The sequence below is a fragment of the Theropithecus gelada genome, chromosome 20 (genome assembly GCF_003255815.1).
Source record: "Theropithecus gelada isolate Dixy chromosome 20, Tgel_1.0, whole genome shotgun sequence".
NCBI lineage: Eukaryota > Metazoa > Chordata > Mammalia > Primates > Cercopithecidae > Theropithecus > Theropithecus gelada.
In genome coordinates, this window is record NC_037688.1 from 25,214,003 (window position 1) to 25,282,827 (window position 68,825).

The 68,825-nt window shown below is 53.3% G+C and overlaps 3 protein-coding genes across 5 annotated transcripts; 1 reads left to right on the forward strand and 2 right to left on the reverse strand.

Moving 5' to 3' along the window:
- Positions 1–2,539: 2,539 nt before the first annotated feature.
- HSD11B2 (hydroxysteroid 11-beta dehydrogenase 2) lies at positions 2,540–9,026 on the forward strand. The gene is made up of 5 exons (XM_025369614.1): positions 2,540–2,933; positions 7,098–7,310; positions 7,426–7,611; positions 7,717–7,854; positions 8,057–9,026. The coding sequence occupies exons 1-5, from the start codon at positions 2,669–2,671 to the stop codon at positions 8,470–8,472; spliced, it is 1,218 nt and encodes a 405-aa protein (XP_025225399.1). The 5' UTR covers positions 2,540–2,668; the 3' UTR covers positions 8,473–9,026.
- Positions 9,027–9,494: 468 nt separating this feature from the next.
- On the reverse strand, positions 9,495–54,082 carry ATP6V0D1 (ATPase H+ transporting V0 subunit d1). Of its 3 annotated transcripts, none has more exons than XM_025369616.1 (9): positions 53,806–54,026; positions 25,311–25,482; positions 23,997–24,119; positions 15,990–16,168; positions 14,551–14,630; positions 10,738–10,815; positions 10,435–10,611; positions 10,257–10,334; positions 9,495–10,153 (listed from the first exon to the last, which is right to left on the reverse strand). In XM_025369616.1, exons 1-9 carry the CDS (start codon positions 53,933–53,935, stop codon positions 9,992–9,994), a joined length of 1,179 nt encoding a protein of 392 aa, XP_025225401.1. In that variant the 5' UTR covers positions 53,936–54,026; the 3' UTR covers positions 9,495–9,991. The 3 variants fall into 3 exon arrangements, with proteins under 3 accessions (XP_025225401.1, XP_025225403.1, XP_025225402.1); XM_025369618.1 differs by lacking the exons at positions 23,997–24,119; positions 53,806–54,026 and adding exons at positions 29,345–29,432; positions 30,887–31,015; XM_025369617.1 differs by lacking the exon at positions 23,997–24,119 and having other exon boundaries at positions 53,806–54,082.
- A 1,662-nt stretch (positions 54,083–55,744) lies between these two features.
- AGRP (agouti related neuropeptide) lies at positions 55,745–57,212 on the reverse strand. The gene is made up of 4 exons (XM_025370923.1): positions 56,670–57,212; positions 56,422–56,554; positions 56,176–56,261; positions 55,745–55,992 (listed from the first exon to the last, which is right to left on the reverse strand). The coding sequence occupies exons 2-4, from the start codon at positions 56,549–56,551 to the stop codon at positions 55,810–55,812; spliced, it is 399 nt and encodes a 132-aa protein (XP_025226708.1). The 5' UTR covers positions 56,552–56,554; positions 56,670–57,212; the 3' UTR covers positions 55,745–55,809.
- Between the last annotated feature and the right edge of the window lie 11,613 nt (positions 57,213–68,825).

The following is a 68,825-nucleotide window of genomic DNA, read 5'->3' on the forward strand; positions in this document are numbered from 1 at the left end:
TCCTCTGCCCTGCCAGACCCTGCTTTATCTGTTGAGGCTCCTGCCCACTGCCCCTCTCCGCTTCTCTTCCCTGGAAGGCCCTGACAGCCTAGATTCCTGGTTCTAGCAGAGGCTGGTTTTCTGCTCCTAGGCAGGCACGACTTGGCACCAGGCCTCAGACAGGGCTGGGCCAGCTTCTCCCAGCCATGACTGCCCTAACCACCCTGTACTTCTAGAACGTCTCCACCTAATGAGGGATAAGGGGTCAGTGGCTGAGGAGGCCACAGGAGCTGGAGCATAGGTTCTGGGAATGAGGAGGTCTGGGCTAGGAAGTAGGATGAATGGGCGGGGGGAGTTTACATAAAAATGTGGCAGATGGTCCAGTCCCACCAAGACCCAAATCCCATAAGACTAATGGCTCTGCCTGAGGTGGCATGAGGTTCCAGAAGCTGAGCTGGAAATACCCCCTTCCTCATCCTAACCACGTTATACTCTTCAGCTAAACGCAAATCCCAACATCGCCTCCCAGCAAGTCTCTCTCCCCATCGTGGCCTTTGCGGTTCCTTCCCAGGACAGTGTAGGACCCTGCTTCTGTCTCTGTCCTTATCTTGCCTTCCTGCCCCATCCCCCTACTCTTCAACTCCTGCTTTAGCAAGTGCTAGTTCTATCTGTGTCACCTTGACCTTGAAGGCTCCCCAGGACCCTCATCTCAGCTTCTACTCCCTTCCCCAATTCAAGGGGAAGGCTCCAATGGACTGAGGCTGGAGAAACCACAGCCAGACTCTTGGTGGGGTGGCTAAAGCTGGGGGGTCTGGCCAATCCAAGCTCTACAGCTCAAATCAGGAAGTCAGGCCAGGAGCGCTGTGTCTGTCTCTGAGCCTGGGCCATACATTCACCGCAACAGGAGTCAGTGACTTTGGAAAAGGTATGTTTCTCTGAGTTTCTAGAGGCAGGATGACCCAGACTGAAGGACAGAGAGTTACCAGAAACACACACAACACACACAAACGTACTCACTTGCACACACAGGGTCACGGTATAGGGAGTGACACAACCAAATGGCCTGGACAAGCCACAGAGTCCCATGGACACAAGTGCTTACAAACACAGGCACACAAGGTCGTGTACCCAAGGTCAGGCACACACACCCTCTTCATTCAAGTCCTGCCTCCCAGGGCCGGGGCTTGCCCGTCATCCGTCCTTAGGAGGATGGATAGGTGGAGGCACAGGAGTGACTTGGGGCAAATTGGTCCTCCACCCAGAGCCTCTCCCTTTAGGTGGGTCTGGCTCCCAGCACCCCCCTGAGATTTCCCTGGCCCACCAGGGGGCTGTGTCTGGTGGCAGAGAGGGCACTGGAGGAGGCATTGCCCTGAAACCCTGGCAGAGCCCGGACACCTACGAGAGAATGAGCAACAGGGCTAGGAGGTGTGACAGGGAGTCCACAACCTCCCAGGACCTTGGGAGGGCAGGGATGAGGCACTGAGCATGGCCTGGAGGCCCACGGGAAGCAGGGACCCGTCTGCCGAGGGCTGCACCTACTCCTTTCAGCATCAAGCCTGCAGCCAGGTACTGGCACCAATTCCCAGTGCCTGGCAGAGCCCTGGCATGGATGCTAGGCACAGGGTGCCAGACACGGGGGTGGACAGGGTGGGGGGCCACTGGGCCACACACAAGCATGGAGACCTTCACACACGCAGGCAGAAAAATCCACCCACACTCATACCACTTATTTTACCCCCTGGGGGTTCAGGGGAGCAAGGCAGGGAACACCCTGTCCTAGAGGCTGCCTTCTTCACTGACACCCCTCTGGCCTGGCTGTTGGGGTTGGCGGGGGTGGGCCATAGGTAATGGGAGACCTAGGTGCTTCCTCTGACACCCCACCCGCCACTGACCCACACACACATATATTTGTGAGGTAGGAAGTGGGGTCGTGCGTCCCCAGGGCTAAGCCCTGGAAGGAAAGGGAAAGATGGGCAGAGACTCCAAGAACCTGGAGCGGTCGTCCTGCTTCCCCACCAGCCCCTGTCCCAGGCGGGTTTTGTGGCCGCGAGCTGCTCAGGGGTGAGCGCGCCTTAGGGTGTGTGCGCCAGGGACCTGGCGCCGCGGACCACGTGGGAGTGCGGCGCGTGTACAGGCGCTGGCGGCAGCGGCAGCGGAGACCAGGTGAGCACCGGCTGGTTCCCCACGGTGTTCCTGCAGGCTTGGCGGCCGCGGCGGTGCGATCAGCAAAGGGCACCGGGATGCCGGTTGTGCGTGTCCTCAGGTGTCCCGAACAAGCGTGAGTGGCATGTGCTCACCTGAGCGCGGCGGCTTGCCAGCCCCGGGCGCGTGGGTGCTGCAGCCAGGCGGCTCCTCTAGCGCAGCAACTTTGGGACTTTGTTCCGGCTTTTTCCAAATCGAATCTGGTCGAGGGGGCGGGGCGGGGCCGGGGGGGGGGGGGGCACCTGCCCTGCAGGGGGTGCCGGGAGAGAAGTGGAGGAAAGCCCCGCCCCCTCCCCGCCCGCTCCCCGCCCTCTCCCCCGCCCCCGGGGCTCTTTATAAGCTCGGCCCGAGGGCGAGCAGAGGAAGCCTGTGTCCCTCCCGCGCCTGAGGCCGGTGTTCCCCCGCACTCCGCGCCCGGGCCCAGACTCTTTCTCCCCGATCCCCGGCCCGGCCCCCGCCCCGCCCCGCCCCAGCCCGCTGGGCCGCCATGGAGCGCTGGCCTTGGCCGTCGGGCGGCGCCTGGCTGCTCGTGGCTGCCCGCGCGCTGCTGCAGCTGCTGCGCTCAGACCTGCGTCTGGGCCGCCCGCTGCTGGCGGCGCTGGCGCTGCTGGCCGCGCTCGACTGGCTGTGCCAGCGCCTGCTGCCCCCGCCGGCCGCACTCGCCGTGCTGGCCGCCGCTGGCTGGATCGCGTTGTCCCGCCTGGCGCGCCCGCAGCGCCTGCCGGTGGCCACTCGCGCGGTGCTCATCACCGGTGAGTGCGCGGGTCGCGGAGCGCGGGGACTCCAGGCTCGAGGGCGGGACTAGACACTCACAGGACTGACTCCTCATGGGCACGGCCAAGGCGGGCTCCCCAGCGCAAGAGTGGGAGAGTTCTCCTCCCCGGGGTGCAGGGAGCGAGCCAAGTAGGGAGCGCCGGGCACCTCCCCAAGTCCGGGTTCACTACCTGCTGCTGCAGGGAGTGTTGGAGGGAAAGTGAGACAGGGAGTGGGCAGGTTCAAGAAGGAAACTGACTGCTGGCTGAGAAGAGGGAGCCTCCTGGAGTTTGAGAGTTTATGCCATTCCCTTCCCCAAGAGAGCAGTTTCAGGGGACTTCGGAGGCTTTGAGAAGGGAGGATCGTTACCCCTTGAACGCTGCCTGACATCCCCACCTGAGACACCCCATCTCCCATTCCTGGGGCCAGAGGGAAGAGCTTAGATGGGGAACTTCCCCACCCGACCCAACCCCCACTGGCTGGGATCCTTGGAGTTCAGAAAAGCTTGAGGTCACCATGAGGGGCAGCTGGACATTCAGCTGTCTTTCTGTGTAGCCATCCACTGCCAAACTGCTGAGGCAGTAGTTCGGAGCCTGCACCCAGCACCCCACCCCCAAGCCCTCCTGGTCCTCTGTGCCCAGGAAGGAGCTCTTGGAGAGCTGGGCTCAGGTGCCTCTGACCGTGTAGCTGAGCTCCTTTGTCTGAAGCAGGGAATAAATCTGTCACCAGAGGGAGGGAAGGGGAAGGGGGGGCTGCAGGCCCTGCCGGAAGTGGGGAGGGGGAGAAAGGCCAGGGGGCACTGACTCCATTGCATGGGGGGAGGGGCAGCCTGGTGTCTCCCCCAACACCCATGGGTTTGGACAGGTGCTCTAGGCTTTGTCCTTGCATTGCGCCTCGGCTGGGGCAGCCAGCAACCTGGCTTCTCAGAGACCTGGGTCTACTAGACGCCCTGTGTGATCAGATGGAGCTGGGAGAATTTTCCGGAGGAGGAAATCCTTGAGTGGGGCCCTGGAGGATGAGTGGAGATAAGTGGAGTATGAAAGGGATCTCAGATCAGAGAAAGGATGTGGGACAAAGGCTTAAGGCAGGAGTACACATGGCCTCTGCAGGGGACAGCCAGTCTGGCTGTGGGGGTGGGGAGAAGGGGATGTGAGGTGGTTTCCCTGGGACCGGCCTTGAATCAGGTAAGAAGTCAGACTGCTGAGGCAGAGTAGGGGGGAAGGAGGCACAAGGGCCACACACTCCAGCAAAGATGGTAGAGATGGGGAAGCGTTCGGGCTGGACAGGAGAGACCCAGGTTCCAGGAGCAGTGTGAAGCCTCAGCGGACCCCAATTTCAGGGGTTTGAGGAAGGAAAGTCAACAGACACCCCTGGTATGAAGTAGGGGCTAGGTTGTGGGCTCTGCCTCTGGGGACAGGGCAGATCCCTTCCTGCTTTCTTTATTTGTGAGCCACCTCAACAGGACCCAGGCCATCTGCAGGTACTAGTGGCCTAGCTGGGTGGTCTTTCCTGAGGTCTCACCTCAGGCCTTTGTGCTGCTGCTGTTTCTTCTGGCTTTGAGCCTGAGAGAGAGGTAAGAGGAGGGATGCTTTCTCTAACTTGGGCTCACCAGATCTCTGGCGGCGAAGCTGGGGTTGGGGGAGAGAGGACTACCCAACCTGCCCTGTACAAGCATCAGGAAGCCTCCAAGTTTCCCAGGGCCCTCACACTTGGGGGTTGTCTCTCAACACCCAGCTGGAAGACAAGTAGGTAACCAGGTTCGGCCCCACCTGCCAAGAACACTGTGTCTTGGGCCCGGTGGAGCTGCCACTCCCCCTCCCCCTCCTAAGAATGCCCAGAGAACCACTTGCCGAGGCTACTCCTGGAGCTCAGCTGTGGAAGCAGGGTTTGGGCTGAGGGTCAGGTGCCTGTGTGCGCGCATGTGCACCAATGGGTGGTAGGGATTGAGCCCATTGTGAAAACATCCAGCCAGGTTGGATGTACAGGTATCTGAGGGTGTGCACATGAGCAAGAGGGTGTGCAAGATGTGGGTGACTTGGGACCACAGACCTGAGGCCTGTGGTCAGCTCAAGTCAGAATTGGGAGGTCTGTTTCCCTTGGGAGGACCTGTCTGCTCTGAGGGGGACCCGGGCAAGTGCACGTATGCATGTGTGTGTCTACACACACACACACACACACACACGCACACACACATGCTTGCCTCCCTCTCCAAGGCAGACTTGCCTGGGGGAGTACCTCTCCTCAGCAGGAGCTCGAAGCACCCTGCCCAGTGCTGTTTTCAGTAGAGGGAGTGGAGCTGAGATGGGGAGACCGTACTGAGCAGTCCAGGAGTAGGGAAGCAGAGCTGCTTTGCAGCTTCTATTCCAGAAAATGGGGGTTGGGGGGCAGGGTTGAGGGCCAGGGGTGGGGGCAGGAGCAGAACAGAAAGCCTCCCCACTCACTGGCCTTTCCCCTTCCCTCACTGGCTGCCCATGGAGCCAGGATCAGCATGGGAACAATCAAGGAGGCAGGGGCTTATCAGTACTATGGACCCCTACACTGGCTCTGCCTGGTGGTTCTTCTCTCTGCATACCAAAGACAGAAATTAAGCCTCCAAGAGTGGTAACTAACCTTGGTCACACTTGGTGGGTGTGGGAAGGGATTCAAATGTGGGTCTGTTCGCTTCTTCATCTAGCATGGTCCCTGTCCTGGAGGCAAGTAGTCTGGGGCTCAGAAAACACCCGTGTTGCCACTGAGTGGAATTCCAAGGGTCTGGGTGAAGTGGGGATGGGCCTCCAGCTTGCCTCCAGCTTGCCTCCAGCCTGAAAAAATAGTCGAGCGTGTTGAGGCTGGGAAGGGAGGTGGGGCTCATGTTATACAGGGCCTGAGCCAGGGAGCTTGGGCTTCATTCTGAGGACTGTGGCAGCCTTGGAAAGGTTTGCAGCACAGAGGGATATTGTCATTTTTGGAAAGATCCCTTCAGCTGCTTAGGTAGAGAAGGGCTTCAAGAGGGCAGGAAGGGACAGGAGTAGAGAAGAGGCTGCTTCAGAGTCCAGATTAAGGGAGGAGAGGCCTAGGCAGTCAGAAAGGAAGAGAAGCCGGATGTGGTGGCTCACATCTTCAATCCCAGCACTTTGAGAGGCCAAGGTGGGAGGATCACTTGAGCCCAGGAGTTCAAAACCAGCTTGGGCAACATAGTGAGACTCCTGTCTCTGCAAAAAAAAATTAAAAACCAGCCAGGCAGGCTGGGCGCAGTGGCTCACACCTGTAATCCCAGCACTTTGGGAGGCCGAGGCAGGCAGATCATGAGGTCAAGAGTTAGAGACCAGCCTGACCAACATGGTGAAACCCCAGCTCTCCTAGAAGTACAAAAATTAGCCAGGCCCATGGTGACGCACACCTGTAATCCCAGCTACTCAGGAGGCTGAGGCAGGAGAATCGCTTTAACTCAGGAGGCGGAGGTTTCAGTGAGCTGAGATCATGCCACTGCACTCCAACCTGGGCAACAAAGCGAGAGTCTGTTGTAAAAAAAAAAAAAAAAAAGAAAAGAAAAAACCAGCCAGGCGTGGTGACACAGGCCTGTAGTCCCAGCTACTCAGGAGACTGAGGAGGAAGGAATGCTTGGGCCTAGGAGGGGAGGTTGCAGTGAGCCAAGATCATGCCACTGCACTCCAGCCTGGGCAACAGAGCGAGACCCTGTCTCAAAAAAAAAAAAAAAGAAAAAGAAAAAGAAAAGAAAAAGAAAAAGAAAAAAAAAAAAAAAAAAAAGAAAAGAAAAGGAAAGGGAGGCTCCGTACTAATACTATGCCTGTGCCTGTGAGCTGTGACCTGAAATCAAGAAAGCAGAACTACACTGGGGCCTGGGACTGTCCCAGACCTGACCTATGTGGATTTGGGAAGCAACTTAGCATTACTAGGCCTTAGTTTCCTCTTCTGTAAGCCACATTGGTAGGGCAGCCATGGGAAGTCAGACAGATGACAGCTGTCACAGAGTTAGGGCCCAGGGCTCAGCTAGAGGGGCAAAGCCTGCCAGGGATGGGCCTAGGGAAGGAGTTAGGGTCGTTGATTGCTGGTGGCTTGGGTTTGCAGGGGCCTGGATCCCATCCAGACCCTGGTGATTGTGGGGTTGTCTCAGGCTAGGCTGGGCCACAGTGGAAGTTCACTGACTGCCCTGCCCTGGCCAGGCTGTGACTCTGGTTTTGGCAAGGAGACGGCCAAGAAACTGGACTCCATGGGCTTCACGGTGCTGGCCACCGTATTGGAGTTGAACAGCCCCGGTGCCATCGAGCTGCGTACCTGCTGCTCCCCTCGCCTAAGGCTGCTGCAGCTGGACCTGACCAAACCAGGAGACATTAGCCGCGTGCTAGAGTTCACCAAGGCCCACACCACCAGCACTGGTCAGTGGCAAGTGTCCACCAGGCAAGGGCATGGCAGGGCAGTGGGAAGGACACGGGGACTGGAAGTTTGCTGCTGGGCTGACCTGAGGCTTCCTCCTCTGCTCTGTGACCTCAGGCCTGTGGGGCCTGGTCAACAACGCAGGCCACAATGAAGTAGTTGCTGATGCGGAGCTGTCTCCAGTGGCCACTTTCCGTAGCTGCATGGAGGTGAATTTCTTTGGCGCACTCGAGCTGACCAAGGGCCTCCTGCCCCTGCTGCGCAGCTCAAGGGGCCGCATCGTGACTGTGGGCAGCCCAGCGGGTGAGTGCCTGCCCCACTGGAGCAAAAAGGAGCCCCCTGGGGTGAGGGAGGGCTTAGGGAGCCTCTTGCCAAAGCTGAGCTGCCCCACTCCCAATCCATCCACAGGGGACATGCCATATCCATGCTTGGGGGCCTATGGAACCTCCAAGGCGGCTGTGGCACTACTTATGGACACATTCAGCTGTGAACTCCTTCCCTGGGGGGTCAAGGTCAGCATCATCCAGCCTGGCTGCTTCAAGACAGGTGGGAATCAGGGCTAGGGGTGGGGTGGGGGTGGGGAGTGGGGCTGGGAATGGTCTTATGGGGGCAGGTCAACTTTGATGAACAGTCGTGGTTTTGGTTGGGGGGTGTGGTTTTGGCTGGAGACCTGGCGCAGGTTAAATAGTCCTAATCGACTTTGGCTCCCCTAGCTGACCCCGCTCTCACCTTGCCACTCCTTCCCCAGAGTCAGTGAGAAACGTGGGTCAGTGGGAAAAGCGCAAGCAATTGCTGCTGGCCAACCTGCCTCAAGAGCTGCTGCAGGCCTATGGCAAGGACTACATTGAACACTTGCATGGGCAGTTCCTGCGCTCGCTACGCCTGGCCATGTCCGACCTCAGCCCAGTTGTAGATGCCATCACAGATGCGCTGCTGGCAGCTCGGCCCCGCCGCCGCTATTACCCCGGCCAGGGCCTGGGGCTCATGTACTTCATCCACTACTACCTGCCTGAGGGCCTGCGGCGCCGCTTCCTGCAGGCCTTCTTCATCAGTCATTGTCTGCCTCGAGCACTGCAGCCTGGCCAGCCTGGCGCTACCCCACCACAGGATGCAGCCCAGGACCCAAACCTGAGCCTCGGCCCTTCCCCAGCAGTGGCTCGGTGAGCCCTGTGCACCTATGGCCCAGCCACTGCAGCACAGAAGGCTCTGTGAGCCCTTGGTTCCTCCCCAAAAACCCCCAGCATTACCATCCCCCAAGTCTGTCCTGGACCCTAGCCTAAAGGATCCTGCCCCCACTTCATGCCCACTGCCGATGCCCAATCCAGGCCCGGTGAGGCCAAGGTTTCCCAGTGTGCCTCTGCGCCTCTCCACTGCTTCATGAGCCCAAACAGACCCTCCTGGCACAACACTCTATCCTGCAGCTTGGAGAACTCTGCTGGATGGGGAGTCTCGTGAAAGACCTCACTGCAGTCTTTCACAGGACTCTGCAGATGGTGCCTCTGCAAACTAAGGAGTGACTGGGTGGGTTGGGGTCCCCCTCAGGATTGTTTCTCAGCACCAGTGCCTCAGTGCTGCAATTGAGGGTTAAATCCCAAGTGTCTCTTGACTGGCTCAAGAATTAGGGCCCCAACTACACGCCCCCAAGCCACAGGGAAGGTTGTACTGTACTTCCCAATTGCCACATGTTAAATAAAGACAAATTTTTATTTCTTCTAAAATGCGGCAGGTGCTGTTTGGAGGGGGTGACTGGCTGGCTGGCTGAGTGACATGATGTGGCCGTGTGACAGGGTGGCAACTCCTGGGGCTCAGCATGGAGGCTGGGGACTCCCCTGGTAGACTCTGTGATTCACACCTCCCCCTCCTCCACTGACCTGGGGCAAATCATTTAAGACCATGGGTTTCCTCATAGTGAAATAGGGGTAATGACCCTGATCCCAATTGCTTGAAGCAACTGGAAAGGCCAGGGGGGCCTCCAGGGCCAACACCTAGCTTCCCAGGCCTGTATGCATCTGAGCCTCCAGCAGAAGAAGGAGCTATCTTCCTGGAACTCCCCAACCCTGAAGAATCTGGGCTGCTGACTGAGGGAGGGAAGTGGAGGCTTAGGCAGGGTTGCTTAGCAAGGTGGGGTCACAAGGGAAGTTAGGGGTCATGGAGAGGTACTAGGGTCTAAAGGAGACAGCAGACAGTTGGGCTTAGAGAGGGCAGTTTTATTGTCTCAGAGGGGCAGGGCTGAGGGAGGGAGCTGACAAGCAACATCCCCCCAGGCCCCAAGGACACACACACTCTATCCTTCCCATGGGCCATGGCTCTGGGAGTGACTCACAGAAGGGAGAGGAGGCTCGAACTGCCCCCAGCCCCCAGGGTTCTCAGGTTAGGGAGTTAGGGAGGAACATGAAAGTGACCACATGCTTCTTAGACACATCTGCGGCTGTAAACACAGGGCTGAGGGGGCCTCCTTGCTCTGGAGGGGGTCTTGGTCCATCCTTGGTGGGGGGTGCCCAGCCCCTTTTCAGGCCTAAGAACAGTCTCTAAGAGGGTCAGGAGAACTGGGCAGCCGCTAGGACAGTGTACTACACCCCGGGCAGGCAGGTGAGCCACAGGCTTGTCACAGACCACACACACACACGCACACACACACACACACACACACAAAGAGTGCAATTGAGAGCCTCGGGCCAGGACACTAGAAGATAGGGATGTAGTTGTCGATTTTGGCGCGGTGGCGCTGGGCGATACATTCAGCGATCCACACAATGTTGCGACACTCCTGCTCCTTGAGCTTCACAAAGGCATAGAAGACACCAAAGTGGAACTGGTTCAGGAAGGCCAACTTGTTCAGCTTTACCTGTGGACACAGGAAGATGTGGTATCCAGGTGGCCATGGCCACAGAGTCAGGTCTAAACCACCAGGTTGGCCTCCCTCTGACAAGCAGACCCCACAGACTCACCTCATGCTCAAAGAATCGGTCCTCCAGCGTCTTGTCTCCAGGGTTGCTACCTGCACCCTCGAAGAGCAGCTTGTACTCCTGGCCAGGGGGGTGGGGGAAAGCATGAGCATGAGGGTTCTGGGTGGGTGTGCTTGGTGATGACACGCCCACCCGCTGTCCTGCCAGCTGGGGCACTCACCGGGTAGTAATCGGCCACGTTCTTGACCTGCTCATAGTCATCAGCCCGAGCCAGCTGCGCCAGGCCCTCAGGGTAGAGCCGCCCACAGTGTGGAAAGAGCTTGGCACGGTCCTCTTTGGACAGCTCTGTGCCGAAAGAATTGATGGTGATGATGAAGGCGCGGCGGTCTGCTTCAAACTGTGGAGCCAGTGCACAGGTAAGGAGAGAGGGAGGAAGAAGAAGGCAGTAGCCAGTCAGTTGGCAGAGCCTCCCCAGGCCAGGGCTAGCGGGCACCAGCAGGCAGGAGGGCGGGCAGGCACTCACCTCTAGGATGGGGCACATGGCATCGGCCGTAGTCCCGCCCAGTAGGGTGCAGAACTTGTAGAAGGACTCCAGGTATGCCTGTGCAGAGCATGCAGCTTGCTCAGCACAGGCAAGGAGGCTCTGGAGGGCCAAGCCCTCATAGCTCCCTCCTCCCCTCCCTAGCCCCTTTCAAGGTGGGTACAAGCACACCCATGGATGGGCCAGGGCAGCCCTTACAGCAAAGCCAAACACTTCTGTGAATCAGCCAAGTGGCAGCTGCCCATAGCCTCCCATGCAGGAGGGCCAGGGCAGGGCCCACTGGACTGTCTGCTTCAGCCTACAGTCCCCTTCACCCCCTCATCTCACAGAAGGCTGGGCTCGCAGGGGTCCTCTGACTTCCCCCTGCTGCTCTGCCTTCCTTTTCCCCAAATCTTTCCAAACCTCCCCTTCCTCAGCTTCTGAAAACCAGGTGTGGCTGGATGTGGTGGCTCACGCCTGTAATCCCAGCACTTTGGGAGGCCAAGGTGGGTGGATCACAAGATCAAGAGTTCAAGACCAGCCTGGTCAAGATGGTGAAACCCTGTCTCTACTAAAAATATTTTAAAAATTAGCCAGGCATGGTGGCGGGCGCCTGTAATCCCAGCTACTCGGGAGACTGAGGCAGAGAATTGCTTGAACCCGAGAGGCAGAGGTTGCAGTGAGCTGAGATCATGCCACTGCACTCCAGCCTGGGCGACAGAAAGAGACTCCGTCTCAGAAAAGAAAAAAAAAAACAAAACAGAACAGGTGTCCGTGGGCTGGTGAGGAAAGGCCACACCTGAGAGTCCACAGGGATGGCAGGGACTGAGTGACCCGGCCCTCTCTGCCACCCTCCCTTACAGAACACCTCCTCCTCCCATCCTCCAGGCAGTCCCTCAGCATCACACAGCAAGAACAAAATTGTCAGGCCAGTTCCTGCTGAGGGATGGTTATTGCCTACACAGACGTCAGCTGGGCACAGTACAATGGCAGGCACATGGGCTGCCGGCGGGAACAAGCACTCCCTGCCCAGGCAAATTGGATCTGCTGGGCATGAGGAAAGAAGAGGTCAGCCCAGGCCCCAGGTCCCTCCCAACGCTCACTCACAAGAGCAGCCATGCTTCCTCTCAACACCTCTCCATGCCAAGGAAGGTGGATGATCTTACGGGCCCCATGGGGAGCTCCCTTGTAATGGCCAGCCTCCACTTAGACCTCCCTAGTCCCATCTGCTGGCATGGGCTCAGAGACTCTGGCTCCACAGGCTAGAGATTATTCTTCCAGGTTGCAGGCAAGGGCTGGATGGCGTGGAAAGCTTTTCATACTGAGGTCTAAACTCCAAGGTGTGGAGACCTTTCCACCAACTATCAGCCAGCTTGGGCTCACAGGCTTTGCTGGGTGGTGCTCCAAGAGAGATGAGATGAGACCCAGGAGTCTGTGAGCCCAGGTCTGCCCTGGCGGGCAACGCTGGGCAAGCTTGACTCAGGGGAAGGCCTGAGAGTGACCTCTGGGATCACGGGAAACAAAAATCTAGGACAGGTCAGGGAGTAAGAAGCCTGGAAGAGAGGGTTGACCCCAGCACAGAGGATCTCAGGGATCAGAGGGCCTGGGTGGCAGAGATAGCTGCCAACCCCTCCCATGGTTTGGTGGTACCTTTCACAGTCCCTCTAGGGGCCTGTCCCCACAGTCACCTCCTTCCCTGTGGCCAGCCAAGCTGGATATGTCAAAAATCCCACAGCCTGCCCCAGTGGGGCCTGCACTTCCTATTTGTGGGGGAACAACTAACCAGGTCTTGGGCTCCATGCCCTGCTACCTACCCAATTGCTTAGCCAATCTGTACCAATCCCAGGAGAGGCTGATCCCAGGGTCAGGGAGGCTGGTGGGACTCTTCTCTGGAGGCTAGGGCAGCTACAGAAACTGGCAAGATCCCAGCAACCCCAGTACCAAGGTCACCTTCCCACCCCCACCCTGTCCCCTGGAGTCTGCCAGTCCACGGCTGCTGCACCAGCTGCCTACTGTTCCCACCCGCCGGGTGGCTGAGGGTCCACCTAATCTCCCATCTGTGGTCATCGGGCTGGGACATTGCCTGACAGGCTGGCAGTCCTGGCACAAGGCCCACAGCATTGGGTCCATGTTTACGAGCTGGTGCCTGGGTAGCCCTCGCCAGCAACTCCAGCTAGAACCAGTCAGGCCCGGTGAGGGCATGGGTGAGGCTGGCGGACAGCCGCACCCCTCACCCTGTCTCAGGGCAGGGAACCCGGCAACAGGCCAGCTAGGCGCGTGCGTACACACACACACACACACAGACACGTATGTTCTCTCTCCTCTCAGCTAACTGGCTGGCCTGTGCCCTATTAGTGGAGTGGGTGAGAGCACTCACTTTTGCAAACAAGCTGAGCCAGGTGTGATCCCTGGCACTGCCAGTGACTTATTATGTGGCTTTAGGCAACCCACCCTACTTCTCTGAGCCTTCAGTTTCCCCATTTTCACATGGGGATAATGACACCTTCCCAGTTCCTAGTGCAGTCCAAAGGATTAAAGAAGCTGACGACCTTCCCACCTCTGGTCTCAGGCCTTCTAATCTGCTCTCCACGTTGTGGCTAGAAGGGGCTTTCTGAGAAGACTCTGCTCTGTTGGAAACCTCCACTGGCTGACCCTGCCCACGGGACTATGTTCAAACTTCTGGCCTTACATTCAAAGCCCTGGGTAACTTGATCCCATGCCTGCCTCTTCTTCTAGACTTCTCCCCTGTCCATCTGGAATGTGTCCTTCCACAGCAAACTGCCTGCCACTTGGCGCATGCTCCATGCTTTCCTTCTGCACGTGTTGGTCCCTTGCCGACACCACTGCAACCTCCAGGCAGGCCCTTCCCCTATCACCAGACCTACAATGTGCTCTGGCCCAGGCCCCTGCAGGGAGATTGGCGGGCCTGGGCTCAGGCTGCAGCCGAATGTCAGCCAGCTTGCTCCAACCAGGTCAGGAGAGGACTTTCACCCAATAGACAGGTGAGGTCAGCAGGTCCCTTGGCCGGGGTCATCCTCAGCCCCGCTTTGGGGCCTGCCCACCACAGATCCATGTTCCTGACTATAGCCCGTCTGGGGTCCTGGCGCTATGTATAGCTCACTGCCTCACTGCAGCCAGAGCACAGTCTATCCCAAACACCCCTAACCTAACTGGTCTCGGGCTTTTATTTTTTTTAATTTTTAAACCTTCCTCTCCTCTCCGGTCCCCTAGCTCTTTAATCTCTTTGGGCCAGGGTAGTGCTGACCCAGAAATCCTGAGCCCACCTTCTATCCCTAGGGGTTGCCCAGTCTATGCTACAGCCTGGTGGGAGGCAAGAGGTGGGCAGGGGATGAGGACAGTGGGAAACGGCACTGACTCCAAGCTTGGGAACCTATGAGGGACATGAGGACCTGGCTATGCCTCGCCAGGTCCCTCCCGCCACCATAACTGAGCACAAGTGCCTGTCCTTGCTGGCAATAGCTTAGGTAGGGTGGTTCCAGGGTTTACGGCCTGGGTGGTAGCCCATAACCCTCCTGGATGCTAGGGGAGCTGCTGTCCAGGAGCCAGCTGTAACAGGCCAGTGGTGGAGCACCAGTCACTCCTGCTGATTTCATCTGAGCCCGCCACAGGCACTATGGGATAGAGAACCTGTTCCACACAGCCTTGTGCCCAGCATGGGAGCCAGATAAGCCCCTGGGATAGGAGCCTGGCATAGCTGCATCCTGTCCCAGCACCTCACATAAATCACCGCCCTCCCACTTCCCACAGCCCCACCCACCGACAGGCCAATCGCCCATGGCTTGTGCGGGGCATTACCTTGTAGAGGGTGTTGCGGATGATCTCAATGTTCATCTCGTCAAGGTCCTGCTCTGAAATGCAGTCCTGGAAAAAAGCCGCTGGGGAGGAAATGTGGTTTGAGGGGTGGGCAGGTGGTCTAGGCCAGAATCTTGATGTTCAACTGCCCTACATGGCACAGAGTACCTGTGCCACAAGGCCCACAGGACTGGGTACTGAGGGGTCCCCAGCCTGGGCTGTTGCCTTGGAAGTGGCAGAAGCAATGCTCTGGGCCATGTATACTGACCTGAGTTTCTCCTGCCTCCTTGCTCCTAAAATTGATTTATAAAGGAGGCAGCTAGCCATAACATGATCTAATCACCGCTGGGGCAGACCCAAGCTCAGACCATGCCAAAGACAGGCTTGCATAAGAGGCCATGACATCCTCCCTTCTGGAGAAGCAGCTGTGGATTCGGGGCCTAACGCCTACTTCTTTACACCCCCCAGGAAGGCCTGGCGCCCACATTTGGAAAACCAGCCTCCTCCTTAGGACAAGTCCAACAGCAGGGTAGGCACAGACCAGTGACCCAGGAGGCCACTGTGGGGTTGGAAAGAGAGGCCAGAGCAGGATACAGCACCCTCATCCCTCAAGAGGGCCTACAGACTCACTAGTCTATCTCTTCTTTAAAGACGGAGAAACTGAAGAAGCCACAAACAGCCCAGAACCAGCTCAGAGCTGCTGGGAGAGCCTATGGCAGACAAGGTCAGCAGGTAGGGCTCAGGCCTCTCAGCTCAGAACCTAGTGCAGCTTAGAGGCCTGTGGTTCAACCCTGGTGGCTTCTTGGAGGTGGTACCCCAGGCCCAGGACTCTGGCTACGAGGACACTTAGTGCCTTCTCCTCAGCCTCCTAAGCAGGCAGGAACTAGCACTGCCTAAGCAGGGCTCTGCAGGAAGCTCTTAATTCCCCTTCCCTGGCTTCTGACACGGACCTTGCATCCTGCTGGACACTGTCTGACCTGACCCAGGGGACCTGCTCAGTGGAGGGAAGTGACAATGTTTGCTTCGCTCCTCTGCCTCACAGCCAGCCAGTCACTCTGGCTCTGCTCAGGTTCCAGCTCGCAGAAGCTCCATAGTCTATAGGAGCTCCCAGGACTCCAAGGGACCTGGGCCTCTCTCTCACTTCTCCATGAGCTCAGCCCTCCTCTGCACTCTGGGAAATCAGACTGCTTCACAAAGTGAGACAGTCCCAGTCAGACCCTGGGGGAGCCTGCCTGGCCCAGCAAAACCAACAGGACAGGAGCAGAAGGGGGTGAAGTGAGGAGAGAATGGGAGGAGGAAGTTGAAGGGCAACAAAGGTAAGCAGTAGTGTGCAGGTCTCACTTTCTGGCTCAGGGTCATCCCCCAGCGGGTCCACAAATCCCACCCTGATGTGCTGATGCTGACACCACTGCCCACCTCCCATGACCAACACAGTGGCTCACCGAGAGGCGTGTCCACCAGAATGGCATTGTAGAGCTCAGCAGGTGTCTGAGCAATGTTCACGGCCTCCATCTGCTCGAAGCTGCCTAGTGGGTGGCACTTGGGTACAAGCTCAGCAATGGAGCGCTGGTGCAGCGTGCCCGTGATGAGCAGGATCACGTTGTCGATCATGTAACTGTAACTATAGAAGGCAGGCAATAGCAAGGAGCCCATCAGGGTGGGGGCTGGGAAGTCCTGGCATAGCACCATGCCCTTGCCCCCCTGCACAGGTCATCATCCCTTAACAATGTGTGCTGACTCATGGGTGATGCAGATAAGCACTATGAGCTCTCCCTCCCCATGTTCCTCTCAAGCTCCTGACCAACCCCACAGCCAGAGGCCTAGGACAGACACAGCCCCCGCCTTTGGCGGGGTAGGGGATTCATGCCCTGTGAGGGATTGGGACACAAGTTAACTACCCCACAGCATGAACAGTGTTCTAACAGGACACGGGAACTGGGCACAGAAGGTGAGACATGCAGCTCAGCCCAGGGGTGAAGAGTGTGAGAGCCTGGGAAATTAAAGGGCTGGGAGAAGAAAGCGTGTTCTGGGAAGAGGGAACGGCATGTGCAAAGGCCTGGAGGCACTCACTGAGTGACGGATGCATTGGAGGAACTGGCATGGTCAGGACTGGCAGAGGGAGAGAAAAGCGCAGCAGCCGGCAGCACAGGGCTACAGCAGGCGGGGGGCAGAGGCTGGGTCTGGAGGGCCCTGGCTTTGTTTTGAGCACTAGGGATCTATGAGCAGGGTAAACAGGGGAATTGCCATCCAGTTAGGGTCACTCTGTCCCCCAGTGGGGACAGAAGAGGAAGAGGCAGAGATGGCGAGGGGAGGAAAGGCTGAGGAGTGGAGTGGAGAGAAGCTTCTCCAGGGAAGGCCAGCAAGGAGCCAGTGGGGGTTCTCTGGAGTAAAGGCCCAGGTCAGGCAGACCTGCACAGCCCATGCCAGAATAGAGAGCTGTCCTCTTCCTTTAGGGCCTGAGGCCAGGGCTGGGCATTCACCCAGGATGGCCTGGATAAGACCCAGAGACCTGAACAGGAGGCTGGGTCAGGTCGATCCCAGGTCGAGGCTCTCACCACTCTGCCCTGCAGAAGGCCAGCTCTGTGGGGTGTATGGGCAGCAGAGGGGGCTGTGGAGCTGGAGAGGGGTGGGACTGCCCAGTTCAGACTTGGCAAGGGACAAGGCTCTGCCTACAACCAGCTACAAAGGGGCTGGGGCAGAGAGTTCTGTGTAGTCACCTGTGTGGGGATGCAGTGAAGGGCAGAGAGCCCCAGGCCACAGTTAGGCTGCAGTAGCCACAACTATCCTCCAGTCTGTCACCAGAGATGAACTCAGGGTACAAGGGAGCTAAATGAGGCCTAGGGGAAATTCCTCCAAGGTTAGGGTGAGGCACCTATGGGAGGATAAAAGTTGGGGTGGAGGCTGCTATTCTGAGCTGGGCACTGAGCACAGGTCTTGTTCTAGCTTCTGAGTGAGCCAGACCTAGGCCCCTGCCCTGTGACAGGACCTTGTGCAACCAGTGCTCAGGCTGTCCAGGGAGGACCTTGGTAGGAGGTGAGTTCCCCCATACTGAAGAAAGAAAGGAGGGGAAGTGGCAGCCCAGGGCCCAGGCCTCAGCTCAAAGCACTGGCCACTGGGGGAGCTCCCACAGGGCCCTCCAGAAAGGCGGCAGGAGGAGAAGGCCCCAGCTCCTGTCCTGGCCTGACCCCTACTCCCCCTGCTTGCTCTACACTCCCCCTGCTTGCTCTACACTCCCCCAGCTCCCACCCAGCCTGGCGCCCTGCGAAGACCTTTGCTCTCCTGGGCCTGGGGCCAGGCAACTGCCCTCTCTCCGCCCCCAATCTGGCTGGGTCAGCTACAGGATGTGCACTGAGAAGAGACAGTCCCCTAACTCCCAACCATAACTGAGAGCCTCAAGCAAGGCCCACTTGCAGCTGCAAGCCAAGAGGCCCAAATGGGCAGCCTCCTGCCCCCAACCCCACAGTGCTGACAGAGTAAGAGACCTCAGAGCTCACCAGAGCTTTGGGTCATGGTCTGCAGCCCCAGTCTGCATCTTTTCTACCCTGGACAGCACATACGCCTCCTGCCTATGAGGCCTCCAACATCTCACATACCCCAGAACCCATGCTGCATATGCGCCACCCCACAATACTCTAACTGCACCCCATCCAGCCCCAGTGTAGCCTTGGTGCTCCCTGAGACAGCCACCAATCCCCTGCCCCCAAGCTGAAGGATGCTTTTTTATGATCTCACTCCCTTTTGGACAGGAAGAAGGAGAAAAACACACCCAAGGCCCATCTTATCCAAGTGATCCCACAACCACTAGCATTACCAGCCCCACTGTCAGAGCAGATAAGGCCCAGAGAAGGCCAGCACCAGGCCCTATCACACCACAAAGCAGAGGAGCTCCCTGTCCCCATGGCCAGTGTCCACACATCTCCACCCATGGCCAGGGCCCCCTGCCTGGCTCTACACACCCCACCTAGTCTCATTTTCTCAGAGGGATCCCCACCAGCCAGTTTCCTCTTTTTCAACCTCCCACTCCTTGTGTCCCCCGCTCAGGGCATCTGTTTATGTGGGGGAAATGCTGAGCCTAGTAAAGGCCACTCACAATCACACCACCCCAGCCCCTTCAAGGCCCCCTTCAAACCCAAGCCAGGCCAATCATGGGTGATCCTGTGCCAGGCCCAGCACTTTCCTTCCCGGGCTGGCTATAAGCTTGTTGCTGCTGCAGCCCTGTTTTTCTCTCTTGCCCAGTGAGGGGCAGAATCCTCTTTTTCAGGAGATGAGAGGCAGGACAGGCCTGGCAGAGATGAGGCTGGCCCAGCAGTCTGCCTTTCTCCCAAGGCTGAGGCCTTCGGCAGACAGGGAAATCCTCTTCCTCCTTGCCTGGCCTAAGCAGCTGCCTCCCTGCTCCCAGAAAGCCACTCCACCATTCCTCCCCTCATTTGGCCTCAATAGGAGGGAATAAGGTTCCAGCTGGTCAGTGTCTCCCTCCAGGGGAAGACAGCTGGGGAGTGGAGGGCCGGCTGCCCGCCAGGCCAAAGAGGCCCTTGTGGGGTGGGGGTGGGGCCATCTGTATTCCTCTGCCCAGAGGCCCTCCCTTGCCCTGTGCCTTCAAAACTCAGTTTGGGTCCACAGACCTCTTAGTTTGGAGTTGAGGAAGCCACTTCCTCCAAGAAGCCTTCAGAGTCCCTAGCCAACCAACCCTGCCCCTCTGCTGTGCCCTTTGGTGCCACCTGCTGGAACAATATGGCTTCTCAACCCTGGGGGGCTGGTCTGGTGCTGGTGAGGCAGCCATGATGCCTGGGTACCCCTGCCAGCCTGTCCACTGCAGTCCCCAGCAGGGGCTCGGGTGAGCTGCTAGTGACAGTATCTGTACTCAGTCACATCTGGGTCCTAAAGAGCCCTGTGCAGGGTGGAAAGTGAACACAAATATCACTGTTTCTGAGCCCTGTCCATGCCCTCAGCATACCACCTCTCAAGACTTAGTTTCTCTTCCATATCAAGATAAGTGAGGGCCAGCCATGGTGGCTCACACCAGTAATCCCAGCACTTTGAGAGGCAGAGGTGGGAGGATCTCTTAGCTCAGGAGTTTGAGGACAGCCTGGGCAACATAGCAAGACCTCATTTTTATTAAAAAATCAAAAAAATTAGCCACTTGTGGTGGCATGCACTTGTAATCCCAGATACTTGGAAGGCTGAGGCAGGAGGATCACTTGAGCCCAGGAGATCAAGGCTGCAGTGAGCTATGATCATGCCACTGCACTCCAGCCTGGGCAACAAGCAAGATCCTACCTCAAAAAATAAAATAAATAGAAGATGAGGGCGGATGCGGTGGCTCACGTCTGTTATCCCAGCACTTTGGGAGGCCGAGGCAGGTGGATCACTTGAGGTCAGGAGTTTGAGACCACCCTGGCCAACAAGGCGAAACCCCGTCTCTACTAAAAATACAAAAATTAGCCAGGTGTGGTGGCACGCGCCTGTAATCCCAGCTGCTCTGGAGGCTGAGGCAGGAGACTCACTTGAACCTGGGAAGCGGAACTTGCAGTGAGCCGAGAATGTGCCACTACACTCCAGCCTGTGTGACAGAGTGAAACTCCATCTCAAAAAAAAAAAAGAGAATATGAGTGAGGTGTGGCTCCAACAGAGATAATGAGCTCTAACCTGCTCATAAAAGTCCTGCCTCTCCCCGAGGCACAGTTGGGTCCTTCCACCTGGTCTGAGCCTTCTGGGCCTCACGGAGCTCCTGCATGCTTGACCCCAGGCCCAGGAAAAGAGTGGCAGTGCTGGCACTTCTTCAACGCAGGTGCCAGGTCTAGCCCAGGACCCTGAAACCACAGCAGGCCTACAGCCCCCAACTGCAGAGTCCTGCCACGGACCCAGAAACAGTGACTGTAGATAGCAAAGACAGGAACTGGCCAGGGGAGTGGGGGCCAGAGGAACCTGATGCCCCTCTGTGACCAAGCAGGGCCCCAAGGTTGGGGTGACAGGTCCTGGAGAAAATCACAGATGTGCTGACAGGCTCATTAGGCATTTGAGGCCACTGTCCTGGGACAAAGCCTCTTTCCAGTTTCCCACTCCAGGCTGGTGGCACTGAGGCCCCTGACACAAGAGAAATATGGGCTCTCAGATCCCCCAGGTGGTTCAGGTTACCCATGCCCAGGCTCTGTCAATGGGCACCTGGGCTAGGCCCCCTCCAGGGAGGCTCACTCATTCAAAGACAAAGGCCTTTAAAGCCCACCTGGGACTCCCCAGAGGCCACACTCACTCCTCCCACAAGTCTCTCAGCTTCTCTTCCAGGACCGACTCTCTCAAGGGAAAACATCATGGAATGGCCCAGATCAAAGTCCCCTCCAAGGTCAAAAAATCCTGACAGACACTATCCCAAGTCTCACAGCAAGGTAATGACTGGGCTTGGGCACAGTGACATAACAACATGTTAGTGGCATGAAACTGAGCTAGATCCTCTCAAGAGCACATGACGACAGTCTACTTTAGGGGCCCTATCTCAATCAGGCTGTCGGCCCCATGCCAGACAGCTGCCTCTTTTCCAGCCACCTACTCTCTCCAGTGGCCTATCCCCACCTGATCCTGGAGTCCTCCCAACGCTGTGAAGCCACCTGTGAACCCCAGTTCCATTTGCTAAAGCTGCTCACAGTCCTCTCCAGGCACTGTCTATACTATCACTGGTACCACCCCACTGCATCCAGGCATCTCCCTCCCAGCCCCAGGCCTGACCCAGACCAGGTACTGGTTATATGTGCAGCTGAAGGCTGGCCAGGACCTACAAAAGCAGTGGACACTGTCTCACACGGAAGGACAGAGGCAGCCTCAGCCAGCTCCCGCTTTCATCACCTCCTGGCAGAAGCCTGCTCCAGGCCGGGCGCGGTGGCTCAAGCCTGTAATCCCAGCACTTTGGGAGGCCGAGACGGGCGGATCGCGAGGTCAAGAGATCGAGACCATCCTGGCTAACATGGTGAAACCCCGTCTCTACTAAAAAATACAAAAAAAACTAGCCGGGCGAGGTGGCGGGCGCCTGTAGTCCCAGCTACTCGGGAGGCTGAGGCAGGAGAATGGCGTGAACCCGGGAGGCGGAGCTTGCAGTGAGCTGAGATCCGGCCACTGCACTCCAGCCCAGGTGACAGAGCGAGACTCCGTCTCAAAAAAAAAAAAAAAAAAAAAAAGAAGCCTGCTCCAGCCAGCCTGGGGCAGCTCCAGAAGCAACTACGAGGCCCTGAGGGATGGAGCTAAGGTGAACTCTGTGATGGTCCCGACCTCTGTCCCCAGCTGGGCCAACTTTGTGGGCAGTCAGGGCACTGTTATCTCAGGTCTTCACACCCAGGACGGGGCCTCTCACTGATGCTTCTACTACCTGGAGGACTGTACTCTCCTCTCTGGCTACATTCCTCTGGGTTTTCTAGAGTAGCTTCCTCCTTCCCAGAGTGGGCACCACACCTGGAGGCTGTTGTGTGGGGCACAGAGCCAGGTGCACCATGCTCGCTACTCAGGACATGTATAGTTCCCTCAACCTAAAAACCCCCTATTCCAATGCTTCCTTTAAATGCTTTTCCCCTCAGCCACACTAGCCACCTCCTCAGGGAAGCCAATCGTGAGCCCCAGCCTGGGGGAGCTCAGGCCTCTATGGAAGACTTCACCCCTTCCTGCAGCACTCCACACACACACTGGGGATGACCTGCTGGGACAGAGTGGAGAAAGGAGAGTGGCCAGAGAGGTAGGATTTAAGTCAGAGAGGCATCATGGGAGCAAAGAAATAGCTAGGTGACTGGGGGCTGGACACTGCAGAGTGGTCACACCTGGAGTGAAGGTGTGGGTCAGGGGTGGCTTTAGCCAGGGCCTTGTGGTGGAGTGATGGGACTGTTGAAAGCTCAAGGGATGAGGGAAAATGAGAGAACAGACAGTGAATGTAAAAGTTTAGGTCCCCTGAGATGGTTTTTAACTATTTGAGCTTGCTTAGATACTGAAGAGAAGAATTTGGAAAGGAAGGTGCCTGCACGGACAGGAATGCAGATGAGTGGCCACTCAGCATCCAGGGAGTAAGGTGAGGGCACTCAGAACATTGGTGGAAGGATCCAAGAGAAAAGGAAAGGCGCTTCTGCCATTGGAATGGGCTTCAGGGGGTGGGGGACAGAAGCAGCACTGGGAGGTATACGGGTTTCTACTGTCTTTGTGAAGAAGGTGGGCCATCTGCCCAAGAGGAGGCTGGGGGCAGGAGAGCAATAGTATAAGATGGGAAGGTGCAGTGCTGGTGGGGTCTGCAGGGTGCTGAGTAGGTAAAGCCAGAGTCTGCCAGGCAGAAACAAGCTGAGGCTGGCTAACAGGGTAAGTATGCATGCCTGGCAGCAAGGATGACCCCCCTCCCCCAAGGCTGGCTTCCCCAGCTTTCCTCCCCGCAGTGGAGGTAGGGGGAGGGCGGCTCCAGACTGGAGGCTGCTGGGATTCCTCCAGGGCTGGGGGGCTGCCAGCCGGGTGGGACCATGAGTTGGGCGGCCAAGAGAGCTGCGGATGTTGGCAGAAAAGTGCTCGAATGATGGACCAGGGAACCTCAGCTGGGGAGGGCGGGAAATGAAGACAGAAGGGGTAGCAGGGGAGGAAGCAAGGCCTAGTGTCCCGCTGAGTCCGGAACCCGTGTCCCACAAGGGACTGAGAGTGGGCTGGAGGGCCAGAAGGCTGTGGGTAGAGAGGGTGCCTGATTCAGCAATTTCAGGGGTGGAGCAGTTCCAGGTGGTGACATGGGCCTGGGCAGCCATCAGTGGGGGTGGCTGAAGTGCAGAGCAGAGGAGGAAAGGTGCAGGTCATTGGAGATGACTAGGTCATGGACCAAGCAGACACAGGACCTGATGGGCTGACACGTGACTGCTGAGCTCCTGAGTGAGGGCAGGAGTGAGTGGCTGGTAGGACTGTAAGCCACAATCACCCATGAATGGAAGGGATGGGAAGCGGCAGATTCGGAGAGCCTGCCACAGGACAGAACTTGGCTGCTTTAAGCACCCTTGGTGCTTGCAGCCAACCTCTAGCAAAGAGCTGGCAGTTGTGCAGCCTCAGTCACGCTCAGACCCCTCTCCAGTTTCATGGCCTGGCAGGCTAAGACCAAGACAGGCCAAAGGCTAGTTGCACAGGCAGGTGGGCCGGTGGGCAGTGGGATGGGTGATATCTACCCTCTGACCATGGACATGGGGTCAGGCCTCCTCCGGCCAGCCTAGCTGGCAAGGCCAGAACATTCACCAGGAAGCTAAAGCAGCCTTGTGCAAACAAGTCTCAGGCTGGGCTCTGGCAATAAATGTACTGCTTCCTGGTATGTCCTCAGCTCTGGCTTTGCAGCAAGGAACACAGAGACCCAGGCCAGGGAATGATCAACAGATGGGGAGCTGCAATGTGACCCCTAATGTGGCACCACAAGAGATACCCCATTACCAGCCTCCTTCCCCAGTAGGTCCATGTTGGCATACTTTGATGGTGGCCAGGGCAGCAAGGAGGCTCTCAGGGAAGGAGGTCTGTGGCCAGGAGAGGGCCTGCTTCCTAGCTTGGGCATGTTCCCTGGCCCTTCAGGTGTCCCAGCCTGTGACTCCTGCCTCAGAATGGAGCCCTTTGGCTGCAGCACTTCCTTGAGCAAGTGGATCCTGGGCAAGTGGCTCCTAACTGCAGGGGATAAGAATCAGGCCAGGCAGCAGGCATCTAACTCTGTCTCTGCAGGGACAAGTGGGGCACGTGTGCCAGGTCCCAAGGAGGACAGTGGAGGCACCATAATCAGGGAATGGTAAAAGCTAGACAATACTCAGAGAGCTCAGGGAAATGCTTCACATACTGCACACTCACATTCTGCCAATGCAGGGTACTCTCCTAGACGCTAGCTGCCGAGCATGCCTCTGCTCACCACCCCTGTGGGGCAGCCACCTAGACTGGGGCTATTTCTTTGTCCACCAGGACCTGGCTCATGGCTCTTGGGACATCCCTGCAAAGGGACCCTCTCTACTTTCCTATGCCCACAGACATACATGGCCAGCAGAGACTGCCCAGTCCAGGTGCCCTCCCCAAGCCTGCAGATCCCAAGGTCCTTTCCTCCACTCAGTTTCTCCAGGAGCTTGATGAAGGCAGAGCTGTGCCCAAGCGTCAGACAATGAAGATGCTGGGGCAGCCAAGGGTCATATGAATGGGGGCCTGCCTACCTGAGTTCCTGAGGGCTTGTGTCAGAACTGAGAAAGGCAGCTAGACGTTCAGCCCGCTCCCCAACTGTACTCCAACCCAATCTCCCTGAGACCCAGGGCCATGGTCAGAGCAGACAGAGAATGGGCCTAAGACCTTGGCCTTTCAGAGCTCTGTCCATCGCCTGACACCTGACCCCTGGCATGGGGAGTGGGGCCTGGTGAGTGTTTTGTTTGGGTGCTGTAGGGTAAGAAAAAGGGCTCCCACCTTCCCAGGTTTCCCTACCCTAGTCTATGTGATTGGGGGAAGAGGCTTCATCCAGCACTACTGCGTGGGACACTCTTGCCTGCCCACCATATCTTCAGCCAGTAGTGAACATGCTGGTGACCCCACTTTATAGGTGGTGGCCTGGAGGTCCAGCGTTGTTGAATGATCACGCACACAATCAGGGAGGACTCTGAAAGCAGGGCCCCGTGACAGCTGGCCTGACAGAGCTGTCCTTAGCTCTGACAGCTGACGTAGGCACGAAGGCAGCTGGCCTAAGCCACACTGGGGCCAGCTCCTGCAGGTGTAACTATCCTGCCCAGGTAAGAGGAGAAGGCGCCACAAGGCACACTCACGTAATGAAGTCTAGGAAGCTGGCGAGTGGCTCATAGGCGTGGTTCCTCATGTGGCGGAACTCCACCACCATCTTCTCCTTGAGCCGGTCATCGATGACTGACACCGTCAGAGGTGATGCCTCGTTGGCCAGGAAGTTACCATAATCAGTGCTCTGCAGATGCAGTTTCAAGTCTGAAACCCAAGGGTAGGGGGTGAGGGCTAGCCTTGCTGGGCCTCCCCAAGGGTCCCAAGTCCCCATTCCCACCCCGATCAGCCCCAGTTCTCCCCTGCAGTTGTGTCCCACTACTACCCTGACCTCCATCTCCCTGTTGGCTCAGGGCCTACCACAGGGCAATCAGCTAAGGCCCTGGAGATGCACCAGATCTTTGGGACACAATCCAGGACATGGGGCCCCAAAGTTCGAGCATAAGAGGAATAGTTCCTCCCCAACATGATCAGAAAGCCTGGGAAACTCCAATCCACAACCCAGTCTTTGAGGCCTTTCTGTATGCTAAGCTGTAGGCTGGCCCTAACCTAGAGCAGCTAAGTCCTGAGTCCTGCACTCCAGGGCCTCAGGGTCAGAGGGGCAAGCCAACATACCCCGAGGCAGACACAAGGCACATGAAATACAGAAGATGCCTAAAGCTGTGGAGTGGAGTGGAGAGGCCACCAAAGATCAGACTGAGAAGATGAGAAGGCCACAAAAGGCTGGGCCACAGCAAAGGGCAGGGGCAAGAAAGTATAAAGGAAACAGCCAGGAGGAGGGTGTGAGTGACAAGTGGCCTTCAGGGCAAATGAGTGGCATGCAGGGGAGGTGAGGCTGACAGGAAAGACTAAGCATCCCTTCAGAGTGGCCGGAGGCAGGTAGACCAATCCTGAGGGCTCTCCTGAGCATTCAGAGGTGGCCTGAGGGAAAAGGAAGGAGAGGCAGAGCAGAAGGGCCCGGGGGAAGCAGGCCAGGGAAGAGGCAGTGGGATCCTGATGAGAACCTAACAACACTCTCCCACAGTGTTTTGTTTTGTTTTTGTTTTTGTTTAGAGATGGCATCTTCCTATGTTCCCAGGCTGAACTTGAACTCCTAGGCTCAAGCGGTCCTCTGGCCTCAGCCTCCCAAGTAGCTGGGACTATAGGCATGTGCTAGCTAGAGTGATCTTTTTAAAACACAAGGCAGACCATGCCATTCATTGGCCTTAAACTCTCCCCTACTCCTACTTCACTCAGAAAGGGAGTCCCTTCCAGAGCCTTCATGTGGTGGTCCCACCATCCCCGCTCTACCTCTCTGACTTAGGTCCTGCGGTTCCCCCATGCTCACTATCCACAGCCATGTCCCCACCTCAGGGCCCTTCCCTGTCCCCTGGCCTGAAAATGGAGCTGTCTCCCTCCCTTCCTTCAGATCTTTCCTCACACACCCCCTCTTCAGAGGCTTCTCCACCAGCCCATCACTGTCCCTTCACTTGTGTTATTCTTCTCAGCAGTACTTATCCCACCCGATACAGGACACAGAAGCTCCCTTGGGACAGTACCAAGGGCAGTGGCTGAGAAGAGACCCAGGCACATGTTGGCGGAGGCTGGCTTGGAAGACTACATGCCTCTCCGTCCCCTGGGGAGGCTGCCCAGGGGATCAAAGGCAGAGCTGCACTTGGGACCACCTCCACACGCTGTCCTGGCCACGGCCTCCCCAGGTGTCTTTGAGGCTCAGGAGACCATGCTATCCTGGGTTGTTTAGAGAGGGAGAGAAGTGAGGCATATAACCCTCTACAGGCTTAGGGGACCCCGGTGATGCCCCTCCTGCTGTACTCCATCAGGAGAAGACAGCCCCAACCTGGAGTCAGGCATGCTAAAAGAGAGATGGAAGACAGCATGTTGAAGGTAGGGGTATGCACAGGTCTCTGGAATGGACGCCTTCCACCTGTATCTCCAGGGGCCTGGTGGCAGGCTGCACTCATGATCTCTGTGGCTCCTGGGTACTCATGGAGTGAACTTCAACCTCCAGAGGCCTGCAGGAGACACCACCTGCTACCTTCACCGTCACTCTGCAATTGACTACTACTTTCCTCCCATGGCCACCCAAAAGGGCATAAGAGAGCCAGGCAGGGCAGGCAGAAGCCACTAGCCCCTGTTCTGCTCTGTGGACCCCAATGCCTTTTTGCCTGGGAGATGTGCACTCTCCTACATCCTTACTCCAGGCTGTCTGCAATGAGCCCTTGCCCTGGGATCTCTTCTCCCACATCCTTACCACATCTAACCAAGTCCCAGCTACTCCTAGAGTAAGGCATGGGTGAGAAAAGGTGCTTTGCTCAGTAAACTTGGGTGGTTGTAGTATTTCATTCCCCATTTGGTTGTTAACTGTTCTTAACTGTAATTGATGGTCACTGCTGAAATAATATATTGCCTGTATTTCTACCTCTAGAAGTGGGTTTCACGTGCTAGATTTTAATATCCTTGAGCTTGGGCAAGTGTGCAAGCCTCTTTTTTTGGTTTTGTTTTTTGTTTTTGTTTTTTTTGAGACAGAATCTCGCTCTGTTGCCCAGGCTGGAGTGCAGTGACAAAATCTCGGCTCACTACAACCTCTGCCTCTTGGGTTTGAACGATTCTCCTGCCTCAGCCTCCTGAGTAGCTGGGACTACAGGCGCATGCCACCATGTCTGGCTAATTTTTTTTATTATTTTTAGTAGAGACAGGGTTTCACTATGTTGGCCAGGCTGGTCTCGAACTCCTGACCTCGTGATCCGCCCACCTCAGCCTCCCAAAGTGCTAGGATTACAGGCATGAGCCATGTGTGCAAGTCTTTTTAAAAGAAACATGGTTTATTTGTACAAAACTGAAAGATTGTTAATGCCCCTGATGTGGTTTTTGTGGATGTGAAATGGTGAGAATATTAACTGGTTCCTTTTACTGTGGTATTAAAATGAAGCCTTCTTAATTTATCAAAGTCATGTTCATGCTCTGATTTTATATACTTGGGGTTCTGGCCCAGGCCCAGCAAGTGCTGAAATCTCCACTAGGGGAAGCTGCAAAGTGGATGGCAGCTGGGAGCCAGGACTGGAATACAGTTCTCTGGGTCAGACCCAGGCACTGGTGAGGCAGCTGCCAGACCAAACCTGTCTGCTTATTCACACAGCCACTGCAGCCAGCCAGGAGCCCTTCTCAGGCCAGGAGACTTCTTCCTTTTCAGCTATAGCCTGGGCCTAGAGGCCAGGCCAGATGTACAGGGTGAGCTCCAGGGAAAAACTCAGTCCTTTGGGTGGTGGCACTCCTGCCAGTGACTCTACTATTCCCCGAGACTGGGAGTCTGGACCCCAGTCTGGCCTCCTGATCCCTCCCCTCCAAAGCACCAGGGGCTGGGCCTCACCCGGGCATCTGTGTACACACTGCTCTTCCAGGCCCTGGCACAGGCTGCTGGGAGGCTTCCCCAAGTGAGCTGTCACCTCCCACTCAGGATCCTCATGAGCTCTCAAGCAGCGTGAAACTTCCTCTGCTCCAGCCTCCCACTTTGCTCCACATGGCTTCTCTCCCTAGCTCAGCAACTTCCCCACTGCCAAGCACCTTTCCCCTCCCCAGGCCTCCATGACTCTCTATCCAACACCTGGCACTGGTCAGGGGTAGTCCCCTCATCCCAACATGAAGCGGGCAACCCAGATCCACTCTAACTGGAAACACATGGGCTGTACAGTGTACTCAGCCCCATGTCAGGAGCAACCTGTGTGCCGGACCTCTCAGCCATGCCCATTTCAGCCTCAGGAACAGAAATCAGACAGAACATGAAACCTGTCCAGAGTCCCAAAACTGGGGCGTAGAGGGGCTGGGAGGTGCAGCAGGCCTGAGGGATTCTGTCTGTCCCCAGATCTGGTCTCCTCCTCTCCTCCCCACTCTGCACCTCCTTTACTGCTCTCTTCCCCAGTCCTTGACCCAGGACAGGCTTTTCAGATATGGACTCAGCTGTCCAGACGGATTTCAGTCCCAGATGACCTGGCAGGTGGTGGCAGAGGGGTGGGAGAAGACAGGGCATGCCTTCTTCCCCTCCTCGGAGGCAGCCTGGACACTCACTGCTCACCTGACAGGCACGGACCGTCAGCACTGTCACTGGACTGTCATCACTCAGGGACAAGTCCCTCTGGCATCCCTTGTGGCACCATCCATTCCTAGAGAAGCCAGGAATGTGTGCACATGAATGAGGGGGCAAAGCCAAGCAGCAGGCTCTCTTCTGCAGGCCCCCCACTCCTGGACTCAGCACGGGCCTCCAAGCAAACACCCCTGTGCCTTGGCTGCTGCATTCTGCTGACGCTGCATCTGGGGAAGCCACGGCTCCAAGCACTGCTGGAACGCAGGCGGCCGGGTGGTTTCTGCTGGCGTTTGTCAGATCAGAGCAAACCCGGGAGACTCTACTGAGAATCCTGCCCAAGGCCTGAGGAGTCTTCCCTACCAGGAAACTTATTTTTTAAAAGCCCCCAGGGATGATGTCAAAGGGCCGTTCCAGACCACTTTCCCTGGCCAAACCCCACATCTCCCTGTGACCCAGGGAAGGGGGACAGCCTGTCAGCCAAGAAGGCGACTTAGAGGAGGAGGCCTACTGAACCCTCAGCTCACCCATGAGGAGACCACACAGGGCTTCTAAACCAGCTCCGACCCTGTTGGAGAAACCTGGCTCCCAGACCCAGTGGCTGGCAGCCCCAAGCCCTAAGACGGTACCGGTCAGGGCTAGGAGAAGGCTGGTTGGGATGCTCCCTCCTCCCCAGCTTCCTGCTCTCTCTGAGGGATGCGGAGGAGGGGATGTGACTGGGAGGGGACGTGACTGGGAGCAGGATCTAAGCACAGAAGGAGAGGCCTGGAACTTGTTGAGAGCTTCGTGGGAGACCTGGCCACCCAGCCCTGGCCCAGCCCCTGAGGGCAGCCAAGGACGGCAGGGGCTCTGGGAAGCCAGGGGTTAGTTCTGCTCTGGGCCCTGGGCTCAGCAGTCTAGCAGCCTGATGGCCTCGGTGATGGCCACTGAGAGGCCCAGACGTGCCCGGCCGAGGCATGAGCAAGCAGTGTTCTGGCTAGCACAGACTCGGGGGACTGCTCTGGTCTACCCACAAGCCCAGCTGTCTACCCCAAATCCTCCCATCCATGGCCCAACACCAGGAATGTCTGGCCAGCTTGTGATCTCCCACAGTAAAAGACTTCCTTGGAGGCCGATTTCTCATGTTCAAGAAGATGCTGCTGCTCTCAGGAAGTTCTCTCTGCTGTCTGACCTAAACCCCAACTCAGAAGCAGCAGACCAACTCAGTCTCCCGGTGTCTCCAGCCTTCCCTCAGGCCTAGGCTTGCTCCTCAGTCTGCACCCCGGGACGTTCCCACACCTCCTCTGCGTCCCACATTCTTGTCCCCATGTTCAGATGACTCTCCCTCCAACTCCTTCTCCTGGCACTACTCAGGCCTTCTGCCCTATATCTTGGCTCCCTACTCCCAAGTCCACTCTCCACACCATCAATAGAATGAAGTCCTCCAAATCAAATGGCTTGCTGTCACCTTCACCTAGCAGTCCATGTAGCCCTGGAGCTGGAGCTCTGCCCTCCACCACAGCCTGGGAGGCCCCGTGCCCTCAGCCCTAGCATTACCTCAGCCCTTGACTGGTCTAACAGTGCTACTTGCTGGCCAGAGTGACCTTCCTGTGATCTCTGCTCCAGCAAGTGCTCCAGGGAAGTCCACAGGCTGCTGGAGACAGAAGTCCTTAAAGTGCAGGAAATAGTGCTGCTTTCTCAGGCCCATGGAGAGGCTGGGTTGGGAAGACACACCCCCAGCCTGGAAAGTGAGAATCCCTGCCCTCCCGCCTCCACAGGCCGGCCCTGTCCACCCTGAGGTTGCCTGTGTCAAGGACCATTGCCCTGGTTCCAGCAGGGGCAGCTGCGGTCTTTGAAGAGGCCTGAGAAGGTTGCAGCCTAAGACCCACCTGGCATGGCTGCCCCTCTCAGGGGTCGCCAGGCTGCACCAGACTCAGGCTGGCCACAGAGTGGGCCCCAGCTGGCACCCCTGACTATTACCCTAGCCCTTGATTAGTAAGAGGGCATAGGACACTCAGCCTGCCCAGTGCTTTCTGCTCTCTGTGTGACAAAGTATGGGCTTGGCAGCCAGCATCAGACAGGCCTTGAGAGGTGGCAGCTGGGCAGCCCTGCCCCCGCCCACTTCCTGAAACTTTTCCCAGATCCTGCCAACCCAGAAGGGGATCTTTCAGCCTCTCCAGGGCTCCCAGGGTCAGATGGCACACAGCCTTTTCAGCCCCCAGGCCTCTGCAGTTCCTCCCCAAGGGCCACAGGGAGGCAGAAAGGAGGGTCCTGGCCCATGCCAGGGGGTTGGTCCCATATGCCCCTGGGCCCAGTAGGCATGGAGGCAGCCCCTGGCCAGCACACTAGGCGGGGCAGCCCCGCTCGAGGCTCCCCCGTGGCCTCATGGCCGGCCCATGGAGGGGTCTTGCTGGCCAGCTGGCCACGGCAGAGTGTGAGAGGACAGTGTGTTCCCAGACTTTACTTCTGCTTTTCCAGAGGTCACTCAGTGAGGCTCTCCTGGGGAGCTCAGGGGTTTTCAGGAATTGAGGCCCACTGAATGGAACCAGATGTGAGAACATGCTCCCTAGACTCTGGTGTGCCCACATTGCCATTCTCTGCAAGGGTGGCAGAGCCTTACAGCCTGTTCTACCACTCCCCTGGCCTTGCTGAGAAGTCTGCTTCGAAGGGACTGGACCTGGTCTCTACCTCCAATGCTACAACTTCTACTGGCTCAAAGTAGGAAAACTCAGACAGATGGACTGATGTGGACAGATGGCCAGGCTGGTGGCCCAACAAAGCGAGAGCTGCCCTGCCCCTCCTCGGTGAATGTGCTGAGCCTGACCTACTCCCTAGGCTCAGGGGTGGGAGGAGACCTTTTTTTTCATATCAGCTCCAAAGCAGATGTGTGCACTGGCTGGCTAGATCTGCAGGGTCAGAGCACCACATCTGGAACTCTCAGTGTGGGAGCCACAGCATGGAAACCATTAACCCTGGGTTTACCTGGGGCCTGCAGCACAGTATGAGTGTCCTCTTCAGCCCCCAGGCCTCTGCCAGGGCCCTTTGCAGGCTCTCTGCGAACCTCACGTAACACCAATTGACTGAGTAACCCCAAGTTCCAACACTTCCTATCAAATGCCAGCTTTCCCCCCTCCCCTCCATGCCACCTGCTATTCCCCATCCAGAGCCTTGGCACTACCACCCTCAACTGGGGTGTCCATGGCACCTTTCCCTGGCCAGTGCAGGCCCACCCATCACCTATCAGCTGACCTATCCCACAGTCCCGGCCCCCTCTGCAGATCCATTTTGCCAGATCACTGGCTTCATGACATCATTCCTTAGGCAGCTGAGTAGGACAGGGGAGAAAGAAACTGGGCTTCAGAGCCTCAAGGACCTGGGTTCAAATCCTGTCTACCCAAATTGGCCCTAAAACACTTGTGGAATCTCTCTGGAACCAGGCCCCTGGCTAGTCACCGGGTAACAGATTCTGCAGTGCCAGCCTCCCAGGGCACTGCATGGACACTGACCAAAGGCAGTGGTTTACAGAAAGCTGAGCACAGCATACCACAGTCCATTTCTCCTGGCTAACACCATGAGCCCAGCAGTGTGTAGCCTTGACTTCAGGCTGTTGCTTAGGCTGTCCTCCTAAGTTCTGTACAGAATGTACCTGTTCCTCCTCTCCATGGTCTGTCCCAACCCTTTCCCAGGCCTCTAGCATGTCCTCTTCCCTGTCATAAAGCCTGCAGGGGACCTTGTACAGTATGAGCATGCTAACACTCTGCTATCTCCTGTGGAAAGAGAAACAGGGCTGGCTCAAGATCCAGGGCTCCTGTCCCCAAACCTACATCTCATCTATCAGCAAGATCATAGAGAGCTCTGAGCAGCCCCAGCAACCTGGATAGAGAGAGGCAAGGACAGAACGCTGCACCACCCACCACACCCTGAGTTGCCCTGAGGGTCTTGGAAGCAGGCAGGAGGTAGTATAGCCAAGGGCAGCTCTTGCTTCACGGGAAACCTCTGGGCTGGCAGGCCAGCAGTCTTGGGAAGAACCTGGAGTCTCTTGCTGGCACGGTCACATGCAAGTTACTAGGTTTCAGGTGGCTGAGGCAGAGCTCCTGCAGGGAAAGGACAGTAAATTCTCCTTCCTCGGTCCCTGGACCCACATTTTGTTTCATGTTAGAGGTTTTTCAGTGAGGTGAGGCACTCACAGTAGAGGAATGGGGCCGATCTGCAGAGATGGTCCAGCTGACACTAGGCGCCAGCGGCACCAACCACTAGCAACAGGGATCAAATGGAAGAGTCACCTCCCAAGTCCAGGAAGCAAAAGGATGTCTGCCCTGGGTTCATCACCCCACTCCCTGCTCTGAGACAGGTGGCAGGTGGTGGCAGAGACATATTTAATTACCCTCATACTCTCAGGAACACCTTGTCCCTGTGGCTGGGAGGATGAAAGCATTTCTCACATCCTAGGAGGAAGTCAACTCATTTGACAGTCAGGAGGGTGCCAGGCAGGCGACAGTCCCATGTGCCAAAGGGAGGGGCACAACTGGTTACTGCTGCACCCAGGGCAAGTTCCAAGAAGCTCTCCTCTGACTGAGTGGAGATCCACCTGGACAGCCCCTCACCAGGCCGTCCCCACCCAGGCCCGAAGGCTCCATGGGACTGACATGTCCCAGGAGACACAGGGCTTGCAGGGCAGCTTCCCTATGTTCCCTGGCCACAGCCCAGCCTGAGAATCAGACAACCTAGCCTCACTCTGGGAGGTGGGGGCCACACCTTCCTCTGTTGATGCCCTGCACTTTGACCGAAGCGAGCTCTTTCTTCTCCAGGTTTGCCACCACAGTTACAGAACCTGCAGGTTGGAGTGGATCTGGAGCTGTGAAGAAGAGCTTCTTTTCATTTTCCCAAAGATGTGAGTTTGCCTGGGCATAAGTAAGAAATAAACTGGTCTGGCCTGGCCAGATGCCAGGTAGCCCAAGGAAGGCCAGTTATGGCAATGTGCTGTGCTCAAAAGCTGGCTGAGGCTGGGTATGGTGGCTCACACCTATAATCCCAGCATTTTGGAAGGCCAAGGTGGGGGAATCACTTGACCCCAGGGAGTTTGAGACCAGCCTGGGCAACATAGTGAGACCTAGTCTCCACAAAAAATAAAACAAAATGAGCCCAGCGCGGTGGTGTGTGCCTGTAGTCTCAGCTACCTGGGAGGCTAAGGTGGGAGGATGGCTTGAGTCTGAGAGGTTGAGGCTGCAGTGAGCCAAGATCATGCCACTGCACTCCAGCCTGGGAGACAGAGGAAGACTCTGTTTCAAAAAAAAAAAAAAAACACCTGGAACATGCCCTTGTCTAGCTTCTGGGTCTGCTGGCCTGCACCACCTAAGCAATCCTGTCAGCTCTTGATGCTGGGCTCCTGTTTCACATGCACAGCCATCTTAGGAAAGAGATGAAGGAAAGTTGGGGCTCACTCAGGTAGAGGTGGAGGGGATTTCTAGGGCTCCCTAGAGGCAGCTATTCTCAGTGAGAATAAGCAAATCAGGCTGGATCCTGGCTGGAGCATCCTACCAGTTCCATGGTGCCCAGAGCCAGCCCGAAGGAGAAAAGTAGGAAATACTAATTTTGCTTTGACCTAGGCCCTGTGTTTGGGCTCGTGGGATCAAACCTCATCTGGGGCTGTGAGCTCACGCACTGTCAGCATAAAGTCCCATTCCCTGTGGCTCATGGAAACTGGACAGAGGCTGGGCATGGTGGCTCACGCCTGTAATCCCAGCACTTTGAGAGGCTGAGGTGGGAGGATCACTTGAGCCCATAAGCTCAAGACCAGCCTGAGCAACACAGAGAGAGTCTGTCTCTACAAAAAATACAAAAATTAGCCAGGTGTGGTAGCACGTGCTTGTGGTCCCAACTACTCAAAAGGCTAAGGCGAGAGGATCACTTGAGCCCAGGAGGTCAAGACTACAGTATTCGTGCCACTGCCCTCCAGCCTAGGTGACAGAATGAGACCCTTTCAAGAAAGAAATTTAAAAAAAAAGAAAGAGGGAGGGAGGCAGGAAGGAGGGGAGGAAAAAAGCAAAGAAAAAGAGAAGAGAAGAAAAAAGAAACTGGTCAGAGTAGCCCAGGCCAGAGGTAGAGTTAATCCATCCCACACTTTCGCCTGGCAGAGCCAAGAGGCTTGGTCCAGGCAAGAAGATGGCAGAAGCAGTAACTATACAAGCTAGTCCAGTACAGCACCCCCAGGACCCCACCCACCCTTCCTTTCAGCCCTTCCCTCAGCGGCCCTGCTCAAGGGCCTCGTGGGACAGTTGTGGGGGCAACAGTAACATGCCAGAGTGAGCCAGTGCTGTGAACCTGGGCTGGCCCCTGGGAGGGACATGGTCACCTGCTTGACCACACAGTGGAAGCCAGGTCCAAATGACTGAAGCCACTGGGGCAGGTGGGAGGCATGGAGCCTGCGCGGATACTGAAGGGTAACATTCCAGGACCCTGTGCTCCCCCAGGCCTTGTGATATGGTATCTAGCCTGAAGTGTAAAGGGTTGGGGGCGGGGGGAAAACAGGCAGAGCTGAACCCATGACCTGGCAGCCTCAGGGCCCTGTGTGCTGCATCATGGATTGCAGCTCATCTGTATTCATCAGCTGCCAACCCTTCAAGTTCCAAGCTAAATCCCATGTGGCAAGGCCTGAGGGAAAGACAAGGGCCCCAGAAGCAGGGTCCTTTTTGCATGACTACCACTTCCTGAGTTGGGGGTCCGTTCATAGAGATATAGTCCAGGCATTCTTGAGTGAACAAATGAAAGAATAGATAAAGGGGAAAAAAAAATCAAAGAACGTAGCGTGATTGGACAGGAACTGCCAAGACAGATGTCAGGAGACCATAACTACACCCTTAGGCCTCACCTTGGACCTAGCTTCCCAGATGAAGAGAGCTGGATAACGGTACCTCCAGGTTCCTGTCCAGCTATGACACTGTTCTAGCCTAGTCAGGCCCAGACCACATTGACTCCCTGCAACCCAGCCCCTGAGGTCATTCAGGGGCTCCAGGTGAGACCCCTGGCCTGGATACCCATGGAGCAGCCTCAGAAGAACTGATGACAACTGCAGGGGAGACCCTGGGGCTGTGGAGCCTCTGAGTGGCCACCAGCACAGGGACAGGGACAGGCGGTAAAGGCTGAGTTTCAGATGACTCCTCAGAGGGGAAAGCCCCATCCACCAGCCAAGCACGAAAGCCTCTGTTGAGGTCAAGGCCTGCAAACCACTGCCTGAGCATCCAAAGGGGGGCAAGGTCTGGGCAAATGCCCAGGGCCAGGCCAGAGCTGGCCAGGAAAGCAGTGTCTAGCACCAGTCAGGGATGCTCCTCCATATATTCCTTTCCCCTGCCATCAATCTGCTCAGCGGTCCTCAGGACCACCCACATTCACACAGGGGCAACCCCAGCCCTGCCCCTTGTGCATACACCTTGGTCCTTCAGGGGAGTTGCTAGGTTTGGACACACAGAGCAGGTGCCCAGGCCACACAGCAGCAGCCTAGCCTACTAAAGCAGCCTTCGGGGCCTTGACTTTCCTGCCTTTGAAAAGGAGGAAGACCGCCAGGCGCGGTGGCTCAAGCCTGTAATCCCAGCACTTTGGGAGGCCGAGACGGGCGGATCACGAGGTCAGGAGATCAAGACCATCCTGGCTAACACGGTGAAACCCCGTCTCTACTAAAAATACAAAAAACTAGCCGGGCGAGGTGGCGGGCGCTTGTAGTCCCAGCTACTCGGGAGGCTGAGGCAGGAGAATGGCGTAAACCCAGGAGGCGGAGCTTGCAGTGAGCTGAGATCTGGCCACTGCACTCCAGCCTGGGCGACAGAGCGAGACTCCGCCTCAAAAAAAAAAAAAAAAAAAAAAGAAAAGGAGGAAGACCAACATTCTAGGGCAGAATAGATTTTTTAAAACATCAGCCAGGGAGTAGGTGTTGGATGAGGCAGATGCCAGGGAGGCCAATGGAGAGGCCTCCAAACTGCGGTACAGGGTAAGAGAGAGTTGTCAATCAACTAATGATAACCCATTGCCAGCCTGACCATGTGGACCTGCAGTGCTTACGTGGTGTTCAGGGTGCCTGGTTCGGCCATCTCCCGGAGTCACCCTGCATACATGTACCTATACATGCCACATACATCCTACATGCCCCTCAGAGGGAGTGCCAAATGAGGTTAAGAGAGAAAAGTTCATCCTCTGTCCTGAAGACAAATTTTCCCTCTCCTGGAGGGGCCAGGGTGGCAGGACAAGAGTGGTGACAACCTAGGGAGGTGCATGGGTCTAGGAGCCTGAGAAGTGTAGCCCTGATCCCTGGGCTGCCTCAAGCTCCTACTTGGAGCTCCCAAGACCCTTAGGTTCATAGCACACTGTGCTGCACCTGCAGCTCCAACTCTGAGCTGCTGGCATGACCCACGTGAGGGCAAATGACGACGGTGTGGTGGGCAAGGCTGGAGCAGCCTGCACTGGGCACCAGGGCAGAGAGCATCAGGAAATGTCCCCTGGCCTTCTCCTTCCCAACCCAGGAAGATAGGGCACAGGGAGGTAACGGTGGGTAGAGGTACACAGACAGGAGACACTAAGTGACAAGCCTTACCTCATCTGAGAAGGCCAACTGGGACTTAAGTGAGGGAAGTAGGGCCCAAGGCAGAAGTAGGGCCCAAGGGACAGTGCTGGTGGCAGCTGCTTCATGGAAAAGCAGAGGAGAGGCAGCCTGGCTGACTCCCGGGGTCCAGCCACACCTCCCTCCCCAGGCTCCTTGACAGTGGAGTGATCCTGGCGCACCCCCTTGTGGTGGAAGGGAGGATGACATTGTCCACAGCGAGGGGCCCTTCTGGTGGGAAGAGGGTACGCCAGCTTTAGTTCTCCTTCAACACATCCCTCCAATTTAATCACTGCTTCAGACTCCTGGCCAGCATCTCCCAGTCATTAACCTCTGAGGCAGTAGGACTACAGGTACCCACAGAGCCATGCAGGAATGTCTCATAAAGAACAGGAGTTGGGCCAGGCGCGGTGGCTCACGCCTGTAATCCCAGCACTTTGGGAGGCCAAGATGGCAGATCACCTGAGGTCGAGAGTTTGAGACCAGCCTGACCAACATGGAGAAATCCCATCTCTAGTAAAAATACAAAAAACAAAAAACAAACAAACAAAAAAATTAGCCAGGCATGGTGGCGCATGCCTGTAATCCTAGCTACTCAGGAGGCTGAGGCAGGAGAATCACTCAAACGCAGGAGGCGGAGGTTGCAGTGAGCCAAGATCGTGCCATTGCACTCCAGCCTGGGCAACAAGAATAAAACTGTCTCAAAAAAAAAAAAAGAACAGGAGTTGGCCGGGCACAGTGGCTCACACCTGTGATCCCAGCACTTTGGAAGGCCAAGGCTGGAAGATGACTTGAGCCCAGAAGTTTTGAGACCAAACTGGCTAACATAATGAGACCTTGTCTCTATCAAAAATAAACAAAATCAACTGGGCATGGTGGTGCGTGGTTTGCTTGACCCTAGGTGGTCAAGGTTACAGTGAGCCATGATGGAGCCACTGCACTCCAGCCTAGGCAACAGAGTGAGATCCTGTCTCAAAAAAAAAAAGAAAGAGGCCGGGCGTGGTGACTCAAGCCTGTAATCCCAGCACTTTGGGAGGCCAAGACGGACGGGCAGATCACAAGGTCAGGAGATCGAGACCATCCTCGCTAACACGGTGAAACCCCGTCTCTACTAAAAAATACAAAAAAAAAAAAACACTAGCCAGGCGAGGTGGCAGGCGCCTGTAGTCCCAGCTACACGGGAGGCTGAGGCAGGAGAATGGTGTAAACCCAGGAGGCGGAGCTTGCAGTGAACCGAGATCGGGCCACTGCACTCCAGCCTGGGCGACAGAGCGAGACTCCATCTCAAAATAAATAAATAAATAAATAAATAAGAAAGAAAGAAAAAGAAAGGAAAAGAAAGAATGAAAAGAAAAGAAAAAGAAAAAGAAAAGAAAGAAAACAGTTGGCCAGAGGTGGATATAAGCCTGGAAAGCCAAACCGGAGACTACATGGACTTGACTCAGTCATGAGGAACTGGTCTGTCTTGCGTGAGTGAAGACAGAGCCTTCGGAGGGACAAGGCTGAAGAGGACATGGAGGGAAGCATGGGCATCCTCAGACCTCTACACTCTTGCTCTCCCTCTCAGCCAGACCCTCCCAAGTCTCCAATTCCCTTTATCCAAGTCTCAACTCCTTTTGTCTCTACTGCCTAGTATGTGTCTAACGAAAGCAAGTGCTTAATAACTCAGAAACAGGGAAATCTATGATATGGTGCATCCCTGGTGTTGTGGGAGGAGACTTGGCTTTTCCTCCCCCACACCCCAAAGCCTAGTACTCATTCAGTGCCAATAAAGAGCTGTCGTGGCTGGGCGTGGTGGCTCATGTCTGTAATCCTAGCACTTTGGGAGACTGAGGTAGGTGGATCACGAGCTCAAGAGATCGAGACCATCCTGGCCAACATGGTGAAACCCCATCTCTACTAAAAAGACAAAAATTAGCTGGGCGTGGTGGCGGGCGCCTGTAATCCAGCTACTTGGGAGGCTGAGGCAGGAGAATCGCTTGAACCCAGGAGGTGGAGGTTGCAGTGAGCCGAGATCATGCCACTGCACTCCAGCCTGGTGACAGAGTGAGACTCTGTCTCAAAAAAAAAAAAAAAAAGAGCTGTCACTCATCCAATCAGGCAAATATCTATTGAGCATCCACTCTGACTAGGACTGTGCTGCTGAATCCTTACAACCTACGAGTAAGTGATTTCTGTTTCATTTTACAAGCGGGCAAATACATGCTCTACATCACACAGCTGTCCAGAAAGGGAGTCATGGTCTGCCTGATACCTGGCTCCACACAGAACTCAAGAAAGGTTCTGGCAACCCATAGGGGCCCTAGGGTCCTGACCCTGAGCAGGCGCAGATGACTTAGAGACGGTCATATCATGTCCTTGCACCTGTTCATTCTGGAAGTAGATCCTCCTAACAAGCTGCAGTGTGTCTAACCACTGAGCTCAAAGACCAAGAGCAGCTGCAGGTTGGGAAGGGGACCCTGGTGCTATAGTAGGCATCCTGACCACAGCAGGAAGAGTGAATGGGTGGCCTGACAGAAGGCCAGGGACAAAACTATTGGAGGCAGACATGGGCCCTCAGGGACAGTGGTTCTGTTACATCTCATTCCAAGTCTAACAGCCATTAATGTAGGAGAGACTCTGCTATGTTCAGTGTGTGCCACTTAAGAAAGCAGGGAGCAGCTGGGTGCGGTGGCTTAAGCCTGATATCCCAGCACTTTGGGAGGCCGAGACAGGCGGATCACGAGGTCAGGAGATCGAGACCATCCTGGCTAACACGGTGAAACCCCGTCTCTACCAAAAAATACAAAAAACTAGCCGGGCGAGGTGGCAGGCGCCTGTAGTCCCAGCTACTCGGGAGGCTGAGGCAGGAGAATGGCGTAAACCCGGGAGGCCGAGCTTGCAGTGAGCTGAGATCCGGCCACTCCACTCCAGCCTGGGCGACAGAGCGAGACTCCGTCTCAAAAAAAAAAAAAAAGAAAGAAAGAAAGCAGGGAGCCTGGGCAACATAGCGAGACCGTGTCTCCACTAAAAAATAAAAAATTAGCCAGGCATGGTGACACATGCCTGTACTCCCAGCTACTTGGGAAAGCTGAGGTAGAAGGATCACCTGAGCCTGGGAGATTGAGGCTGCAGTGGGTCATGATCGTGCCACTGCAATCCAACCTGGGTGACAGAGTGAGACCCTGTCTTAAAAAAAGAAAAGGAGCTGGGCATGGTGGCTCATGCATGTAATCTCAGTACTTTGGGAGGCCGAGGCAAGAGGATCACTTGAGCCCAGGAGTTCAAGACCAGCCTGGGAAACATGGCAAAACCCTTTCGCTACAAAAGAAACAAAAATTAGCTAAGTGTGGTGGTGCATGCCAGTAGCCCTAGATATTTGGGGGGCTGAGGTGGAAGGATTGTTTCAGCCTTGGGAGGTCAAGGCTGCGGTGAGCTGTGTTTGGACCACTGAACTCCAGCCTGAGCAACAGAGCAAGACCCAGTCTCAAAAAGAAAAAGAAAAAGAAAAAAAAAAAAAAAAAGGAAAGAAGGAAAGAAAGGAAAGGAAGCAAGCAAGCAGGGAAGTGAGACTAATATATTCCAGAAGTGTATTATGCAATGTTTAAAATAAGGTGTTGAAGCATTTCCGTCTCTGCCATCAAGAAACCCTAGTCACCCAGAAAGCCTTATTTACTAAGGGCCCTGAATGGCTGACATCTGCCTATGCTGAGGGTACTTCAAAAGGCCTAGCAGGGGTTCAAGCACTGGCTCCACCTCGGAAACCAGGCCCAAGAAATCGCTAAGTAAACCCAAGAAAAAGTGTATGTTATCACCCACCAGAGCAAGTTCTGACAACACATCCTGTGGCAGGGATTTGGAAATAGCAGTTATTGGCTCCTTTGGGAACTCTTACTGACTTGACCACAAATAGCTTCCCAGATAAAATCGGGCTAAAGGCCAGGCACGGTGGCTCACACCTGTAATCCCAGCACTTCGGGAGGCCGAGGCGGGTGGATCACGAGGTCAGGAGTTCGAGACCAGCCTGACCAACATGGTGAAACCCCACCTCTACTAAAAATACAAAAATTAGCCAGGCACGGTGGCACGCGCCTGTAATCCCAGCTACTTAGAAGGCTGAGGCAGGAAGATCGCTTCAACCCGGGAGGCGGAGGTTGCAGTGAGCCGAGATTGCGCCACTGCACTCCAGCCTAGGCGACAGAGTGAGACTCCTTCTCAAAATCAATCAATCAGTCAATCAATCAATCAATAGGGCTAAAGTATATGCCAGTGCAAAATGCAACCAACAAAGCGAATACAGGAGCTGGGGTCGGGAGGACGAGGCAAAGGACAGACAGAAAAACGGCCAGTTAAGTGGTCACCTGCTCACAGGGGCTGTACCTGGACAGGGGCCCTGCAGCTCCAGCCAGCTGACATGAGAAGAGTCCAGCTCTGGCCTGGGCCCTCAAGCACCCCCACCACACTTGGGAGTCTTCAGGTGTAAAGAGAAGTGGCTTCATGGGGTTTCCCTAAGACTCAGACCAGCCCTACAATGCTGCAAACCAAAACCTGGCTCACAAAGGTCCCAGGCTCTCCAGCACAGGCCTTAACTTCGTTGGCTGCTGGGTGCGGGGACCCTTCTCTTTGCTCACCTACATGTCCTAATTTTCCTTAAATATCTTTATTGAATGTTTCAACTACAAAATGTATTCACTCTAATACATTTAAACAATAGAAGAGTACATAAAAAGTCAACATTGAAATCATCCCCCTCCCAGCCTCTATAAATCCCTCTCCCCAGAGGTTGTCACTCATGACAACATGGCACCTATGCTTCCAAAAACATGTGTATGTCCATCTGGTAGTCTACCAAGATGGGATTATATGTAACGCTTTGCAACTTTTCACCTAACAGTATATTTCTAAATCAGCCCTTATGGAACTTCATGCTTTTGAGCACTCTCTCGTAGTATTCCATTTTAAGAACAGACCATGGTTTATTTAACCAGACCATAACCAAATCACCGGATATTCCATTGGTTCTAATAGTTCGCTGTTACCAACAAGGCTGGCGTAAACACCTCTGTACATGCTATCCCATGCTAATCTACGGGATACAACCTTATAAGTTGGGTTGCAGGGTCAAACGGTATATGCATGCAGTGTTTTGACAAAGGGGTGACAATGTATACCCCTTGGAGAGTCTACACCAGGTCATCCTTCTACCAACTTTTTGGAATTAAAAAATTATATTTAGTCAAAAAGAAAACAAGAAAACAAAAAACCACCATGCCCCAGCATCATGCAGGAAGAGACATGGCAGGAATCTGGAGGGAGAGCCCGGCTGTCCCTCTCTCTGCTCCACTTGCCAAACTGGGCTCCATGCCAGGTGTCCTTGTTAGGCCACACTTGTGTCCACTTGGCCCACAGTTAAGGCTGCTCTCTAGCCTCCTGGCAGGACTTGTGGGCAGAGCTAGGCTTCCAAGGCAGGCTTGCCCTGGCTACAAGCCAACAGATGGCCTGGTGCGGGCCTAACTGCCGCCAGCCAGTGTACTGGTGACTTCCAGGTTAATATCTTTAGTGTTACTTCCCCACACAGCCACCTGCCTGCTGGACTCCCTCAGACATTTGAGATAGAACACTTCCCTCCCACTCCCCAATCTGCTCCCCTAACCTTCCTCCCCCTTCTCTGGTAGCCCCCATCTCAAAAAGAGCTCCAGCATCCACCCAGTCATTTATTAAGCCAACAGCCTGACTTCTAACCCCCTTCACCCCACATCTAATAAAAACTGGCCCAATCTTGTGGTTTTCATCTCCCAAGCTGATCTCTGACCCGGTCCTTCATCCCCCCTCATTTCACTCCTACCCTAGTTAGTCCATATTCTCCTACCTGGAGAGCTGCAAGAGCGGCTAGCAAGTGTCCTGCTTCTGGCCTGTTCCTGCAAATCCATCCTCTAGAGCCTCAGAGCAAGTTTCTTTTTTGTTTATAACTGACCTGTAACAATTGCACATATTTATAGGATAAATGTGATATTTTGATACACATATACCCCGTGTAATGATCAACTCAGGGTAATTAGCATATCCATCAACTCAAACATTTATTATTTCTTTGTTTTTGAGACAGAGTCTCATTTTGTTGCCCAGACTGGAGTACTGTGGGGTGATCCTGGCTCACTGCAACCTCTGCCTCCTGGGTTCAATTCTCCTGCCTCACCCTCCCAAGTAGCTGGGGATTACAGGCATGTGCCACCACGCCCGGCTAATTTCTGTGTTCTCAGTAGATTTGGGGGTTTCACCATGTTGCCCAGGCTGGTCTCAAACTCCTGACCTCAAGCGATCTAACTGCCTCAGCCTCCTAAAGTGCTGGGATTACAGATATGAGCCACCATATGTGGCCTATTATTTCTTTGTGTTGAGAACATTCAAAATCCTCTCTTATAGCAGTTTAAAAATATATAATATTGTTAAATATAGTCACCCTATGGTATGGAATAGAACTTATTTCTCCTATCTGTGATTTTGTACATATTAATCATCCTCTCCCTCAGAGCAAGTTTCTTTTTTAAAAAAAATTAATTATTATTATTATTATTTTTTTCCAGACAGGGTCTCTCTCTGTCACCCAGGCTGGATTGCAGTGGTGTGATCACAGCTCACTGCAGCCTCAACCTCCCAGGCTCAAGTGACCTTCCCACCTCAGCTTCCCATATTATTAATTTTTAAGAGATTGGGCGGGGGGGGGGGGGTCTCACTATGTTGCCCAGGCTGGTCTCAAACTCCTGGGCTCAAGTGATTCTCTTACCTCAGCCTCTTAAGTGGCTGAGATTACAGGCGTCAGCCACCATGCCAGGCCCAGTGAGCTTCTAATTGTATCACACCACCAACCCTACCTCCTCCACAATTCCCCATTTCTTCACCCACTGAGGGGTTAAGTTCCCACACTGGCTCATGATAGCAAGATGCCAAACCTCCCCCCTGCCTAGCCCTAGCTTCCATTCCTGCTCTGGGGCCTCATCCTCACAGGCTGCAGCAGCAGCAAGCTGGAGGGGAGCAACGAGTGCAGCAGGCTGCCAGACACCACAAACAACCTGTGCCAGTTCATCCGCCACTGAGCTTCGGGGTCTCCTCGTGCAGCAATGACACTGCCCAGGGCAGTGGGGCCAACATGAGGGAAAAACCCTAGGATTGTGTGGGGCCCAGGATCTCACAACTCAACATGCTCATTCCCTTCCTTCCACAGAGTAAATGCTCCTTCCATTATTGCCTTCTGCACACCCTTCTCCCAATGCCCTCCCCCAGCCCCCAACTCCCCTCTCTCACTTGTACTCACTAGATTGCCAGTACCATGTCATCTCTTCCTTTGGATCACATTTGACTCAGAGGAATTTAGGACTGAGCTAAGCTCATCTTGCTGTCCAAGTTGTGGTCATCTAATTTCACCAATTCAATAGAGTTTCCTTTGACAAACAAAATGAAACGTATAAACTATTTCCAGGCAAGACCATACACAGACACTCCTAAACAAGACATTTCCTACACATTAACCTTAACAAGAATCTCTTTTTAAATTTTTACCATAACTCTCATCCTTCCTGAGCAATATGTCCTTCTAAGATACCCACAGCCTTCCAGGAACCAGCCCAATGCATCTATCCAGACCTCGCTGCTGCAAACCCTCGACACACTCTACTTTCTCCTTCCACCTCCCAAGGCTGCTCTCATGCACGAGGCAGTTTCGTGTTTCTGAGACTACTGCCATTCCTTCTCCCTAGGCTCTTCCCACCTCTTGGCCTGGCTAATTTGGGGCTAGGGGGTGCGGGCGGCAACAGCTTTACTGAAATATAATTCATTTGCCATACAATTTGCCAACTTAAAGTGTACAATTCATGGTTTTTAGTATAGTCGCAGAATTGTGCAACGGCCCCCACAATCAGTTTCAGGACTTTTTTTTTTTTTTTTTTTTTTTTTTAGATGGAGTCTCACTCTGTCGCTCAGGCTGTAGTGCAGTGGTACAATCTCAGCTCATTGCAACCTCCGCCTCCCGGGTTCAAGCGATTTTCCTGCCTCAGCCTCCCAAGTAGCTGGGATTACAGGTGCCCGCGACTATGCCCAGCTAATTTTTTGTGGTTTTGTTTGTTTGTCTGAGACGGAGTCTCGCTCTGTCTTCCAGGCTGTAGTGCAGTGGTGCAATCTGGGCTCACTGCAAGCTCCACCTTCCGGGTTCACACCATTCTCCTGCCTCAGTCTCCCGAGTAGCTGGGACTACAGGCGCCCACCACCATGCCTGGCTAATTTTTTGTATTTTTAGTAGAGACAGGGTTTCACTGCATTAGCCAGGATGGTCTCGATCTCCTGACCTCGTGATCTGCCCACCTCGGTCTCCCAAAGTGCTGGGATTACAGGCATGAGCCACCACACCCAGGCAATTTTTTGTATTTTTAGTAGAGATGGGAGTCTCACCATGTTGGCCAGGCTGGTATCGAACTCCTGACCTCATGATCCCCCGGACTCGGCCTTCCAAAGTGCTGCGATTATAGGCATGCGCCACCACGCCTGGCCAGTTTTAGGACATTTTTATCACCCCAAAAAGAAAGCCCATACCCATTAACTGTCACCCACCACATAATACATCCCCTCCCTACCTACTGTGCACTCAATGCCATTTTGATGGTCACCCAGTTTGCCTATTAGACAGGCACACCTGCCCTAAGCAAGACCTGTGTGACATATTTGTATTAGCCACTCAAGGCCCACCATGGCACCTGTCTCCTAGGAGCGATGGCAGAGAATGACCACAGGGGAAAAGCGGGCCTCTCCAACTATTCACTTGGTCCCAGGCCCTGTGCTTACACTTCACAAACATCTCAGAGACCCTAATATTATTCCCATTTTACAGCTGAGGACAAATGACTTGCCCAAGGTCACAAAGCCAATTAAGTGGCTGCACTGGGATCAGTTCATCAGTAAGGTCTTCTCTAACTATCTAGACATTGTCTCTGCCCATCCACTGCTGTCACCTTCTAGCCTCACCTTCTGCTGTTCTCATTAAGGTCTCCTATGACCTCTGAACAGCAAAACCAAATGGAAGGCTGACTTTATCAATCTCTTGGCCACATTTGGCACTCACTACCTCATTTATTTTCAGGCTCTCCTTTGGGGCTACTCACATTTCAGGGAATGCCTTTGGCCTTTTTGGCAGGACCATCATCTTCCCCCAAGTCCTTTGATCAACTGAAGCACCTCCTGGGGGAGGGTCCCATCTTCAGCCTCGACTCTTCTGATTCCATGGTTATCTCTTGGGGACCATGGACACACTGCTACCTCAATTTCCAAAGTTCAGAACTGTCACAACTGAGCACCAAAAATAATCTTCGTATCTCTACTCAGATGGCTCACAGATCCCTCAATTTCATCTTCTCACTCCTCCAACCTGTTCCTTCTCCTACATGTCACCGTCATTTCATTTTGCCACCTACACAGTTGCCTAAGCCAGAGATGAGGACATCGACTTTGACTTATTCTTCCCCCAGCCTTCTTACCCAACCCTCAAGTCCTATCAATTCCCCTTCCTTAAATTCTCCTACAATACTCCCAGCCAATGCTTGAGGTCAGGCTCACCCCCAGCCTGAATTACTATAAGAACCTGCAAACTGTTCTTTCCACCTCCAGGGTGGCCTCTGCCTTCAAATTGCAGGTATCCTCTAAAGTACAAGTCTAATAGTTTTACCATCCCATCCCCTGCACTCAGGACAGAGTCCTGTCTATGGTTTTTACGATCCTTCAAGAGCTAATCTCTCCTTAACTTTCCAGTCACACTCCTAACCACCCCACAATCAGTCTGTGCTAAACGACTTGCCACACCATCAACATTTGCATCTGCAGTTTCATGTGACATTGTGACTGGTGATTGGCCAAGCCCAGCCTGGAGTCTCTCTTCTTCTTGCATAAAATTGTCTCTTGTGAAATAATGTTGAAAGGCACAAAGAGATGTAATGGACAGAAGACAAATGAATCAGGGTAGAGAGGGATAAAAGTGTTCTGGACAACAGCCAGCACATCATATACAGGCGCTTCAACCATGGCCTCCAAGGATCTAACTCTCTGGCTGAGAAGAACAATCTTCAGGACCATTAGCTCACATGGAAGTTGAGAAGGACACAGGACTCCTCTTGAGTGTTAATTATATTTCTTTACAACAGGAGGGAGATGTCCTGACTGGCCCAAGTATCAGGTAGAGCTCCCATTCCAAATTAGGAAACTGGCATTCTGGTACTCATCAGCTGAAGCACTGCTACATAATCCAGCAAGCCATTTGCTTCTCTGTAATTTCCAAGTTTCTGAGTAAGAGAAGAGCTAAACTATCCATGGGAAAAACCAAGAATGACGTCCAATACAGTATCAATGAGAACCCCACATGACTCGGATTATGGTCTCTAAATATAACTTTTTAATAAAAAGAACCAAGTCTCCTAAGAGGAATGAAGACTCTAGGTCTGGGTCAAGAAATGTTCAAGGTAAGATTAGAACATATGGGCATCTCAGGCCAGACGGAGTGGCTCACACCTATAATCCCAGCACTTTGGGAGGCCGAGGTGGGTGGATCACCTGAGGTCAGGAGTTCAAGACCAGCCTGGCTAACATGGTGCAATCCTGTCTCTACTAAAAATTAGCCAGGCGTGGTAGCGTAGGTCTGTAGTCCCAGCTACTCAGGGGGCTGAGGCAGGAAAATCACTTGAATCCAGGTTGCAGTGAGCTGAGAATGTGCCACTGCACTCCAGCCTGGGTAAGAAAACAAGATTCCATTCCAAAAAAAAAAAAAGAAAAAAAAAAACAAAAAACAGATATCTCAGATAGTAAGGAAACTTTCAATGGCTACAGGGTTACATAAAAAAGACTTGGCAGTCAACTGAAAAAGCTTCCACTGACCAAGAGACAATTTAAGCATCAATAAGATTAATCAATTGAAACATAATACATACATTAAAATCCATTAGTGTGTTATAATACTAAACAAATCTCTTGGTTGGTTTAGTCACAAAACCTCATTAGTCATTTTTGGAGGATGTTGGTGAAACAACTCATTATTTTGAAACCTGGTAACTACTGGAAAGAATCAAGCATTTATCGTAAACTCTCCTATACAGACTGTATCTCAGGATAACTAAGTAGTTGATTACTGGAAGTTTACAGGCATAGAAGTAGTCAAGCTGGCAACTACAGAAGGAAACAGAATTAGAATAGCACTGTTTTGCAACCCCCAATGAAATGATGGCTCCAGTCAATAAATGTCAATTATTCCTTACACCATAAAAAGAGAAACTAGGTATTATGTGCCTCCCAATAGAAGTACAAACATTGGCTGGTTGCAGTGGCTCACGTCTGTAATCCTGACACTCTGGGAGGCTGGGTGGATCACCTGAGGTCAGGAGTTCCAGACCAGCCTGGCCAACATGGCGAAACCCCGTCTCTAATAAAAGTACAAAAAAACTAGCCAGGTGGCAGGTGCCTGTAATCCCAGCTACTTGGCAGGCTGAGGCAGGAGAATTACTTGAACCTGGGAGGCAGAGGTGGCAGTGAGCCGAGATCGCGCCATTGCACTCCAGCCTGGGTGACAGAGTGAGACTCTGTCTCAAAAAAAAAAAAAAAAGTACAAACACCACCTATTAAGTATTCACACACCAAAAAAGAAGTACAAATATCACCTATTAAGTATTCACAAAAAAAAAAAAAAGAATTGAACCAAAATCTGAGCAAGCCTCTACATCTACTACTAATTGGGACAGAGGAACAAGTTCAACTAAATATCAGAGATGGGATCAGTAAAATCGAGATGGATGGAAAATCTATAAATCAAGTAATCTAACTTCAATCTATATATTAAAATACTTGAGAGAGTATCAACTGAAATGTAGGGATCACATCTGGATCCCAACTGAAACAAATAAATCATATTTTAAAAATTTGAGACAATCAGGGAAATTTGAACACTAAATGGATATCTGATTACATTAACAAATTACTGTTTTTAAGGAAGGAGGAATAATATCTTTTTTTAAAATACTCATGACTTTTTTCAGAGATGCTGAAATATTTACAACTGAAATGATATGCTATCTGGGACTTACTTCTGAATAATTTGGGAGTGGGGGTATAAATGGAGCTAGTATTGAAACAAGACAGATAATTATTCTATCAATAAGAATTTATTATTGTTGTAGTTAGATGATTATTACTTAGGGGCTTATATTATTGCTTCTTATTTGCATATGTTTGACAGTATCCATAATAAACAGTTTTAAAGAGAAATGAGGAAGGTGAAATTCTGGAGGGTACAGGTACAAACAATACTGAAAACAAGAGCTACCATTTACCTAGTGCTTACTCTATCCTTGGTGCTGGGCTAAGTGTTTTACACATTGTAGCTTCTTGACATTTCACAACCTGTATGAGATAGGTGCTGTTAACATACCTGTTGAAAAACCCAAGGTCCAGAAGTGTTAAATAGGTTGTCTAAAGTAGTCCAGTAATTGGCAGGATTGTGATTCAAACCCAAGTTTGCCTAACTCCAAAGTCCACCACACTTTGTGCATCAAGTGCTGGAGGGATGGCTTGCACGAGGGATATGAAGGATAGAAATGTGTGTGAATGGGCCGGGCGCGGTGGTTCACACCTGTAATCTCAGCACTTTGGGAGGCTGAGACGGGCGGATCATGAGGTCAGGAGATTGAGACCATCTTGGCTAACACGGTGAAACCCCGTCTCTGCTAAAAAAAATACAAAAAATTAGCCGGGCGTGGTGGCGGGCGCCTATAGTCCCAGCTACTCGGGAGGCTGAGGCAGGAGAATGGCGTGAATCCGGGAGGTGGAGCTTGCAGTGAGCGGAGATCGCGCCACTGCACTCCAGCCTGGGCAACAGAGCAAGACTCCGTCTCAAAAAAAAAACAAAAAAAACAAAAAAAACAAAAGAAATGTGTGTGAATGGCCAAGCATGGTGGCTCACACCTGCAATCTCAGTACTTTGGGAGGCCAAGGTGGGTGGATCACTTGAGGTCAGGAGTTCGAGACCAGCCTTGCCAATATGGCAAAATCCTCTCTACTAAAAACACAAAAATTAGCCGGGCATGGTGGCACATGCCTGTAATCCCAGCTACTCGTGAGGCTGAGGCATGAGAATGGCTTGAACTGGTGAGGTGGTGATTGCCGTGAGCGGAGATCGCACCACTGCACTCCAGCCTGGGTGACAGGGCTAGACTCTGTCTCAGAAAAGAAAAGAAAAGAAAAGAAAAGAAAGAAATGTGTGTGAAAGAGCAAAGGATCCCTGAATGCCACACTAAAGATATGGATGGTGGGCTGGGCACAGTGGCTCACGCTTTTAATCCCAGCACTCTGGGAGACTGAGGCCAGCAGATCATGAAGTCAGGAGAGCGAGACCATCCTGGCTAACACAGTGAAATCCTGTCTCTACTAAAAATACAAAAAATTAGCCAGGAGTGGTGGCGGGCACCTGTAGTCCTAGCTACTCGGGAGGCTGAGGCAGAAGAATGGCATGAACCTGGGAGGCGGAGCTTGCAGTGAGCCGAGATTGCGACACTGCACTCTACCTTGGGTGACAGAGCCAGACTCCGTCTCAAAAAAAAAAAAAAAAAAGATATGGATGGTTTTCTACAAGAGGTGAGGCAGGGGGCGGGCGGTGGGTGCCTATGTTGAGCAGTGTTATAGGAAAAGTGTGTAGAAAGAATGGCCTAACAGGTTTATGGGGGATGATAGAGGGTCCCCTGGGAAGATGGTAAAAACCCTGTGCCCCCAGAAGCTCTGTTACAGGAGAGTAGACAGCAGCAGGAGTGAGGAAAGTCAAGAAGAGAAACAACCAACTGAATGTCTATTGATGATCAACGATGTTCACCTTAGATTTAGGCAAATAAAGACCTTCAACAAGTCCCAGGAAGTCCACAAAACTCATATTAAGCTCCAACTGTGTGCTAGGCCTTGTCCCAGGCAGCCTACCTCTATTTCTCCCCTTTTTCCCACAGTAAGGTCAACCGGTTGCTGGCGGAGGCCTACAACCCAGCATCCTAAAGTGCTCTCCTTCCCCACCTCTACTCACATAAGTAAGGTAAACAACTTTTCTTGCATATGTACATTAACATCATAAAACCTACAATTATTATTATTTTTTTTTTTTTTTGAGACGGAGTCTCACTCTGTTGCCCAGGCTGGAGTGCAGTGGAGCGATCTTGGCTCACCGCAAGCTCTGCTTCCCGGGTTCACGCCATTCTCCTGCCTCAGCCTCCTAAGTAGCTGGGACTACAGGCGCCCGCCACCACGCCCAGCTCATTTTTTTGTATTTTTTTTTTTTTAGTAGAGACGGGGTTTCACCATGTTAGTCAGGATGGTCTTGATCTCCTGACCTCGTGATCCACAGATGGTCTCAATCTCCTGACCTCGTGATCCGCCCGCCTCGGCCTCCCAAAGTGCTAGGATTACAGGCGTGAGCCACCGCGCTCAGCTGTATATCTACAATTATTGTCGATTTTTTTTTTCAGATGGGGTCTTGCTCTGTTGCCCAGGCTGGAGTGCAGTGGTGCAGTCTTGGCTCACTGCAACCTCCGCCTCCCGGGTTCAAGCAATTCGAGTAGCTAGGATTACAGGCGCCTGCCACCACGCCCAGCTAATTTTTTGTATCTTGAGTACAGACAGGGTTTCACCCTTTTGGTCAGGCTGGTCTCGAACTCCTCCCCTCATGATCCACCCGCCTTGGCCTCCCAAAATGCTGGGATTACAGGCGTAAGCCATCGCGCCCGGCCTGTACTGCAGATTTACATTAAAATCATAACATCTATAATTATTGTATTTTAACGGTAAGTTTTCTATTTTAAAGGTATTTATTTTCACTTTACTGGTCTAGTTTGCAAGGTAAACAATAAACTATTTTTTTCTTTGAGCTCACTTTTAACCTCAAGAAGTTTCTGATGAGAAAATGTTCTCCAGTGGGTGAATCATCAGGCCATCCTCCCCCTACCCAGCTACCAATCACGAGGCTACCAGTACCTCTGCTCGAGTACCACTTGAGGATCAGGGATCCCCTCACATCCGGGCCACCCTTCCCTTCCCTACCACCTGGAGCGGGAGTGGTTGGCAAAGACTGGAATTAGGGGCATCTCTAACTCAGTACATCTGTTGGAGCTGTGCCTCAGAATACAACGCCACTCGAGCTGTGTGCTGAGAAGAAAGGGGAACTGGGTTTCTCATCACTCTTGTGCTCAGAAACCCTGTCCCAACAGGCATCCCCCTCGCTGAGGGGGTGGGATTAATTGGCCAAATACTTGTATATGAACTTCCAGATCTGCAAGGGCCACCCTTGTTCTTTCAAACATTGCCTTCGGGAGATACTGCCCAGCCAGCGGTTCAGAGTTGGGAGAAAACCCTCGCTAAACTGGCTCAGCAATTCCCCAGGAAGGCTCACCCCGCAGGACAACGCGAAGACACAATGATCCCAAAGACCTTAGTGTCTTGGTGGGGGGGAGGGGGAAGAGGTGGGGGGCTTTTCCGCTTAGCTTTCCTAAGCGTTGCCACGGGACAGCTCTCGGGCTACGTCAGGGTAAAGAGGCCTATATGGCCACACCTCGCACCGACCAGCTACCCCCGAAAGACCTTCTCCTTCCAAACTGCAGGGTGAGCACAGCGAGAGAAAAGGTGGCATAAGCAGAGGCGAACAACTGCGGTTCTTAAAGCCTTGTTTGCGTTTGGGCCCGCGCCGAGTCACAGCTAGAGGTAGATCCCGCTCCCGCGCGTCCGCTATCAGCCCCGGGATTCCCAGAGAGGCCTCTCAGGCCCTTCAAGACCCCCCGCTTCCGGCTTCCTGGCCCACACCTCTGAACCCTCAGGTCCTGGCCAGCCTCCATCCCCGCCTTTCGCGGCCCCGGCTCACCCTCGAGCGTCTCGCACTGCACCAGGTTGAGGTAGTCGGCCTGGCTGAGCACCCCGGCCTTCAGGCCGCGCACCAGTCCCTCCAAGTAGCCATTGTCCACGTTAAAGTAAAGCTCCGGGAAGAACGACATGGCTGCTGCGGGAGCGGCGGGACCAGAGAACCTGGACCGGCTGGCACGAATCGCGACTCCCAAATCAGCTGACGCCGCGTCTTCAGTGGGCTGTCAAGCGCGTCAGGTGACGCGCAAGCGCCTCACGTGACCACAAGGGGGCGTGGCTCTGAGCAGCTCCCGGCTTCCGGGTGGCTGCGCGGAAGCGCGGCGCAGGCGTGGGCTGGGGACGGTCCTATGGCGCCTGCGCACTAAAAAGAGGACGTTTGGCCCGGCGCGGTGGCTCAAGCCTGTAATCCCAGCACTTTGGGAGGCCGAGGCGGGTGGATCACGAGGTCAGGAGATCGAGACTATCCTGGCTAACATGGTGAAACCCCGTCTCTACTAAAAATACAAAAAATTAGCCGGGCACGGTGGCGGGCGCCTGTAGTCCCAGCTACTTGGGAGGCTGAGGCGGGAGAATGGCGTGAACCCGGGAGGCGGAGCTTGCAGTAAGCCGAGATCACGCCACTGCACTCCAGCCTGGGAGACACAGTGAGACTCCGTCTCAAAAAAAAAAAAAAAAAAAAGAAGAGGACGTTTGGGGCCGGCCGCGTGGTGGCGCCCGCGGCCGCAGGGATTTGACTGGACCCTCTACCTTTCCCGGTTTTGCTGCACTTGGCGCTGCAGGGGCGGGCGGGGCAAAGAAAGGAGCCAGCCTTTCTCAAGCTTGCAAAGTTTTCAAACTGCTGGGCTAGCCTCCTCCCCAGAGGGAAACTGAGGTCTGATAGAGGCAGGAGAATAGGGTCTAGAGGCGGGGAACTTGAGGCCAATACGTGCTGAATTCTGAAACTGAATCAAGGGAAAACACCAAGGTCTGGGGGCAGGGAACGTGAGGCCAACTAAGGCGAACTTCCTAAAGCTAAACCAAAAAGAAAAGCCCCATCCCCCCATGTCCGAGTAACAAAGGATCAAAAGCCACTGTCCCCACAAACCTTCCCCATCCACCAAGTCTCATTTGAAAGGGAGAGTGCCTTGGATTGGCTGCGGGCCAAGCATGGGCCATCCCTTCATCTGCATAGGGCGCCAATTCTCCTCAGCTTTATTTGTGCCTAGTGTTCCACTATTGGAACGCTAAGCATATGGGAGTTATTTATATCCTACTGCTCAAGGTAATCGCCAAGGTCTGATTGCAAAAATGCAAAAGATTGCAACCTCAGGCATAAATGGGTTAATTAGCCATGGACCAAACCCTTCATCCAGATAAGGGGTAACGGACAGGGACCGCAAAAGGAGTACTTAAAACCCAGAAAACTTTGTAACTGGGCCCCTTGAGCCTCTTGCTCAGGCCCACTCCCACCCTGCGGGAGTGCTTTCTCGCTTTAACAAATCCCTGCTTTCTGCTTCCTTCCTGTGTGTCATTCCTTTGTTACTTTCTGGGTTTTGTTCAATTCTTTGTTCAAGACGCTAAGGACCTGAACAACGCACACTCCCCGCCTTCCCTCTGGTAACAGGATGAGGGGCAGGCATTGTGTGGAAGTAGCAGCAAGCAAGCCCTGGAGCCTAAGGCGTATTCATTAGCCAGGAGTGATAGCCCCTGTGCCATGCTGCGTCCTGCTTTCCAAACCACACTTGCTGTACAAGATTTTTGAAAGCTGGAGTGCGGTTCTTCTCTACTTTTCCCAGGGGCGCCAGGACCCCTAAAAGCGCCTGTGTATGTGCCTCCTATGTTGGGGTAGCCCGGGCCCTGGAATAAGAGTATGTGTGGCTTCTTGGCTTGGCGACACTCCCACCCCCTCCATGAACCCTCCCTCTTTTGACGGCCACGTTTGAAATAATCACAGCCTTGGGGTTGGTCCCATCCTTTATTCGCATTTGCTTGCCCCTACGCTAGCCCTGACCCTGACGTTGGCCAGCTAGGTGTGGCTGCAGGGGTTCATGGCAGTACCCAGCTTGCGGCAGTAGCAGAAGGCGTTGAAGAAGCGGCAGTAGCATGTGGCACAGGGGTCACAGCAAGGCACCTGCTGTCCCAGGCAGGACTCATGCAGCCTTACGCAGCGACGTGAGGAGCGGGGCTCGCGGTCCTGCGAGTCTAGTACCTGTGGGTGTGGGGAACCAGGAATGTGGGCACAGGCCTCTAACTACAGGTCCAGGGACCTTACCTGTCCCAACCTGTGCAGGATGGCAATGGAGCATGGGGAGAGGTGGAGCTGGGGAGAGGAGCTAATACCCAATGCCCCCTCCCAAGGGCCACCACCTTACCCTTTTCCCCGAGCAGTTACCTCTGCCAAGGCCTGAGCCTCCTGCAACAGATCCTCTTCTGCCAGTTCTGCAGTTGTCTTCTTCAGTGGGGCCCGCAGGCCCAGGCCTGGGGCAGAGGATGTGAGGGCAGGAACCCCCCCAAGCACAAAGCACCCACCTCCCATGGGAGGGTTTGGGAAGGGAGAAAGAGGGTTTATGCCAGGGGAGACAATTTGTGGCCAGAGGGTATTCAGGCCCCGCCCAGTCCCACCCTTGCTCACACTGACCTGGGAGCTCTGGGAACAGGGCCTGGTCAGGCCTTCTGATGCCCTCCAGGGGGGCCAACCCCATCTGGGCTCCTTGCGTGGCAGGCAGTGCCAGCAGCAGGGCACAGCTCAGCAGTGCTGCAGTCAGCATGGCCTGGCTCAGCAGGAAGACGCACCACTTAGTCCCTCCTAATCCTTGGAGTCCCCTCTAGATGCCCAGATAGAGACCCCACAGAGAGGAGGAGTCCCTGCCCAACCTGAGAACTCACCTCTGCCTCCGGGATTCTTGCCTAGAGAGTTCCCGGCCACCCCGTGCCCTCGGCTTATATGGCAGGGCCTAATAAAGGGCCACACGTGACTGATCCCTGCAGCCAGGCTGTGAAGGGCCCTTCCTGGAGGGTGGGGGCACAGTTCAGACCCTCACTCCCTGAACCTGAGCCTTTTGTTCTATAAGAGGGGTGCCTATCTCCAATTTGGGGTGAGGTTTCCAGGAGCCAATTACAATTTGGGAGCCAGAGAGGGTGCCCAGGGTCCCCCAAATGTCCATGGGACAGGGACCTAGGAGCCGAGCAAGGCTGGAGCCATTAGCAGTAACAAGGCAGGCGGCCCTGAAAGCTTAATTTAATTTGTGGCCCCAGAGATGCTTACTCAACTCCTATGTGGCATGTTGTTTCCTGTGCTTCTAAGAATTCAGATCAAGGACATTGGAGAGGGTGATGGGCCAATGGCCACTGTTGGGCAGGGGTAGGTGCAGACCTAGACCCTGGGTTTCTTTGGAGGGAATGGGGAGGGAAAAACCCACCTAACAAATCCCAGGCCCTCCTGACTGCATTTCTGGTCCTCCCCTCCCTTTCTCCCTCCAGGTGTTTCCAAGACCCCCACTCCTGCTCCTGTCCCCAAACCCCTTTCCGCCTGGGGTTCCTGGAAGCCAAGGAAACAGAGCGAACTGTTCCCTGGGTGGGCGAGCCACTGCAGAGTACAAAGCTTTCAGGCCGCCTGCCTCATTAGTGTTAATGGCTGCTCCCTTCCGCCCTGCGTTGTCAGTACTATCTATGCCTGGTCTCATCAGCACAAGGCTGGGGTGAGGACTGCCCTTTTGTGGAGATGGCAGGACATACAGGACCCCACTGCCCCTGCCTTCCCTCACCCCACTGCAGGGCTGTTTATCACACACGTGTCCATCTGGGAAAGGAATGCAGGCTGAATCAGCTTTGAGAGGATCACAAGGCCCCAGTGCACAAACTGGGTTGGCACAAAGCAATGGAAAAAAGATGAAGGGGGCCAGGTATGGTGGCCCACACCCCTAATTCCAGCATTTTGAGAGGCCAAGATGGGAGGATCACAAGGTCAGGGGTTTAAGAGCAGCCTGGGTATCATAGCGAGACCCCATTGCTACAAAAAATTAAAAAATAGCTAGGTATAGTGGTGCATGCCTGTAGTAGAGGCTGAGGTGGGAGGATGACTTGAGCACAGGGGTTCAAGGTTGCAGTTAGCTATGATTGCATCACCGCACTCCAGCCTGAGCGACAGAGCAAGATCCTGTCTCAAAAAGAAAAGAAGATAAAGGGTGGCCAGGCATGGTGGCTCATGTCTGTAATCCCAGCACTTTGGGAGGCCAAGGTGGGTGGATCACTGGAGGTCAAGAGGTCAAGACCAGTCTGGCCAATATGGTGAAACCCTATCTCTACTACAAATACAAAAATTATTCAGGCATGATGGCACATGCCTGTAATCCCAGCTACACGGGAGGCTGAGGCATGAGAATCACTTGTAACACGGGAGGCAGAGACTGCAGTGAGCAGAGACTGCACCACTGCACTCCAACCTGGGCGACTGAGCAAGACTCCGTCTCAAAAAAAAAAAAAAAAGAAAAAAGAAAAAAAAATGCTATTTAAAATGAAATGAAGCAATCCATACTCCCAACATTTGTATACACTGGGACAGCCAAGAAGTTAAAATCATACCTCATTATGTCTTTTTTTTTGAGACAGGGTCTCACTCTGTCACCCAGGCTGTGCCTGGTCAGCACCCATGCTATGGAGAGCTCTTCATGGTCTGGTGCAGGCAGGGTGGAAGTGGGAGAAGTCTTCCCACCCAGGTGCTCAGTGTCTTACCTCACCTACGAGCAGTGGCTGTCTTCACCTGAGTATGTGCACACAGGTGTATCAGCCCCATGGGCAGTGATGGGCAAGGGCTGAGGCACTCACAGGGCAGCCCATGCCCTGGACGGTCCAGTGGGGGAGACATCAAGAAAACCCACCACCAAAACACAATGAGCTGTGATCGCGCCACTGCACTCCAGCCTGGGCGACAAAGCAAGATGCTGTCTCAAAAAACAAAAACAAAACTAAAGAAAAACACAGCCAGGTGTAGTGATTTACACCTTCTTGAGCCCAGGAGTTTAAGACCGGCCTGGACAACATAGTGAGACTCTGTCTCTACAAAAAAAATTTTAATTAGCTGAATGTGGTGGTGCACACCTGTAGTCCCAGCTACTCAGGAGACAGGGAGGAAGATAACTCGGCCCAGGAGATTGAGGCTGCAGTGAGCCATGTTGATGGTGGCTCATGCCTATAATCCCAGCACTTTGGGAGACTGAGGCAGGCAGATCACCTGAGCCTAGGAGTTCTAGGCCAGCCTGGGCAACATGGTGAAACCCAGTCTCCATTAAACAAACAAACAACAACAAAAAAAGTTTCATGGCCGGGTGCAGTGGCTCATGCCTGTAATCCCAGTATTTTGGGAGGCCAAGGTGAGCAAATCATGAGGTAAGGAGTTCAAAACCAGCCTGGCCAACATGGTGAAGCCCCATCTCTACTAAAAATACAAAAATTAGCTGGGCATGGTGGCACGCACCTATAATCCTAGCTACTCGGGAGGCTAAGGCAGGAGACTTACTTGAACCTGGACCCGGGAGGCAGAGGTTGCAGTTGGCTGAGATCGTGCCACTACACTCCAGCCTGGTGACAGAGTGAGACTCCATCTCAAAAAAAAAAAAAAGTTTCACTATGTGGGTGATTTTACTGGTAAGGAACCACCCTGATATTCCCAGGACAATGCTTGTTGGCAAAAGGACCTTCAGAAATATGTGGCATGTTCTGGGAGGAGGTTTTGGGAAACCCTGGGGGAGGCAGAGCCTCCTCAGTGAGGGTGGGGGCCCGGAACACAGGGACTCTGCAGGGAGGAGAAAAGGGAGAGTGTGCATGCTTGTGCCAGCAGACCAACGAGGACAGAGAGGGGTGCTCAAACCCTCTCCCTTCTCTTCTTTTTCCTCCTGCAGTGTACTCCCCTTCAAGGGCCCTGTTCCCACTTCGTCCATGGGAGAGAGCGGGGGATGCAGGGAAAAACTGCAAGCACCTGTGGCCCTGTCAATCAGGTGCTTTTTGAATCGGGGTTGATTTTGAAACCCCTACCCAGCCCACTGACCCTGCCCCAGAGAGCACAGTCATGTTTCCTGTGAATCATCTGTAGGATTTCCTAAGGCAGAGGTTTCCTGGAGAGGCATGGTCTCCTCGGTCATTCAGGGAGGGGAGAAGGATGGATGGGGGTTCTCTCAGGCTGGTGTATTGAGCCCTGAGCTGGAGGGGATCTGTGATGGTTAATTTTATGTGTCAACTTGACTGGGCCAGGAATGCCGAGATATCTGGTTAAATATTATTTCTTTTTTTTTTTTTTTTTTTGAGACGGAGTCTTGCTCTGTCACCCAGGCTGGAGTGCAATGGCCAGATCTCGGCTCACTGCAAGGTCCGCCTCCCGGGTTCACGCCATTCTCCTGCCTCAGCCTCCCGAGTAGCTGGGACTACAGGCACCCGCCACCTCGCCCGGCTAGTTTTTTGTATTTTTTAGTAGAGACGGGGTTTCACCGTGTTGGCCAGGATGGTCTCGATCTCCTGACCTCGTGATCCGCCCGTCTCGGCCTCCCAAAGTGCTGGGATTACAGGCTTGAGCCACCGCGCCCGGCGTTAAATATTATTTCTAGTTGTGCCTGTGAGGGTGTTTCCCATCCAATCCTTTGAGGGTGGGAATAAAACAAAAACATAAAGTTGGTGCCGTGGCTCATGCCTGTAATCCCACCACTTTGGGAAGCTGAGGTGGGAGACTCCCTTGAGCCCAGGAGTTTGAGACCAGCCTGGGCAACATAGGGAGACCCCATCTCTACAAAAAATTTAAAAATAGCCAGGCACAGTAGTGCATATCTGTGGTCCCAGTGATTCCAGAGGCTGAGGTGGGGAGGATCGCTTGATCCCAGGAGGTTAAAGCTGTAGTGAGCCATGATCACACTACTACATTCCAGTCTATGCACACGAGACCTGTCTAAAAAAAGAAAAAAGAAAAGAAAGAAAGAAAACTGGAAACAATCCAAATATCCATCAACAGCAAAATGGATAATAACAGTATATTGATATAATTGGGCCAGGCACAGTGGCTCACACCTGTAATCCCGGCACATTGTGGGTGCATCACTTGAGCTCAGGAGTTCAAGACCAGCCTGAGCAACGTGACAAAACCCTGTCTCTTCAAAAATTACAAAAATTAGCCAGGCATGGTGGCGCAAGCCTGTAGTCCCAGCTTCTGGAGAGGCTGAGGTGAGAGGATCGCTTGAATCCAGGAGGCAGAGGTTGCAGTGAACCAAGACTCGCCACTGCACTCCAGCCTGGGTGACAGAGTGAGACCCTGTCTCAAAAAAACAAACAAACAGTATGTTTATATAATTGACAACTATACAGCAATGAAAAGAGAATGAACTGCTGCTACACACTGCAACATGAATGAATTGCACAGACATAAGGTTGAATGAAAGAAGCACGCTGGAGAAGAGAGGATGGTATGATTCCAGCCCTGTAACATTCAGACCCAAGGAAAATTTTAATAAATGGTAATAAAACACACAGTGGTTAACTCTGGGAGGGTGGGGAATTATTGACTGAGGGGGGAAATGAGGAAAACGTGTGAGGTGTTGGAAAGGTTTTGTATCTTGATCTGAGTGGTGGTCACACAGGTATATACATGTGTAAAATTTCATTGAACTGCACATTTAAGACTTGTGCATTTTGCCAAGTGCAGTGGCTCACACCTGTAATCCCAGCACTTTGGGAGGCCAAAGTGGGCAGATCACCTGAGGTCAGGAGTTCGAGACCAGCCTGGCCAACATGGTGAAACCTCGTCTCCACTAAAAATAGAAAAATTCGCCAGATGTGGTGGTATGTGCCTATAGTCCCAGCCTCTCAGGAGGCTGAGGCAGGAGAATCACTTGAACCCAGAAGGAGGAGGTTGCAGTCAGCCAAGATTGTGCCTCTGCACTCCAGCCTGGGTGACAGAGTGAGACTCCATCTCAAAAAAAAAAAAAAAAAAAAAAAAAGACATGTATTTTTTACTGGACATTATGTCTCAATGAAAACATTTTTTCTTTTCCTTTATTAGTGGCTCAAAAAATAATGGAGTGTCTGGCTGGGCATGGTGGCTCACATCTGTAATCCCAAGACTTTGGGAAGCCGAGGTGGGCAGATCACGAGGTCAGGAGTTCGAGACCAGCCTGACCAACATGGTGAAACCCCGTCTCTACTAAGAATACAAACACTGACCGGGCATGGTGGCACATGCCTGTAATCCCAGCTACTCAGGAGACTGAGACGGGAGAATCACTTGAACCCAGGAGATGGAGGGTTGCAGTAAGCCGAGATCACGCCACTGCACTCCAGCCTGGGCGACAGAGTGAGACTCTGTCTCAAAAAAAAAGGAAGGAAGAAACGAAGGAACGAAGGAAGGAAGGAAGGAAGGAGAAAGAAAGAGAAAGAAAGAGAGAGAGAAAGAAAGAAAGAAAGAAAGAAAGAAAGAAAGAAAGAAAGAAAGAAAGAAAGAAAGAAAGAAAGAAAGAAAGAAAGAAACTAACTTCCCTCATCTCTGTAGCTATTTGTGTAACTTCTCCTATCTGTGTAACTACCATTAACTGTGCAGCTGTGGGCATGTCTTTAGGAAAGCACGTGTAGCTTCTTTTGTCTCTGTAGTTGCAGTTATGTTTTAGGTAAGTCCCCCCATCCCCCTCCCTGTGCAAGTTCCCACAGAGCTCACCATTTACTTGCCTGAAAAGGGGAGGAAACATTTTCCCGGGAGCCCGCTGATTATGCAAAGAACAAAGACCTCTATCCTGGGCCTTGCTCCCTTATCTGTGCAGGTGCAGCTTGATTTTTCCCCAGGCTGCTCTATCTGTGCCTGTAGCTTTGATTTTTCAAAAGAGTTTTACCAAGGACTAGCCTTAGCTGTCTGCCCAACTGCTTTTTTCCCTTTCTCCTCCCTCAACATCCTATAGGAGAAAGTCACCTTTGTCTGCAAATTCCTTGGTCCTGGTTTTGAAAATCCTGCTGGCACCTACTGCTGAAGGCTGTGGCTGGAGAATTCAGTGAGCTACTCTGATCTGGACAGGGTCTGATGGTCCTCACTTGACCTAAGCTGAGCTGTCCCAGGATGTGAGCATCCCCAAGGTCAGCCTGTGACTTTCACAGAAGTTCTGACTTCCAGAGCCTTCCCCCTGCTGTGGCCTTTGGGGTAGAGTGGGTTACATGGGCCAGCACCATCTGCCAAAGTCAGGGCCAGAAACCTACCCATGGGAGCCAGATTTAGCTTTTGGCTTGGGCTAGTATTGACTTTGGGCACATTCTCATCCCAGAAATAATAATATGGGGTGTGGGCTTTCATGTTGTCTTTAGCACAGCCTTGAAAGCCACGTGTGCAGGGTGTTTTCTTGCTAAGATAGCAGTCGGGCTATATTTGAGCAGTCAAAGCAGTTTAAACTACAGAGGCATCTGGATATTGTCACAGTCTTGTCTGAAGTCAGTAGCTTGCAAGTGGTACGCTGAGAGTCATATTGGGGAGTCTGACCCTGTAATGACCCCCTCGTCACTATGATCAGAAATAATGACACCTGGAGTTGTATTTTTAGCACAGATCGACTTTGAATAATAAATACGTAAGAATATTTCTCCAGTTACACACACACACACACACACACACACACACACACACACAATTATGCCATTTCTCATCTTCCCTGAAGCACACATGGCCTTTTGGCCTCTCTTTTATTCTCATACTTTTTTTTTTTTTTTTTGAGATGAAGTCTGGCTCTGTTGCCCAGGCTGGAATGCAGTGGCACAATCTTGGCTCCCTGCAACCCCTCCTGGGTTCAAGCAATTCTCCTGCCTCAGCCTCCCAGGTATCTGGGATACAGGTGTGCATCACCACACCCAGCTAATTTTTGTATTTTTAGTGTGGATGGGGTTTCAACATGTTGGCCAGGCTGATCTTGAACTCCTGACTTCAGGTGATCCACCCACCTTGGCCTCTCAAAGTGCTAGGATTACAGCCATGAGCCACCATGCCCGGCCTGTCATACTTTCCTTCAGAAACAGAAGATTAGTTCTGTATTTCTTTTTTTTTTTTTTTGAGACGGGGTCTTGCTCTGTCACGCAGGCTGGAGTGCTGTGGCCGGATCTCAGCTCACTGCAAGCTCCGCCTCCCAGGTTTACGCCATTCTCCTGCCTCAGCCTCCCGAGTAGCTGGGACTACAGGCGCCTGCCACCTCGCCCGGCTAGTTTTTTGTTTTTTTTTTTAGTAGAGACGGGGTTTCACCGTGTTAGCCAGGATGGTCTCGATCACCTGACCTCGTGATCTGCCCGTCTCGGCCTCCCAAAGTGCTGGGATTACAGGCTTGAGCCATCACACCCGGCCTAGTTCTGTATTTCAACATTAACAATGACCACACTCTAACATTAACAATGACCACACTCTGACTCAATATTGGGGAAGTTTTGAAACTAACCCAATAGTCCCATAGACAGCTTTTTTGGATAAACATAGAAATCAACCCATCTGATCTTAAAGCTTGAAACTTACATTTGTTTTATCTGAGTTCCCCTCTCAGGAAAGGACCCCCAGTCCTCTCAAAAAGTATCAGAGAACTGAAACCCACCAGATCATCCCATCCAGACAATGAGACTCAAGGGCCTTCATTCATCATTATTTGCTTCCTTATCCCTTGCATTCATTTTCCCACACACAGTTACATTTCTTCCCTGCTATATAAACTCCTAATTTTAGTACATTAGGGAGATGGATTTGAGACTGATCTCCCATCTCCTCACCTGCAGCACCCAATTAAAGCCTTCTTCCTTGGCAATAATTGTCTCAGTGATTGGCTTTCTGTGTGGTGAGCAGCAGGACCTAGACCAAACCTGTGGTATTTTAATAACAGTTTGAAGAGTGTGAGTTTCACCTGAAGGGAGAAGCCATTGATGGCAGGCAAAGATGTAGGTCCTGGTTTGCCGGAGCTTCAGACTTTTTTTTTTCTTTTGAGACAGACTCTCGCTCTGTCACCCAGGCTGGAGTACAGTGGCGCGATCACGGCTCACTGCAAGCTCTGCTTCCTGGGTTCATGCCATTCTCCCACCTCATCCTCCCAAGTAGCTGGGACTATAGGTGCCCACCACCACACCCGGATAATTTTTTGTATTTTTAGTAGAGAGGGAGTTTCACCATTCACAGGATGGTCTCGATCTCCTGACCTTGTGATCCGCCCGCCTCGGCCTCCCAAAGTGCTGGGATTACCGGTGTCAGCCACCACACCCGGCCAACTTTTTTTTTTTTTTTTTTTTTTAAGATGGAATCTGGCTCTGTCACCCAGGCTGGAGTACAGTGGCGCAATCTTGGCTCACTGCAACCTCCGCCTCCTGGGTTCAAGCAATTCTCCTGCCTCAGCCTCCTGAGTAGCTGGGATTACAGGCATGTGCCACCACACCAGCTAAGAGCTTCAGATTTTTAAAGAAGAGAGAAAACAGAACTTTTTATTTATTTATTTATTTTTTCGAGATGGAGTCTCACTCTGTCGCCCAGGCTGGAGTGCAGTGGCACAATCTCGGCTCACTGCAAGCTCTGCCTCCCAGGTTCACGCCATTCTCCTGCCTCAGCCTCCCGAGTAGCTGGGACTACAGGTGTCTGCCACCATGCCCGGCTAATTTTTTGTATTTTTAGTAGAGACAGGGTTTCACTGTGTTAGCCAGGATGGTCTCGATCTTCTGACCTCATGATCTGCCCACCTTGGCCTCCCAAAGTGCTGGGATTACAGGCGTTAGTCAAGAAAACAGAACTTTTAAATGATGTTTACATGTCTAGCTTCAGAAAATGCTATGCAGGTTGTTGGTTTCCCACTTCCAGGGTAACTGGATAGAATTTCGGCCTTCATGGTGGTTCCAGCCTGAAGTGCCTTGAGACCAGAAGTGAAGAGATCCTTCCTCCTGCAGCACTGCTAGGTTTCCTGGAGAAGATGGTCTATAGGCGGGGTTCCTAAAAGGTGGAGAGAGGAGGAAATTACTTTCTAAAGAGAAGGAAGATAGGGGGTAACTTAAGTGTGGTTTTTGCAGAATTGTTCATGACAGGAATCCTACAGGCCCTGCAGTTTCCAGCAGCACAGCTCCCAACCCCCACTGTCTCACACCCTTAGCTTCCTGGTTCTAGTCTCAAGAGATTCTGCTCACTTCTGTCCTCATTTTTTTCTCCCTGGGAACCAAGTAACAGCTGAAGAAGTCCCAGGAATCCTCCCATGTCCTCTCAGCAACCCAGGCTGGAGCCTACTCCCTGGTGTTGGCAAAGGGAACCATCTTTGAAGGTGAGGCCTTTTTTTTTTCTTTTTTTGAGATGGAGTCTCCCTCTGTTGCCCAGGCTGGAGTACAGTGGTGCAATCTCAGCTCACTGCAACCTCTACCTCCCGGGTTCAAGCGATCCTCCTGCCTCAGCCTCCTGAGTAGCTGGGATTACAGATGCACACCACCATGCCCGGCTAAATTTTTTTTTGTATTTTTAGTAGAGACGGGGTTTCACCATGTTGGTCAGGCTGGCCTCGAACCCCTGATCTCATGATCAGGACCTCCTGACCGTGCCCGGCCCAAAGGTGAGGTTTCTTACTGCTGTAATAAAGAGAAGAGAGGGCTGGGTGCAGTGGCTCACACCTGTAATCCCAGCACTTCAGGAAGCCAAGGTAGGCAGATGGCTTGAGGTCAGGAGTTCGAGAACAGCCTGGCCAACATGGTGAAACCCTGTCTCTACTAAAAATACAAAATAATTAGCCAGCTGGTGTCACACGCCTATAGTCCCAGCTATTCAGGAGGCCGAGGCAGGAGAATTGCTTGAATCCAGGAGGCAGAGGTTGCAGTAAGCCAAGATTACACCACTGCACTCCAGCCTGGGTGACAGAGCAAGACACCATCTCAAAAAAAAAAAAAAAAAAAAAAAAAAGGAGAAGAGAGGAGGGTCTGAAGACTTCCTGCTGGCTGAGTGTTATCTGCCTCAGGCTATCCTGACTTTTTCACTGTTTTTTACTTTTTTTTTTTTTTTTTTTTTGAGATCGAAACTCACTGTGTAGCCCAGGCTGATGTGCATAACACAGCAGCCTTGAACTCCCTGGTTCAAGTAATCTTCCTACCTCAGCCTCCTGAATAGCTGAGACTACAGGCATGCACTACCTCTCCCAGCTCACTACTTTTCAGAAAGGGTAGACCAACTACAATAGCTTCCTGGACACCATACTTGGAGGAGAAGGGGAGGGGAGGCTGCACCGGATTCTGTCTTCTGAACTATGCTATCTTCTAGTTTCAACATTGTAAAGAGCACAGCAATCGTATACGATGGGCCTCCTGATGTGATGCAAAAATCACCAATGTAGTATTCTTGACAAAAGTATTTACCATGGATCCAATCTTGAAGAAGCAATCAGGTAAATCCAGAATATGATACTAGAAAACTGGCCTGGCCTGAACTCCTAAAAAGAAAATCAAAGACATGAAAAACAAACAGGCTGAGTGTGAGGCAGATGATACTCTTCTATATTAAAAGACAATAGAGAGACATAACTAAATCCAATTCATGAAACTTGTTTGGCTCCTGGACCAAAATAAGAATGCTAAAATGGGCTGGGCGTGATGGCTCACGCCTGTAATCCCAGCACTTTGGGAGGCTGAGGTGGGCGGATCACCTGAGGTCGGGAGTTTGAGACCAGCCTGATCAACATGGAGAAATCCCATGTCTACCAAAAATACAAAATTAGCTGGATGTGGTGGCATATGCCTGTAATCCCAGCTACTCGGGAGGCTGAGGCAGGAGAATTGCTTGAACCCGGGAGGCAGAGATTGCGGTGAGCCAAGATCACGCCATTGCACTCCAGCCTGGGCAACAAGAGCGAAATTCCATCTCAAAAAAACAAAACAAAACAAACAAACAAACAAAAAACACAAAAAAAGAACATGGTAAAACGGCATTCTTGGAACAAGTCAGGTTGATACTGCTGAATTACTGTTGGTGTGGTGATGGTGTTTTCATTGTGTACAGCAAGCTTCTCAACCTCTGCTGTTAACATTTTGGTGCAGACTATTCTTTTTTTCTCTTTCTTTCTTTCTTTCTTTCTTTCTTTCTTTCTTTCTTTCTTTCTTTCTTTCTTTCTTTTTTTTTTTTTTTGAGGCAGGATCTTGCTATGTTACCCAGGCTGGTGTACAGTGGTGCAATCATGGCTCACTACAACCTCCCCTTCCCAGGCTCAAGCGATCCTCCCAGCTCAGCTTCCCGAGTAGCTGGGACCACGGGCCCACGTTGCCACACCCGGCTAATTTTTTGTATTTTTTGTAAAGATGGAGTCTCACTTTTTTGCCCAGGCTGGTCTTGAACTCTTGGGCTCAAGTGATTCTCCCACCCCTGCCTCCCAAAGTGTTGGGATTACCAGCAACCCCACGCCCAGGTAATTCTTTCTGGTGGGATGTTTAACAGCAGTTCTGGTCTCCGCCCACTAGGTGTCAGGAGCTCCATACCTCTTTAGTTGCAACAACTAAAAATGTCAAATGTTTTCCAAATAGGTAGTGGTGATGGTTGCATAACATCGTGAATATACAAAAAGCCATTGTACTGTACCCTTTAAAATGGTTAAAATGGTGAATTTTAGGTTATGTAAATTTTCCCAATAAAAAATGTTATTAGGCCAGGTGCGGTGGCTCATACCTGTAATCCCAGCAGTTTGGGAGGCCAAGGCTGGCAGATCACTCAAGGTCAGGAGTTTGAGACGAGCCTGGCCAACATGGTGAAGCCCTGTCTCTACTAAAAATACAAAAATTAGCCAGGCGTGGTGGCATGTGCTTGGAATCACAGCTACTTGAGAGGCTAAGGCAGAAGACTCGCTTGAACTCAGGAGGCAGAGCTTGCAGTGAGCTGAGATCACACCATTGCACTCCAGCCTGGGTGACAAGAGCGAAACTCCATCAAAAAAAAAGAGAAATGAGTTTCCTCCTGCATAATCCCAGAGCCCCAGTGAGTCCCTGCTCTACAATGCTCACACCCGTTGTGCTGTTACTGCAAGTCAGTGAGAATGTTGGTGGACTTCTCTCCACTTCACA

Excerpts from the sequence above, each read along its gene's own strand:
- ATP6V0D1 (XM_025369616.1), bottom strand. The coding sequence starts at position 53,935 with ATGTCGTTCTTCCCGGAGCTTTACTTTAACGTGGACAATGGCTACTTG. Across the intron at positions 24,120-25,310 it reads AGCTTCCTAGACTTCATTAC|GCAGGAGTCACAGGCTGGGA; the intron begins GTGAGTGTGCCT and ends CTCCATTCTGAG. Across the intron at positions 14,631-15,989 it reads TCTGGTGGACACGCCTCTCG|CGGCTTTTTTCCAGGACTGC; the intron begins GTGAGCCACTGT and ends TTTCCTCCCCAG.
- HSD11B2 (XM_025369614.1), top strand. The coding sequence starts at position 2,669 with ATGGAGCGCTGGCCTTGGCCGTCGGGCGGCGCCTGGCTGCTCGTGGCT. Across the intron at positions 7,612-7,716 it reads GACTGTGGGCAGCCCAGCGG|GGGACATGCCATATCCATGC; the intron begins GTGAGTGCCTGC and ends ATCCATCCACAG. Across the intron at positions 7,855-8,056 it reads GCCTGGCTGCTTCAAGACAG|AGTCAGTGAGAAACGTGGGT; the intron begins GTGGGAATCAGG and ends CTCCTTCCCCAG.
- AGRP (XM_025370923.1), bottom strand. The coding sequence starts at position 56,551 with ATGCTGACTGCAGCACTGCTGAGCTGTGCCCTGCTGCTGGCACTGCCT. Across the intron at positions 56,262-56,421 it reads CCTGTTCCCAGAGCTCCCAG|GCCTGGGCCTGCGGGCCCCA; the intron begins GTCAGTGTGAGC and ends CCTCTGCCCCAG. Across the intron at positions 55,993-56,175 it reads AGGCTCAGGCCTTGGCAGAG|GTACTAGACTCGCAGGACCG; the intron begins GTAACTGCTCGG and ends CCACACCCACAG.